At 37.9% G+C, this 57,951-nt stretch overlaps 1 protein-coding gene across 2 annotated transcripts; it reads right to left on the bottom strand.

Annotated features, from left to right (window-relative positions):
- Positions 1-3,104: 3,104 nt before the first annotated feature.
- Positions 3,105-36,029, bottom strand: GBP6 (guanylate binding protein family member 6). Of its 2 annotated transcripts, none has more exons than XM_036831887.1 (11): positions 35,887-36,029; positions 13,807-14,019; positions 12,881-13,008; positions 10,511-10,620; positions 10,112-10,308; positions 8,512-8,757; positions 7,510-7,790; positions 6,572-6,784; positions 5,539-5,641; positions 5,009-5,202; positions 3,105-4,066 (listed from the first exon to the last, which is right to left on the bottom strand). In XM_036831887.1, the coding sequence occupies exons 2-11, from the start codon at positions 13,994-13,996 to the stop codon at positions 3,839-3,841; spliced, it is 1,890 nt and encodes a 629-aa protein (XP_036687782.1). In that variant the 5' UTR covers positions 13,997-14,019; positions 35,887-36,029; the 3' UTR covers positions 3,105-3,838. The 2 variants fall into 2 exon arrangements, with proteins under 2 accessions (XP_036687782.1, XP_036687777.1); XM_036831882.1 differs by having other exon boundaries at positions 13,807-14,023.
- Between the last annotated feature and the right edge of the window lie 21,922 nt (positions 36,030-57,951).

Genomic DNA, 57,951 nt, shown 5'->3' on the forward strand with positions numbered 1-57,951 from the left:
GCTGGAAAAAACTCATGAGCTCATTTTAGCTAGTTAAAATGTTCCATCACTCAGACCTGAGATGGAAAATCACATTGAGTGTTTACCTAAGGTCAGAAAGCTTTTGTCCTAGCCTCACTCTGGGACCCTGGAGTTCAGGTTCAGAGCTATAAAGCTCAAACTCTGCTCTGTGAGAGAGTTTGCTCATTTTTCAGCTTCCTCCTATCCAGCTATCAAGATGCTTGCATCAATCCAAGGGTCTTAGATTTGAGATCTTGTCTGTATTTTGTTTCCATCAGATGGAAAAACACAATATTCTCAGCAAACACCTTTACTATTTTGACTATGGGTAATGGTAGGGATATTTATTACCCCTTGAAATGATAAAGAAATATTACACTCACTAATTCATCCAAACATTCATCTACTTATTCATTCTTTCAATCACCATGCATCTGGGTTTTACTATGCTTTAACGTTATCATATTTGGTCCTTAGGATTCAATAATGCACAATTATATCCCCAGGCAAGATGGACTAGATTGAAACCAAACTTAAAGAAGGACTATTTGGTTTCTACTCTGAGTCTTAATCACTATCCAGGTAAGATATATATATTTGCAACATTTATTACTGCCTAAATATTGCCATAATATTATGTAAGTTCCCTATAGGGGGTAACCTGCATGAGAACAAGATCTTTACTTTGCTCTCTTCACATAATCCAGAACAATGGCAGGTAGGGCATAAGAATTTAGTAAACAGTGTAAATAACTGGAACTAAGTATTCCTTAATGAGTATTAGATGTGTGAATAAATTGTTAACTACTTTTGAAAGCCTTTTTCTTTTTTTAAGCGATCAATACAAGTTGGTTTTATTATTTTTTATTGAAAGGAAATAAAAACAGTATTTCAAAGAGATATCTGTACTCTCATGTTTATTGCACTGTTATTCACAATAGCCAAGATATGAAAACAACCTAAACACTAATCAACAGATGAATGGATAAAAAAGAAGTGATACATATACACAATGGAATATTATTCAGCCACAGGGAAGGAGGATGTTCTGCCATTTGCAACAACATGGATGGACCTTGAGCCCATTATGCTAAGTGAGATAAGTCAGACAGAGAAAGACAAGAACTTTACGATGTCCTTTATATGTCAAATCTAAAAAAGTCAAGACTTCTTTTTGTTCTTCAATTTGGGGTGTCTCTAGTCTAAGGGATTAGAACATCTGCTTAATTCAAGCTCTCAATGAGAACAGATATACAATATTTCTATAGAATAGTTTGCTTTTTCATTAAAGCCTACCATTTATTGGCCACATATTCACTACTATATGGTTTCTTCCATAAAAGTCAAAGCCATTCTTCCTTCTGAACACTTGAAGCCACAACTGGATAGAGTCATTTAAAATCTCCAGTGAAGACATGTTAACATCCTTGCAGAGGCACAGAGACTGTGATACACGAAGTCACAGAAGAGGAGACCACACCAGAAAAGTTTCTTTTGCTCTGCTAGCCTTTAAGACCTTAAAGGCTTAAAGGGTCACCTTAGAGACCTTAATCTAGTGTGTAAAATCCAAACTATCTATTACCAAAGACCCTTAGAGTGTTCATAGAAATCTGGCAATTGATAAGTCACACATGTGTCAGTCTTTTGTTTTTCCAGCAGATTCTTATGTAGTACACTCTGTGCCTAAACATACTCTATGAAGATGTACAGAAAAATATGTAATGGTTTCTGTCCTCAGGTGAACTTTACTTTTATTTGAAAACAAATACTAGACCAAATTAACTGCATTGCACCTGGGCCAAGACTGCATTTATTACCAGGATCCTGTGTGCCTCTACTTTAACAGGGAGACTGTGAAGTCTTTTCAGGATCTAAGTATCACTGCAAACTTGGATCCTGATTCCAAGAGTCATCGAAACGTTTGGGCATTCCCATTTCTCAGCACACAGGTACCAAGTGAATTTCCAGAGGTCCCCTAGGAGGGGGACTGGGGAAATCATTATCATTTAACCTTGTTCTAGAGTTACAGAGTCCTTTCTCTTGGGATCCTGCCCTCTCCTCCAGGTGATAGGTTCATGATCCGAAATTGGTTTAGATCAAGGCTATGGACTGTGTCTTTTTTATCGAGGCTACCTCTCAGCCTCCTGGTAAACATCCTTGATTCCATTTGATTGTTTCCTCCCCTCCCTTTTGACTCTACAGACACCCTGTTCTATTTGCCATATTCAGAATTTTCTCTGCTCAGGTCCGGCTGGCTGCCACTCCAACCACGTTATAGACTGAATGCTTGCGTTCTCCAAAATTCATTTGAGGAAACCCTATCTTCCAATGTTCCCATATACTTGGAAGTGGGCCTTTGGGGAGGAAATTAGGTAATGAGTATGGGGATTTCATGAATCTGATTAGTGCCCTTATAACAAAGAATCATGAGGTTCTCTCCCCGCCTCCTCCCTTTCCCAAAAATATGAGGACACAGTAAGAAAGTTGCCATCTGTAAAGCTGCCAGAGGACCCTTACCAACAACCCAACAGTGCTGGCACGGGCTTTCGGACTTACAGCTTCCAGAAACGGGGAAAAATAAACGCTCTTGTCTTAGCCAACCAGTCTATGGTAATTTTGTTATAGCAGCCTCAGCTAAGACAAACTATGATGCTCATCACTATGGTATGTACTTGGGCTTCTGATGTTTAAATGCCAACAGGTGGCCTCCATGCGTCAGGATCTATAATCCCCAGTACTATCAGGGCATCCAGTTCTTCAATGATACATCACGTCTTTGGCCCTTGCCTGCAGCAGAGAGTCCACCAATGAACATTCAAGGACGATGGGATTCCTCTCACCAGTGCATATTCTTAATGTTTAGTAATTTTCTTCCAATACCTTAGAAGTGTAACTCAAAGAGAGGAAGTGAAGGCTCCTCTCGCTGAGATTTCAAGGGGTAACAGGAAAGTTTATACCTTCTTTTTGAAGCAAATATAAGGGATTAAAAACAAAGCCAAAGTGAAAACAAGATTAGGATGCAGATTTTATGCTTTCTAGTATTCTGATCCAACTCATTGAACAGACTGATGTCATTTCTAGAAGCAATGAGCAATTTCATCATCTAATAGTCAATTTCACATTCCATTTATTATCATTTTTAGTATTATACTTTATGTTTTCTTTGTTATTTGAGAAATGATAATACAAGCTTTCTTTACAAAATTGAAAAGATAGAGGATATAATGAAAAGTATGTGTCCCTTCCATCCCTAATGCCAAGCTGTTCTCCCCAGAAGGAACCAATGATACCACTTTCTAATGAATCTTCCAGAGGTGTTCTATGTGTACATATATATGAGTGCACATAATAATTGCATTTTTTATGGTGAACAGATTATACAAACTGTTTTGTACCTCATTTTTTTCACTCTACTCTAATCTTCAAGGTTGTTCTATATTTATACATATAAACCTCCACTGTCAATTTATTTACTGGCTACATAGTATTCCAGTATATGTACATGGAAAATGTATATTACCAATTTATATAGATGGACATTTAAGTAGTTTCCAATCTTTTGCCATTAAAAGGGTTGCCTCAACGGTCCTCTTGTATGTATGTATGTATGTATATATACATATATATGATTTTGCACACATATATTTCCTAAAAGTGAACATACTATATCCAACTGTCCATGCATTTATTCTATCTCATGTGGGCCAGGCATTGATATTTTCTAGTTACCACTTTTTATATTTAAAGATTTGCTGAATGAAAGTGAAAAGCATTCACACCAAACATAGGCCAGAGCATGTACATATATTATGCATCTATAATTTCTTTAAAAGGAGAGCTATTTCTTTTTAAATAGGGAGCTCACACCGCTCACAATATGACCAAGAAGTTTGCCTGGAGTGCACAGTAGTGAAGAGATCTCTCTGCCAAATTTGTCCAAGGCTAATGCCAGCCAGGGAGTATCATCATCTTTAGTATTATCAATCATATTTTTCAAATGATTTATCTCTGCATTCACCTCCTCAGATTTCTTTCTAAATCCTTCTTTAAGCAGAGCTTCCTGGACCTAAACAAAAAAAAAAGTGAGAAGGGAAGTAAAACTTTTTAAATCCCCATTTTTTTTCAAGGATTACATTTTGTCAAACTTTAAAACTTTGTCAAACTATCTTTGTTTCACTCCTAAAATTGTTCTTTCTTACTCAGTCATGAAAGGAGAATTTTGTAACACAGAATATCTACTGGTTTGGATCTGAACACTAAGAGAAAGTATAGTTTACAGCCTTACTAATATTCACATACCATTGGGTTTTGCCAAAAAGCTAAGCCTGACATGAGGACAAATATATGTTCCAGCCAAAAAATGAGAGGTGAGAGGTAACCTTGGTCTGACTGCACTAATTCTCAGTCCCACTCAGGATGGTGCAGTCACCCAAATCATAGAAATCTGTTATAAACACATCCAGATGGACAGTGAGAGAATTCCCTCTATGCCACATGATAGCTTGGGTATCTATCCACACCTGGAGACAATGCAGCAAGTTTAGAAGCCGTTGCCTCTCTATGTTTTTAAGTCTGGACATTTCTGATAGTTTTATGACAGCATAGATCTACCTCAGGGTCTTTGGGTGGTAGCAAGGGTCCTGGTAATTGGCAGTGATCCTGGTAAAGCAAACCAGTTGCTGCTCATATTAAATATATGTGGTTGGGATATCTGTTTCATGAAGCCTCATGAGATCATTTACAAATTCTCAAAATGGATATCCAAACACTATTTGTATTCTCCAAGGGATTGGAGGGGCCATAATCATGCTGAACTCTCCAGAGTCTACTTATAGAGTAGAATTCAAAGGCTTTGGAAGGATTCAAAGGCTTCAGGGTTTTAATAAATCACAAGCAGTAAATGGCAGTGGCGCTTCCCCCCATAGTCTTGCTGTAACCTGCGCCCATCCCTTCCTGCTGTACAAGGGTAATGACCGTCAAGCACTACTAAGGCCACAGCCTGCCCTACCTTCAGCTTGTGCTCCAACATCATATTCTGCTCTCTCAGCAGGTTTTCTCTTTCCCTCGCCAGCTTCTCTGTCAGCTGGGCTATGTTCTCCTGGAGGCTCCTCTGTTGTGCTTCCATCTGCTGCTTCTGCTCTTGCAGTTTCTGTTTCAGCAGCTCCTGTTCCCTCTCAGCTGTCTCCCTCCTGGCCCGCTCCTCTGCCCCAAGAAAGTTTTAGAGAGGGATGAAAATAAGGTAAGGACTGATCTCTACCCTCCTGACCTCAGAGACCAAATAAAATTGGAAAGGGAGGTAGGAAATCTCTGAAATCCACCCCCCGACCGTGTCCACACCACCAAGAGCACATTTCAGAATGTGATGGGAGAGGCTCTGTCTGGCTGACGTCTAACCATGTCCAACCACAACTCCCCTTGCTGTTTTCGGATGTAGCAGAGTTGTTCCACAGATGGAGAAGAGGCTCCTGGTTATCAGGAAGGTTTTGCTCTCACACCTGTCATAGGGAACTGCAGGACCGCCAGAGCCCTACGCCGTACCTACTACAGCCTTCTCCCCATCAGTGAGGGCTTTATCTGCCTGCAGGATGGATTTCTCTATTGCCACCTGTGACAGCAGAAAGCTCTGGAGGACTTCGTTTGCCTGAGGAACCAAGAAGGAGCACAGAACTTACAATTCCATTGAGGAGATTAGTGCTGCAAAAACAAGTATGTCCATGTAATTTTTGCTTCATGTTTAAAATTCTACAGTGGTTCACTACAACAAGCCTAAGCTCCTTAGAGTGACCTGTCTTCCTCCAGTATCTAGCCCCGTGCTACTTCCTTCTACCGACTCCAGATTCCAGCCAGTCAGAACTATGTTCAGTTCTACAAACCCAGGATCTCTGGTGCTTTTATATATTCCTCTTCCCAATGTGAAATACTGCCTCTAAAATGTGCTGCTGTTTTCCTCTGCTACTTGCTGTCTGTAACTTTAAGCAAGTTAGTTTAACCTGCTAAGCCTCTCTGTTCAGATCTTTAAAATGTTGACAGTTAAGTGTAGATGCTTCTTAATGTTATTTGAAGGATTAAAGAGTCTAGCGAAAGAGCTTTATTGCCTATGGCTATAGGCAGTAACAGTTCAAAATATGTCAGCTGCATTCTTATTATCATTATTACTTTTTTATTATTACATTTGTTACTATCACCTATGTAGCCCATTTTCACAGGTTCACAAGTGTTATAACTTTGTATGCAATTGTCTGTGTATTGGACTTCCTCTCTTGTGATCAGCCTTGAGTACAAAGACTCTGATTTGTAAATCGTCTGCACTTGGCACATCAAAAAGCATGTTGTTGGATGAAGAAATGAACAATTTCTCTTCTGTCTCATGAATTTTAGAAATCCGTAGTCATTTTCTGGGAATGGACATTTCTCCTCAGGAATAAAGAACATTGTACGGACCTCAAGAGCTAAAGCTGTCATGATATGCCCATGCTCTCTCATTACCCGCACCTGGTGCTGTGCTCTCAGATTTTCAGAAGACCCCCTTGACTCTATTCTATAGACTCCCCATGCTCCCCTTATTCCTCACCTTCACTCCTTTCCTGGGCACTTGGCAATAGTCCCTTTTAAGCATTTCCTTTGCTTTCCTGTAGAGTTCATGACCTCCAGGAACAGAAAAAGTGCCTGCTGAAATACTTTCCATTAGGGCCTTGGAAAGCTCATGAAGTTTATCCTGGCAGTATTTGACAGATGCCTGTTCATTCTGCAGCAAGAAACCCTCCTTCTTATCCTTTATGATTTCCTGCAAGGGAAATGTAGAGGGATGTCACCAGAAGCAAGGAACAGAGGAGATAAACTTCCAAGGAATCTGATAGAAGGGTTGGTCTGACTGTGGTCCTCATGAGAAAAGCATTCTGTTGGAGTACAGGGAATAAAATAGCAATCACAAGATTTGATCTATTCACAATCTTGAAAACTCTCTATAAGACCACAGGAAGTTTCTTAGCCTCCCTTCAGGTTCTTCATCTGAAATGTTGGAGTTACATTATCTAATCTCTGTGGTTCCTTGCAGCTGCAACATTCAGTGATTCTATATTCAATGATACAAGGAGCAACCTAAGTGGAAAATGGCCTGGAATGAGGGGCTGATAAGAGAAATTTTGGTTGCTGGTCATGGGAGTGCGTTCACAGGAAAAGAAACCAGCTTCAGAATGACTTTTGGGTGCTCTGGACAGTCTTGAAATCCACAGAAGTATTTACTTTATGAAGATATCTATACTGATTTTACATCAGAAATGAGAGACATTTCCAGATAAATTGCCTGAGGTTTGGCAGAAAAAAGAAGGAAATGTAGTCCTTTGAAGTCCTATCCCTGATGGGGACACAGACTACTTTATCCTTGAGAGATGGATGAGCCATGGGTTCAGTAAAGGCTCTGCTAGGCTTCTGACAGATGCCTCTTCATTCTGTCATATTCTCCCCTTCTTCAAGAGGAGGGGACAAACAGTAAATACTAAGAGAAATTACCACAAGATTCTTCTGGAATTCCTGATTTTCATCCTTGAAGGAGTGCTCCATGAAGATTGCAATGGCTTCCCTCTCACAGGCTGCGTGCACCTCCAGAAGCTCCTGGAGCGTGTCCGTGGGGAGCCTCAGTCGCTGGGTCATCTGCTCGCTGTAGTGGTCGGCTGCCTTCTGCACAGCCGCTGAGTTCTCCAGCTGGGCCAGAGTTGTCACTGCGTTCTCCAAACAAGGTACGGCTCCGGTATTGATGGTATCCACGTAGGTCACAACCAGAGTCCTCAGACCTGAATAAGCCAGGACATTTAAGGGATAAATATTAAGTTATCAGTCAGTAGGCACCAGGATTCTGAGGCTACATTTCTAAGGTCACACACACACACACACACACACCACTTCCCCCTTCTACTATCCCTACCTTCATTTTCCTACTGACTCTTCATTTTTATGGTTTTCCAGCCCAGAGGGCTGAAAAAAATTAAAAATTTACCTGTATGTAAAATACTAGGGGATATTTGAAATATTGAAAGCAAGATAGATTACAGAGGTATTGAGATGAGACAGGGTATATCAGATTATATCAGATTATATTTATTCCCAATTCTGAGGCTTTGAATGGAATTTTCAGTGATTTATGGGCTAATATTTATTTTTGGACCACTGTAAACTCCAAAAATATTTTTTGTATTCTCTTTGTGAAGAACACTTACTATACAAGACTTCCCCTGAGAAAATAGAATTTTGTTTTTATACCCAGATAGTGAATTTTTTTCTTAGTGTAGGTATTTTTCAGATAAGTGGAAGCCACAGATTTCAGTGACAAAACTTGCAATTTGGGGGAGAGATTTTTAAATCTCTGAAAGTAAGATAAGTATAAAATATACACATTTCTTCATGGAGTATGAATGTCTGTAAAACCTAAATTCCATACAGAATCAAACAAAACTACTGAAAAACACATATATAAAATATTCAACGGGCCCATGGAAATGGGAAAAAGAGTCTCACGGTTCCCAGTGACTGTGATTCCCTCTCTGAGGGTCTTGGTTTTTGCATTGGTGAAGATGTAAGAACAGAAATTGTTCGTTTGTTCCAGGAATTTAGGATCCAGTTGGTCTTCAGACACGTTCTCAATATCAGCTAGAAGTTCTTTGTCATTTGTTGGCCGGTCAAAGACAAAACATTTCCGTGTTGGAAAGAAATGCCTGATACACTCTCTGGGTAGATTTGATGTTTGGGCTTTGGGATTCTTGCCTGAGGGACAGAAAAACAGAGATTAGACTGGGAAGAGTCTTGGGACAAGGGAGCTAATGGTTTTTATGACAGGGATTTGTGTATCTTTGCTGTCTTCTATGTTTATAACTCCTTTAACATAGACATTCAGTACTTCTATGCACATCAAACTTATACCAATGATGTAACTCTGGAGAGAAATTTGGGGAGACTTCTGATCCAGTAAAAGAAACCTATGGCTGGTATCCCCAGACCTGCACATGGTAGAGTAGTTGTCTATTAGATGTTTACTGAACTAATGGCTAAAAGAATGAAAGGTCAAGTGTAACTTTTTGCTCCACTTAATCTCATGTAGGAATTGAGCTGTGGGACTAAAAAGAAGAGCCACAAAAAAGGGATAGTGAACAATATCAGGAATATTAGGAATGACACCAGATTATTTAGGGAAAATGAGTTTGATGCTAAAAAATAATTGGTACAGAGTTAGCTAATTTTTAGTAAAAAATACTGAAGGGTAAATGTACCTAAAACGTAATTTTAAGATGTCACCACTAATCAATAACCTCTTTGACATAAAGGATTATATTTGATCTGACAGTTGTCTTCTCCCGCCTAGCCAATTTCTCAACAAATATTTTGAGAAAGCATAAATAGAAAAATGAAAACAAAAAGGAATATATCAGAATTGATATATCTTTCAAGATTTCATCAGATATACCCACTGTAAATGTAACCCATTAAAATAATTTATTAATTTGTAATTCAAGCATGGGTAAATATATGGGAATTAGGAGAAAGCTGTGATATGGAATGTAAAATGAATGTTCTAAAAATTATTGGAAATATTGAAAAGGCATAGATTGAAAAGACACACACTTCTTCAGGATTACTTAGAACATAAAGTCATTTTGTAGATGATATACTATACAGGATTAGAAAGTTCCCTCTTTGAGAAAAATAATACCTAACTATGTGAAGCACACTTTTTTTTTCATTAGATTGACTTTTCATTTTAATTTCATGTCTAACAAGTATCTTGTCAGTTGTTTTCCTCAACAACAAAAGCAGAAGCCAAAATAGGGAACTCAAGTGTCTGGTCTTTAGAAGATTTAGCACCCATTGTAATCTGAATGCTAAGTTATAAATGGTATGAAAAACAAATTGGTTTTGAATAATTTCACTTTACCTTACACTTTACTTTTCTTAAGAGAACTTAGACTCCAGTCGCTAGAGCTTTGCAATCCGCTTTCCAGCCACAATTTCTACAGACTTTGATCTAGTCTCAAATACAAATGCAGCCCCAGAGATGGTGGACGGTGTGTAGTAGATCCCACCCTCTATTGGACCATCCACTGTCCAGGCCATGCTCTGATACCTGGAATCAGCTTCAAGGCATTCTCCAGGTACTCATCTTCTGTGATAGGGTGACCGTTTAACATCAGCTCCAGGGTGAAATCCCGTACAGTCCAGATAAAGTCTGGAAAGAAACTCACAAACTCTGTGGAATCTTCTACTTCATCAGGTCTTGAAGAGGACTTGGCCCTGATGAGTTCTGTGAGCTCTGTCACATAACTAGGAACTTGGTTAAGCAAAAGAAAACCCCTACACACAATTCCCACATTTCCCTAATTAAAAAGTATTATAATCACTCTCTTTTGCCTTGAGTCCCCTCCACTCCACTAAAGGCAACTAAATAACAGGGAAGGAGAAACTGACTCTATCTCCATTCTCAAAAACTCAGTGAAACTTGGTGGCTCAGTTCCTGGAAGGATACTGCAGTTGCTCCAAGGCTTGGTGGTTGATGGTGCTCATGCTGTTGTAAACAAAGCTGCTACATAGAAGCACAGCCAGGGCAAAGATCCACGAGTCATTCTTAGGGTCACCCTAGAAAGCACATTTGAACACGAGATTTAGGAGTTTACTCCTAAATTAGAAATTCATTCATACACTTATTCTATCATATTTTCATTTATTATTTCAGCTGACATACTCACCATGCAAAGAAATTGTTTGAAGAGAAACATAAATACAGATAACAGCTTTGACAATTACAAAGACATTTTTATGTTTCCAATTTTTTCATATATAAAATTGTTCTTATTTTCGTAGTGCTTTTTTTCCCCTCAACTGGATGAAGTAAAATAACATATACATAAAATCTAGTACACTACTTGGTGGGTAATTATGTATTCAATGATGAGTGTTAGCACTTATTCATTCTACAAATATTTATTAATCATAGCCCATATAAAATATACCACAGTTGGCATAACTGGGTATTTAAATTATATCCAATCAATAAATATCTGCAGGAAGTTACTGAATGCTCCCCACTGTTTCTTAGATTTCAAAAAGCCATGTTAAAAATGACAATTATTCCTTCCAAGATGCCTACTTCAAAGCAGTGACAAACATCCATAACAATAAATGCAACAAAGATGACAGTACCTATAAAAAGCTTATATCTTAGTAATGTATATAAGCAGTTGAACTTCTAGCTATAATATTAAATTAAAATTTATGTTTGTCAAGGAAGAATAGAGCTATGAAAGTTGGAGAAAGAATCTATGATATGAAAGCTTCCTCAAAGTCTTGAACTGACTATTAAAGAATTGGTGGAATGTGGAATTGAAGAAATGAAGGTGGTCCCATAGATAGAAACACTCACAGAAGCAAAATTAGACATGGGAGAATACAGGGGTCTTGTAATGAAAACAGAGTTATTTCATTTGACTGGAGCAGAGGGTGAGTAGAGAAGTACATTTGAGCTCCAGTGCAGCCTGATGAAGGGCCTTAAAGGCCAGGCTAATGTGTTTGTATAAATCATAGCACTGTCTAAGTAATAGCATAAATCCAGAGATCATTTCTACTATAACGGTTGTGAAGCTATTCCCTAGAACAAATGCAAAAACTGTGATTCATGTCAAGAAGAGTCTATATGGGAGTTTGGGGGGGGGGAATAGTCTATTCATCACTTTATTTCCCCAAAACCCAATTTTTTAAAATAATCAATTAGGATAAGAAGAAGTGGTATTTATGACAAACAATAAATTATTTCAACAACAAGACTATATCATTGCTTGATATATGATTTTAAAATAAATACAGAATTTCTAATTCTCCTTTGGGAAGAAATAGAAAGCTATAGAAATTTAGATACTATTTCCAAATAAGTCTCAAAGTAAGTGGAAAAAAAATAATTTATTTCATCCATTAGTAGAAAGCTAAAATACCAAAAATCCATCTTAAAATGTTTCTTGTAGGACAAACACATGCCTTTATAGAAACAGCACATTCAGAGGTATCTTACAGCATTCTACAATGCTCTGTGAGCAGTTGATGAACTTCATCATAGAAAATATAAACCCATCTCTTAACTCCAACCCTCAAATACATTCTTCATCTGGTAGCTAAGAAAGTGAATCAGAAAACTTTCTCACTCCCAGGTTGATGTTTCTCCACTTTCTTACCAAGGCATCCTTACACTTAACTGTAAATTATGGAAACTGTGAGGTGCTGCCTGGATCACCTTTCAAGACTGAAGGACTTAGTCCCCCAGCTGTTGGGAGTGCTGGTGGAAGACAGTCTTCAGGTGTCAGGCCTCTTAATTAGAAAGGCTTCCAGAGCAGGCTTTCAATAATTTATCAGCACCCTTGTCCCAACTCAGGATAACTCAAAAGGACCATTCAACCTAGAGCTCACATGGAATTGACAGAAGTTGGAGATTGCAACACAGCACTTCTTCCTCTCTCCAACCTGCTTTTTTACCAATCATACTTTATTAAACCTGACTGCATATGTGTGGTCTTGTCAACTGGGCTAAAGACTCTTTGAGGACAGGACCTTTATTTTGGTCACTGATATCTACAGTACTAAGTCCAAAGGTCTAGAATTCAGTTGTTCAACAATTATTTATTAAATGCAATCAAGTCATCCACACAGTGCCAAGAAATAAAAGATTTTATCTAACATACCATGATACCTTACCTAGAAGTGAGATTCAAACAAACCATAGTCTGCCTCATTTACTATAGGTGATTTCTAGACTTTACAAATAGACTACAGCAGTTAAATGTCTATGATCGTCAAGCAATAAGGAGAAAATCCAGAATAAAAAGGATTTATCTGTGATTTTCTGCCTTACCTTTTCCACATCGCCCAGGCCCTCTGTGTCCAGAAGGACCAGGGTATGGTCTGACTTGGAAGGGTGAGGCACACACCACATCCAGATGCCCTTTGTTTCAGACTGCACTGTAGAACCCAGAGGGAAACCTGCAAGGGGAGGGGAGAAAGCAACATTCAGTTACAGCAGATAATCTAAGCAGCCCAAGGGCTACAAAGTCAGACTTACTGGAGTGTAAGTACCCCAGCATACAACATGGTGCTTTCTCTATTTCCTCAAGAATGTCCTACTTTGTCTGTCACCTATTTCAAGGAGGAGGGGATATTAATTGTGAGAATGATGCCAAGCAAGGGATGAAAAAGGAGACAAAGAGGTATCCATGAATCAGACAAAACAGAGGTCTCAGATAACCATAAGAAGAGTATTTTGAAAGAATGGTGAGGTTCAGAGGCAGAGAGAAGTGGATAGCAGTAAGATATGGGCAGGTAAAAAAGTGGAAAAAAGAAATTGAGATTATATTTTTTGCCAGACAAAATAATTTTTGAAAAGGGGGAGAGGTATTAACCACAATAGGATATGAAGTCCAGGAAGGATTTTTAAGATGATAGATAATGAAACATCTTTATATGTTGATGAGAATATTCCATAAAAATCCAAAATGTGTTTTGAGAGAGAGAAGACACAATTGCAAGAGCCCAGTACTTAAGCAGGTAGAAGAAGGTAGGATTTTTTGCATACATAGGAGAAATTTTGCTTTATAGGAATAAAACAAAAAATATGACAACAGATCACAATAAGGTAGTGATTTAGTGGTGAGAATTAGAAGTGAAACGTTGGCTTATTGAGAGGAATTTGGTTCTCCCTTCACATGACCAGGGAAGAAAATTAAGAGGCTGAGATATCAGCTAGAGTCAAACAAATGGATCCTGACCAAGTACAACACTCACCATGGTTCTGTCCTGTAAGACGGTTCATCAAGTAGGATTTGCCTGTACGATACAGTCCTACAATGGCCACCACCACCAATGGCTGAGAAATCTTCTCAAGAATCTGTAGAGCTTTCTGGTTCACTGACAGCAGCTCATTGTCATTCTCCACCAGACAAATGGGGTCCATCATGTTGGGTCCAGATGCCATGGCAACCTGCTAACCTAGAAGTGCTTCCTTGTAGAAATAAGATTATAAAGTCATTCCCTAACTCAGAGTCATACAAGCATTTGTCAACGTTGGACTTGGTTAGATTTCTGTACTTTCCATGAGACGAAAGCTAACCTAGAATTAGCAGACTACAGAGGTTTTCCTCCATCATTCCCTCAAATCTCTGATGATGTTTGTAGTGAAACACAGGCTATTATCACTCTCTATAGTTTTACTTCAGTAATAATAATAAAATTCAAGTTATTGTTACTACACACTGAAGGTCTACGATATACCAAGCTCTATGATACATAAAGTACATACCCACCTAAACTCATACTTAAAAGAACCAACCATGCTATTAGAGACATGGAACATTCAGCTTCATCTCCCAACCTCTGGGGATCAGAGAAGAGCTGAAAGTTGTGTAATCATCAATGACTAATTGTTTAATCAACCATCCCTATTTAATGAAGACTTCATTTAAAAAACTGAAAAACCCTAATTAAAAGGGTTCAGAGAGATTCTGACATGATGAACATGGAGGTGGTCAAAGGATGGCATGTCTAGAGGGGACATGGAAGCTCCACACCCCTTTCTTACCTTTCTCTATGCATTTCTTCTATCTTGCTGTTCCTGGGTTGTATCTTTTTTTAATAAACCAGTAATCTAGTAAGTAAACTATTTTTCCTGATTTCTGTAAACCATCCTAGCAAATTATTGAACCTGAAGAGGAGATGGTGGGAACCTCCAATGTATAGCCAGTTAGAAGTCCAGGTGACAACCTAGACTTGTAATTGGCATTTGAACTGGGGGGCAGTCTTGTGGGACTGAGCCCTTAACCTGTGGGGTATGGACTAACTCTTGGAAATTAGTGTCAGAAGTGCTTAGTGTGAAAAAAATGCCCAGATATGTGGTGACCATAAGTGAAGTATGGAGAATAGAAAGTTGAGAGGAGAAATTGAAGTTTTCCTTTTCAGGGTGGAGACAAACAATGGATGATCAAAAGACCCAAGGAGAGACACTTTGGGAAATTAAGATATTTAAAAGCAGCACATACAGGGGAAAACTGAAAAGGCACACACAGGCTCAGGGAAGATGCATGCTCCGAAAAGCCTAAAAAGACTTTATGGTTTCTCCTTAGCTTAATCCCAAGCCTCAAAACCAACGGCTAGCTTAGTGAAAGAATTCCTTGGCACAAAGCCAGTATGCAAAGAATGGGAACGTTAGCTGCTTTTATAAATGCCCAATTTTCAACAAAAGCAACAACAAAACAAAAATCACAACGCATACAAAGAAATGTATGCCCATTCAAGGCACACAAAGAAAATGGGGCCCATTTAAAGGGAAAAATAAAGTAGTATGAAACACCCCTGAAGAAATACATGCACTAAGTGTTCTAGGCAAAGACTTTGAAATAACTTTCTTAAATATGCTCAGAAAGCTAAATGAAAACACAAAGAACTAAAGAATACCAGAAGAACAACATGTGGGGACTTCCCTGGTGGTCCAGTGGTTAAGAATATGCCTTCTAGTGTAGGGGACACAGGTTCGATCCCTGGTCGGGGAACTAAGATCTCACATGCTGCAGGGCAACTAAGCCCATGTGCCTCAACTACTGAGCCTGCACAGCACAACTAAAGAGCCCGCATGCCTCAACTACAGAGCCCACGCGCTCTGGAGCCTGCACGGCACAACTACTGAGCCCATGTGCCATGGAGCCCACTCACTGTAACTAGAGAGAAGCCCGCGTGCCACAACGAAAGATCCCATGTGCTGCAACTAAGACCTGAGACAGCCAAAAATTAAATAAATAAATAAATAAATAAGCTGTAACTCCATCCCATCCACACATTTCTTAAAAAAGAAAGAAAAGAAAAACAATATGTGAACAAAATTTTTAAATCAACAAAGTGATAAAAATAATAAAAAGGAACCCAGTAGAAATTCTGAAACTGGAAAATACAGTAACTGAATTTAGAAATTTTCTAGATGGGATCAGATTTATGCAGTCAAAAGAAAGAATCAGCAAACTTAAAGCTAAGATATCTGAAGTTATCAAGTCTCAGGAGCAGAAGGAAGAAAGAATTTTTTTAAAGTAATATAGCCTAATAGATTTATGGGATATTGTCAAGTAGACAGATATATGCATTATGGAAGTCACTAAAGCATAAGGGGAGAGGCAGGACAGAGAGATTCTTTGAGGAAATAATCACTAAAAAATTCCCAATGTGACGAAAGACATGAATCTACAAATTCAAGAAGTTCAACAACTCAAATAGGATAAATAATTAGAGACCCATGCTGAAACGTATTATAATCAAACTGTCAAAAGACAAAGAGAGACTCTTGAAAGCAACAAGAAAGAAGCAACTCATCACAACCCACCACCTAAAAGAATTAGAAAGAGAAGAACAAACAAAGCCCAAAGTCAGCAGAGGGAAGGAAATAATAAAGATCAGAGAGGAAATAAATAAAATAGAGATCAAAAAAACAATAGAAAAGATCAATAAAACCAAGAGCTGGCTTTTTGAAAGGATAAACAAAATTGACAAACCTCTAGCCAGGCTCACCAAGAAAAAAAGAGAGAGGACGCAAATAAACAAAAAAAGAAATGAAAGAGGAGAAATAACAACTGCAACCTAAGAAATACAAAATAACATAAATGGATACTATGAATAGTTATATGCCAACAAATTGAACAACCTGGGAGAAACTGACAAATTTCTAGAGACATAGAGACTGCCAAGTCTGAGTCAAGAAAAAACAGACAATTTGAACAGACCGGTCACTAGAAGTGAAATAGAATCTGTAAAAACAAGCAAACAAACAAAAAAACTACCATAAAACAAAACCCAGGACTGCATGGCATCACTGGGGAATGCTACCAAACATATAAAGAACTTATACCTATCCTTCTCTAACAATTCCAAAAATTGAAGAGGAGGGAACACTCACAAATTCATTCTATGAGGCCACCATTTCCCTGATACCAAAACCAGACAAAGGCACCACAAAAAAAGAAAATTACAGGCCAATATCTTTGATGAATATAGATGCAAAAATCCTCAACAAAATATTAACAAACTGAAATCAACAATACATAAAAAGAATCATACACCATGATCAAGTTGGATTCATTCCAGTGTCACAAGTATGGTTCAATACAGGCAAATCAATGTGTTATGCCACATTAACAAAAGGAAAGACAAAAATCACATGATCATTTCACTAGATGCAGAAAAAGCATTTGACAAAATTCAATATCCATTCATGATAAAAACTCTTGTCAAAGTGGGTATAGAGGAAGCATATCTCAACATAATAAAGTCCATTTACGAGAAACCCATAGCCAACATAATACTTAATGGTGAAAACTTGAGAGAGCCTTCCCACTAAATTCAGGAACAAGACAAGGATGCCCACTCTCATCACTTCTCTTCAACATAGTATTGGAAGTCCTAGCCACAGCATTCAGACAAGAAAAAGAAATAGAATGTATCCAAATTGGAAAGGAAGAGGTAAAATTGTCACTATTTGCAGATGACATGATACTCTCTGTATAGAAGACCTTAGAGTCTCCACCCAAAAACTATTAGAACTAATAAATGAATTCAGCAAGGTTGCAGGATACAAGATTAATATACAGAAATCTCTTGCATTTCTATACACTAATAAAGAAATATTAGAAAGAGAAAATAAAGAAATCTCATTTAAAATCACATCAAAACTAAAATAAACTATCTAGGAATAAACTTAACAAAGGAGTTGAAGACTATACTCCAAAAACTATAAAACATTGATGTAGGAAATTGAAGATGATTCAAAGAAATGGAAAGACATCCAGCGCTCTTGGATTGGAAGAATTAATGTTATTAAAATGGCCATACTACCCAAAGCAATCTACAAATTTAATGCAATCTCTTTCAAAGCATTTTTCACAGAACTAGAGCAGACAATATGAAAATTTATATGGAACCACGAAAGATCCTGAATTGCCAAAGCAATCCTGAGTAAAAAGAGCAGAGTTGAAGGTATAACCCTCCCAGCCATCAGACTACATGACAAACCTACAGTAATCAAAACGGCATGGTATTGGCACAAAAAAACAACACGTAGCTCAGTGGAACAGCATAGAGACCCCAGAAATAAGCCCACACTCATATGGTCAATTAATCTGTGACAAAGGAGGAAAGAATATACAATGCAGAAAAGACAGTCGTTTCAACAAGTGGTGCGGTGAAAACTGGACAGCCACATGTAAAATAATGAAATTAAAACATTCCCTCACACCACATACACAAATAAATTCAGAATGGTTTAAAGACCTAAATGTAAGACCTGAAACCTTGAAACTCCTAGAAGAGAACATAGGTGGAACACTCTGACATCAATTGTAGCAATATTTACTTAGATCAGTCTCCTAAGGCAAAAGAAATCAAAGCAAAAATAAACAAATGAGATATAATTAAATTTAAAAGCTTTTGCATAGCAAAGGAAACCATCAACAAAACGAAAAGACAACCTACAGAATGGGAGAAAATATTTGCAAATGATGTGACCAACAAGGGGTTAATATCCAAAATATACAAACAACTCATACAACTCAATCTCAAAAAGCAAACAATTCAATCAAAAAGTGCGCAGAGGGGCTTCCCTGGTGGCGCAGTGGTTAGGAATCCGCCTGCCAATGCAGGGGACACGGGTTCGAGCCCTGGTCTGGGAAGATCCCACATGCCATGGAGCAACTAGGCCCGTGAGCCACAACTACTGAGCCTGCGCGTCTGGAGCCTGTGCTCCGCAACAAGAGAGGCCGCGACAGTGAGAGGCCCACGCACCGCGATGAAGAGTGGCCCACGCTCGCCGCAACTGGAGAAAGCTCGTGCACAGAAACGAAGGCCCAACACAGCCAAAAATAAATAAATAAATAAATAAATTTATTAAAAAAAAAAAAAAGTGCACAGAAGACTTGAGTAGACGTTTTTCCAAAGAAGATATACAGATGGCTATTAGGGACATGAAGAAATGCCCAACATCACTAATTACTAGAGAATTGCAAATCAGAACCACAATGAGCTACCACCTTACACCAGTCAGAATGGCTATCATCAAAAAGATCACAAATGACAAATATTGGAGAGGATGTGGAGAAAAGGGAACACTCATACACTGTTGGTAGGAATGTAAATTGATGCAGCCATTAAGGAAAACAGCATAGAGATTCCTTAAGAAACAAAAAATAGAACTACCATATGATCCAGCAATCCCATGCCTGGGTATATATCCAGAAAAAATGAAAACTCTAATTCAAAAAACATACATACACTCCAATGTTTTTAGCAGCACTATTTACAATAGTTAAGGCATGGAAGCAACCCAAGTGCCATCAACAGATGACTGGATTAAGAAGTTGTAGTATATAGACAATGGAATATTATTTGGCAGTAAAAAGAATGAAATACTGCCATTTGCAGCAACATGGATGGACCTAGAGAATATTGTGTTTAGTGAAATAAGTGAAACAGAGAAAGACAAATAATATCACTTATGTGTGGAAACTAAAAAATAATACAAATGAATGTATATTCAGAAACAAATACAGAAACAAAGTCACAGATGTAGAAAACAATCTTGTGGTTACCAAAGGGGAGAGAAAAGAGGGGAGGGACAAATTAGGGGTATAGGATTAACAGATAAAAAGTACTATATATAAAATAGATAAGCAACAAGGATAAAGATAAGCAGCAAGGATATAGCACAGGGAATCACACCCATTATCTTATAATAACCTTTAATAAAATATAATGTACAAAAATACTGAATCATTATGCTGTATGCCTGAAACTAACACAATATTGTAAATTAACTATACTTCAATTTTTTTAAAAAAAAATTTTTAAAGAAAAAAGAACTCTTTCCATAAAAACTGCTCTCAAAAATGAGGTAGAGCTTAAGACATTTCCAGATAAAGAAAAGCTGAGATATCCGTTACTACTAGACCTGTCCTGGTAGAAATGCTAAAGGGTTGAAATAAAGGACACTAGACAGTAACCAGAAAACCATATGAATATAGAAAGATCTCTGGGAAAGGGAATTTATCGGTAAATATAAAAACCTGTATTATTGTAATTTGGGGTTTAATTACACTGTTTATTTTCTACAGTGTATAAGAAACAAATACATAAAAATTATAAATCTATGTTAATGGATAGACAATATATAAAGATGTAATTTTGTCATTAATAACATACAGTGAAGGGAGGAAGGAAGAGCAATGAACAAGTAGAGTTTTTGTATGCATTTGAACTTAAGTTGGTATCTATTCAAAATAGATATTATAAGAGTGTTAATGTAATCACCCCAGCCATCACAAAGAAAATATCTATAGAATATACACAAAAGGAAATGCAAAGGGAATCAAAATATGTCACTACAAAAAAATCAACTAAACATAAAAGAAGCAGAAATGAAGAAAATGAGAAACAAAAAGCAATAAGACATAAAGAAAATAAATAACAAAATGGCAAAAATAAGTTCTTCCTTATCAGTACTTACTTTAAATGCAGATAGATAAAACTTCCCCTAGTCATACGTAAATGGATTAACTCTCCAATGAAAAGGCATAGATTGGCAGAATGGATTTTTTTTAAAGTGCTCCAGCTATATGTTGTCTAACTCACTTTAGATCTAACGACGCACACAGGTTAAAAGTGAAAGAATGGAAGAAGACATTCTATGCAAATCGCAACGAAAAGAGAGGTGGGGTGGTTATACCTATACGAGACAAGAGAGAATGAATGTACTTCAAACATTATTAAAAGAGACAAAGAAGGACATTATGAATAGGTAAAAGAGTCAAGTCACTAGAATATAAAACAATTCTAAATATATATGCCTCAAACATCAGAGCTCCAAAATACATGAAGCAAGCGTTGACAGAATTGAGCAACAGAGCACTCAAGAATAATAGGAGACTTTAAAACCCTACTTTCAATAATGGGTAGAAAAACCAGACAGAAGGTCAGTAACAAAATAGAGGACTTGAACAACACTACAGATTAGTTGGACCTAACAGACATATATGGCACACTCCCATCCAACAACAGGAGAATACACATTTTCCCAGGTGTGCATGGAATACTTCCAAGGATAGACAATATTTTGGGCCACAAAACAAATCTTAAATTTTGAAAAGTCTGAAATCATACAAAGTATCTTTTCTGATCACAGTGGAATAAAACTAGAAATTAATAGCCAGAGTAAAACTGGAAACTTCACAAGTATATGGAAAATAAACAACACACTCTTAACCAATGGGTCAAAGAAGAAATTCCAAGAAATATTAGTTAATATTTAGAGACAAATGAGAATGAAAGCACAACATAACAAAACTTATAATATGTAGCAAAAGCAATACTAAGATGGAAAGTTATAACTGTAAATGATTGCAATAAAAAAGAAAAAACCTCAAATCAACAACCTAAGTTTACTACTTAAATAACTAGAAAAAGAAACAAAGTTCAAGGCTAGCAGAATGAAGGAAATAATAAAGATTAAGCAGAAATAAACAATAGAAAAGCAATAGACAAAATTAAAAAAAACAAGCATTGGTTCTTCAAAAAGATCAGCAAAATTGACAAACCTTGAGCTAGATTGACTAAGAAAAAAAGAGAAGACATATTACTAAAACAGATATCAAAGTGGGCACATTAGTACAGATTCTATAGAAATAAAAAAAAGTTATAAGAAAGTACTATGAACAATGTTCACCAACAAATTGGATAAGCTAGGTGAATTGGACAAATTCCTAGAAACACAAACCTACCAAGACTGAATCATGAAGAAATAAGAAAGCTACATAGATTTATAACAAGTAAGGAGATTGAGTTAGTAATCAAAAAAACCTCCCAAGAAAGAAAAGCCCTGATATAAATGTCTTCACTGATTACTTCCACCATTTAAATAACTAACACCAATTCTTCTTAAGTCATCTAAAAAACTAAAGAAAAGGAAACATTTCCTTACTGATTCTATGAGAAAAGCATTACCCTGATACCAAAGCCATACGAATATACTATGAGAAAAAATTACAGAAAAGTATCTTTTATAAACACTGATGCAAATTTCTCAACAAAATATTAGCAAAGCAAAATCAGCCACATACTAAAGTGATTGCACACCATGACCAAGTGGTATTTATTCCTGAAATGCAAGGATGTTTCCACATACAATCAATGTAAAACACCACATTAAGAGAATGAAGGAGAAAAATCACATGATCATCTCAATCAAGCACTTGACAAAATTCAATGCACTTTCATAATAAAGACACTCTTGGGGCTTCCCTGGTGGCGCAGTGGTTGAGAATCTGCCTGCCAATGCAGGGGACACGGGTTCGAGCCCTGGTTTGGGAAGATCCCACATGCCGCGGAGCAACTGGGCCCGTGAGCCACAACTACTGAGCCTGCGCATCTGGAACCTGTGCTCCACAGCAAGAGAGGCCGTGACAGTGAGAGGCCCGTGCACTGCGATGAAGAGTGGCCCCCGCTCGCTGCAACTAGAGAAAGCCCTCGCACAGAAACGAAGACCCAACACAGCCAAAAATAAATAAATAAGTAAATAAATAAATAAATTTATTTTTAAAAAAAAAACCACTCTTCCAGGGACTTCCCTGGTGGTGCAGTGGTTAAGACACTGCAGGGGGTCCAGTTTCGATCCCTGGTCAGGGAACTAGATCCCACATGCATGCTGCAACTTAAGAGTTCACATGCCACAACTAGAGAGCCAGCGAGCCGCAACTAAGACCCAGCGCAACCAAATAAATTAACTTAAAAAAAAACACTCATCAAATTAGGAATAGAAAGAAACTACCTCACCATAATAAAGGTCTTATGTGAAAAACTCACAGCTAACATCATACTCATAGGTAAAATACTGAAAACTTTTCCTCTAAGATCAAGAATAAGACAAAGATGCCTGCTTCTGCCACTTTTATTCAACATAGTATTTGAGATTCTAGCCAGACCAATTAGAAAAGATAAAGAAAAAAAGACATCCAACTAGGAAAAGAAGAGTTAAATTATTTGTTACAGATGACATTATTGTATGTGTTGAAACCCTAAAGATTCCTCAAGAACACTGTTAGAACAAATAAATGAAGCCAGCAATGTTGAAAGATACAAAATAAACACATAAAACAGCTGTGTTTCTAAACACTAAACAATGAAAAACATGAAAAGGAATTTAAGAAAACAATTTCATTCACAGCAGTACCAAAAAGAATAAAATACTTAGGAATTAATTTAACCAAGGAGGTGAAAGACGTACAATGAAAACTATAAAACAATGCTGAAAGAAATAAAAGAAATCATAAATAAATAGAAAGGCATCCAGTGTTCATGGACTGGAAGATTTAATATTGTTAAGATGTCAATACCAGAAAAGAGATTTACAGATTCGAAGCAATCTCTTTCAAAACACCAATAATATTTTTCAAAGAAATAGAAAAACTTTTCATTCTTAAATTAATATGGAATCTCAGGGAACCCTGAATAGACAAAACAATTTTGAAAAAAAATAAAGTTAAATGTATCACACTTTCTGATTTCAAAATTTACTACAAAGATACACAAATCAAAACTGTGTGGTAGTAGCATAAAGACAGAAATATAAACCACTAGAAAAGAATAAAGAGTCCAGATATAAACCCTCCCATATGTGGTCAAAGAATTTTCGACAAGAGTGCCAAGACATTCAATGGGGAAAGCACAGTCTTTTCAACAAATTGTGCTGAGAAAACTTGATATTTACCTGCAAAATAATAAAGTTGGACCATTACCTTAACACTATATATAAAAATTAACTCAAAATGGATCAAAGATCTAAACACAACAGCTAAAAAAATTTTTTAATTCTTAGAAAAAAAACATAGGGGAAAATCTTCATGATATAAGATTTGGCAATGATTTCTTGACTGTTACACCAAAGGCACGGGCAAAAAATGAAAAAATGATGAATTAGACTTCATCCAAATTAATAACTTTTGAGCATCAAAAGACATCATCAACAGAGTAACAAGGCAAAAAACAGAATAAGAGAAGTATTTGCATATCACACATCCGATAGTGAATTAGCATCCAGAATGTATAAGAAATCCTACAACTCAAAAACAACAGCAAGGGTTTCCCTGGTGGCACAGTGGTTAAGAATCCGCCTGCCAAGGCAGGGGACATGGGTTAGAGCCCTGGTCCAGGAAGATCCCACATGCCACAGAGCAACTAAGCCCGTGTGCCACAACTACTGAGCTTGCGCTCTAGAGCCCATGAGCCACAACTACTGAGCCCTCGTGCCACAACTACTGAAGCCTGCATGCCTAGAGCCCATGCTCCACAACAAGAGAAGTCACCACAATGAGAAGCCCACGCATCGCAATGAAGAGTAGCCACCACTCACTGCAACTAGAGAAAGCCCGCATGCAGCAACAAAGACCCAATGCAGCCAAAAATAAAAAATAAAATAAACAAAAATTTATAAATTAAAAAAAAACAGCAAAAAGAATGTGATTCATAAATAGGCAAAGGACCTGAACAGACATTTCTCCAAAGATATACAAATAGCCAATAGACACATCAAAGGATGCTTAACATCACTAATCATTAGGGGAATATGAATCAAAACCACAATGAGATACCACCTCACACCAATTACAGTGGCTATTATTAAAAAAAAAAAAGGCAGGAGGGAGGGGCAAGATGGCGGAAGAGTAAGACGCGGAGATCACCTTCCTTCCCACAGATACAGTAGAAACACATCTACACGTGGAACTGCTCCTACAGAACACCTACTGAATGCTGGCAGAAGACGTCAGACCTCCCAAAAGGCAAGAAAATCCCCACGTACTTGGGTAGGGAAAAAGAAAAAAGAAATAACAGAGACAAAAGAATAGGGACGGGACCTGCGCCAGTGAGAGGGAGCCGTGAAGGAGGAAAGGTTTCCACACACTAGGAAGCCCCTTTGTGGGCAGAGACTGCGGGTGGCAGAGGGGGGAAGCTTCGGAGCCACGGAGGAGAGCGCAGCCACAGGGGTGCGGAGGGCAAAGCGGAGAGATTCCCGCACGGAGGATTGGTGCTGAGTAGCACTCACCAGCCCGAGAGGCTTGTCTGCTCAGCTGCCGGGGCGGGCGGGGGCTGGGAGCTGAGGCTCGGGCTTCGGTGCTAGCCGGGAGAGAGTCCGGGAAAAAGTCTGCAGCTGCTGAAGAGGCAAGAGACTTTTTCTTGCCTCTTTGTTTCGCGGTGTGCAAGGAGATGGGATTCAGAGTGCCGCCTAAACGAACTCCAGAGACGGGCGCGAGCCGCGGCTATCAGCGCGGATCCCACAGCAACAGGGGCGCAAAGGGAAAAACGGAGAGATTCCCGCACAGAGGCTCGGCGCCGAGCAGCATTCACCAGCCCGAGAGGCTTGTCTGCTCACCCGCCGGGGCGGGCGGGGGCTGGGAGCCGAGGCTCAGGCTTCGGTCGGATCACAGGGAGAGGACTGGGGTTGGCGACGTGACACAGCCTGAGGGGGGCTAGTGCGCCACAGCTAGCCGGGAGGGAGTCCGAGAAAAAGTCTGCAGCTGCCGAAGCGGCAAGAGACTTTTTCTTGCCTCTTTGTTTCGCGGTGCGCAAGGAGAGGGGATTCAGAGCACCGCCTAAACGAACTCCAGAGACGGGCACGAGCCGCGGCTATCAGTGCAGACCCCAGAGGCGGGCGCGAGCCGCGGCTATCAGCACGGACCCCAGAGGCGGGCAGGAGACGCTAGGGCTGCTGCTGCCACCACCAAGAAGCCTGTGTGCAAGCGCAGGTCACTCTCCACACTGCCCCTCCCAGGAGCCGGTGCAGCTCACCACTGCCAGGCTCCCGTGGTCCGGGGACAACTTCCCCGGGAGAACGCACGGCGCGCCTCAGGCTGCTGCAACGTCACGCCGGCCTCTGCTGCCGCAGGCTCGCCCCGCATCCGTACCCCTCCTTCCCCCCGGCCTGAGTGAGCCAGAGCCCCCGAAGCAGCTGCTCCTTTAACCCCGTTCTGTCTGGGCGGGGAACAGACGCCCTCAGGCGACCTACATGCAGAGGCGGGTCCAAATCCAAAGCTGAACCCCAGGAGCTGTACGAACAAAGAAGGGAAAGGGAAATCTCTCCCAGCAGCCTCAGAAGCAGAAGATTAAAGCTCCACAAACAACTTGATGTTCCTGCATCTGTTGAATACCTGAATAGACAACGAATCATCCCAAATTCAAAAGGTGGACTTTGGGAGCAGGATATATTAATTTTTCCCCTTTTCCTTTTTTTGTGAGTGGATATATGTATGCTTCTCGGTGAGATTTTGTCTGTATAGCTTTGCTTTCACCATTAGTCCTAGGGTTAGGTCCGTCCGTTTTTGTTTTTTTTTTTTTACTTAAAAAAAATTTTTTTTTCCTAATAAATGTTTTCTTAATAATTTTTTCCTTATTTTCTATTTTTAGAAATTAAAAAATATTTTTAATAAGTTTTTTCATATTTTTTATTTTAAAAAATTAAAAATTTTTTTTCTTAATAAAGTTTTTTCTTAATAATTTTTTTCTTATTTTTTATTATAAAAAATTAATAAATCTATCTTTAAAAATTAAAAAAAATTTTTTTCTGAATACATTTACTCTTAATAATTTTTTTTTCTTATTTTTTATTATAATAGCTTTATTTTATTTTATTTTATCCTCTTTCTTTCTTTCTTTCTATTTTTTTCTCCCTTATACTCTGAGCTGTGTGGATGAAAGGCTCTTGGTGCTCCAGCCAGGCATCAGGGCTGTGCCTCTGAGGTGGGAGAGCCAACTTCAGGACACTGGTCCACAAGAGACCTCCCAGCTCCACGTAATACCAAATGGTGAAAATCTCTCAGAGATCTCCATTTCAACATCAAGACCCAGCTTCACTCAACGACCAGCAAGCTACAGTGCTGGACACCCTATGCCAAACAACTAGCAAGACAGGAACACAGCCCCATCCATTAGCAGAGAGGCTGCCTAAAATCATAATAAGGCCACAGACACCCCAAAACACACCACCAGACGTGGACGTGCCCACCAGAAAGACAAGATCCAACCTCATCCACCAGAACACAGGCACTAGTCCCCTCCACCAGGAAGCCTATACAACCCACTGAACCAACCTTAGCCACTGGGGACAGATACCAAAAACAACGGGAACTACGAACCTGCAGCCTGTGAAAAGGAGACCCCAAACACAGTAAGATAAGCAAAATGAGAAGACAAAAAAACACACAGCAGGTGAAGGAGCAGGGTCAAAGCACACCAGACCTAACAAATGAAAAGGAAATAGGCAATCTACCTGAAAAAGAATTCAGAATAATGATAGTAAAGATGATCCAAAATCTTGGAAATAGAATAGACAAAATGCAAGAAACATTTAACAAGGACGTAGAAGAACTAAAGAGGAACCAAGCAACGATGAAAAACACAATAAATGAAATTAAAAATACTCTAGACGGGATCAATAGCAGAATAACTGAGGCAGAAGAACGGATAAGTGACCTGGAAGATAAAATAGTGGAAATAACTACTGAAGAGCAGAATAAAGAAAAAAGAATGAAAAGAACTGAGGACAGTGTCAGAGACCTCTGGGACAACATTAAACGCACCAACATTCAAATTATAGGGGTCCCAGAAGAAGAAGAGAAAAAGAAAGGGACTGAGAAAATATTTGAAGAGATTATAGTTGAAAACTTCCCTAATATGGGAAAGGAAATAGTTAATCAAGTCCTGGAAGCACAGAGAGTCCCATACAGGATAAATCCAAGGAGAAACACGCCAAGACACATATTAATCAAACTATCAAAAATTAAATATAAAGAAAACATATTAAAAGCAGCAAGGGAAAAACAACAAATAACACACAAGGGAATCCCCATAAGGTTAACAGCTGACCTTTCAGCAGAAACTCTGCAAGCCAGAAGGGAGTGGCAGGATATACTTAAAGTGATGAAGGAGAAAAACCTACAACCAACATACTCTACCCAGCAAGGATCTCATTCAGATTCGATGGAGAAATTAAAACCTTTACAGACAAGCAAAAGCTGAGAGAGTTCAGCACCACCAAACCAGCTTTACAACAAATGCTAAAGGAACTTCTCTAGGCAAGAAACACAAGAGAAGGAAAACACCTACAACAACAAACCCAAAACATTTAAGAAAATGGGAATAGGAACATACATATCAATAATTACCTTAAATGTAAATGGATTAAATGCTCCCACCAAAAGACACAGACTGGCTGAATGGATACAAAAACAAGACCCATATATATGCTGTCTACAAGAGACCCACTTCAGACCTAGAGACACATACAGACTGAAAGTGAGGGGATGGAAAAAGATATTCCATGCAAATGGAAATCAAAAGAAAGCTGGAGTAGCAATTCTCATATCAGACAAAATAGACTTTAAAATAAAGACTATTACAAGAGACAAAGAAGGACACTATATAATGATCAAGGGATCGATCCAAGAGGAAGATATAACAATTGTAAATATTTATGCACCCAACATAGGAGCACCTCAATACATAAGGCAAATACTAACAGCCATAAAAGGGGAAATCGACAGCAACACAATCATAGTAGGGGACTTTAACACCCCACTTTCACCAATGGACAGATCATCCAAAATGAAAATAAATAAGGAAACACAAGCTTTAAGTGATACATTAAACAAGATGGACTTAATTGATATTTATAGGACATTCCACCCAAAAACAACAGAATACACATTTTTCTCAAGTGCTCATGGAACATTCTCCAGGATAGATCATATATTGGGTCACAAATCAAGCCTTGGTAAACTTAAGAAAATTGAAATCGTATCAAGTATCTTTTCCGACCACAACGCTATGAGACTAGATATCAATTACGGGAAAAGATCTGTAAAAAATACAAACACATGGAGGCTACACAATACACTACTTAATAACGAAGTGATCACTGGAGAAATCAAAGGGGAAATCAAAAAATACCTAGAAACAAATGACAATGGAGACACGATGACCCAAAACCTATGGGATGCAGCAAAAACAGTTCTAAGAGGGAAGTTTATCGCAATACAAGCCTACATCAAGAAACAGGAAACATCTCGAATAAACAACCTAACCTTGCACCTAAAGCAATTAGAGAAAGAACAAAAAAACCCCAAAGCTAGCAGAAGGAAAGAAATGATAAAGATCAGATCAGAAATAAATGAAAAAGAAATGAAGGAAACAATAGCAAAAATCAATGAAACTAAAAGCTGGTTCTTCAAGAAGATAAACAAAATTGACAAACCATTAGCCAGACTCATCAAGAGAAAAAGGGAGAAGACTCAAATCAATAGAATTAGAAATGAAAAAGGAGAAGTAACCACTGACACTGCAGAAATACAAACGATCATGAGAGATTACTACAAGCAACTCTATGCCAATAAAATGGACAACCTAGAAGAAATGGACAGATTCTTAGAAATGCACAACCTGCCGAGACTGAACCAGGAAGAAATAGAAAATATGAACAGACCAATCACAAGCACTGAAATTGAAACTGTGATTAAAAATCTTCCAACAAACAAAAGCCCAGGACCAGATGGCTTCACTGGCGAATTCTATCAAACATTTAGAGAAGAGCTAATACCTATCCTTCTCAAACTCTTCCAAAATATTGCAGAGGGAGGAACACTCCCAAACTCATTCTATGAGGCCACCATCACCCTGATACCAAAACCAGACAAAGATGTCGCAAAGAAAGAAAACTACAGGCCAATATCACTGATGAACATAAATGCAAAAATCCTCAACAAAATACTAGCAAACAGAATCCAACAGCACATTAAAAGGATTATACACCATGATCAAGTGGGGTTTATCCCAGGAATGCAAGGATCCTTCAATATACGCAAATCAATCAACGTGATACATCATATTAACAAACTGAAGGAGAAAAACCATATGATCATCTCAATAGATGCAGAGAAAGCTTTCGACAAAATTCAACACCCATTTATGATAAAAGCCCTGCAGAAAGTAGGTATAGAGGGAACTTTCCTCAACATAATAAAGGCCATATATGACAAACCCACAGCCAACATTGTCCTCAATGGTGAAAAACTGAAACCATTTCCACTAAGATCAGGAACAAGACAAGGTTGCCCACTCTCACCACTATTATTCAACATAGTTTTGGAAGTGTTAGCCACAGCAATCAGAGAAGAAAAAGAAATAAAAGGAATCCAAATCGGAAAAGAAGAAGTAAAGCTGTCACTGTTTGTAGATGACATGATACTATACATAGAGAATCCTAAAACTTCCACTAGAAAACTACTAGAGCTAATCAATGAATTTGGTAAAGTAGCAGGATACAAAATTAATGCACAGAAATCTCTTGCATTCCTATATACTAATGATGAAAAATCTGAAAGTGAAATTAAGAAAACACTCCCGTTTACCATTGCAACAAAAAGAATAAAATATCTAGGAATAAACCTACCTAAGGAGACAAAAGACCCGTATGCAGAAAATTATAGGACACTGATGAAAGAAATTAAAGATGATACAAATAGATGGAGAGATATACCATGTTCTTGGATTGGAAGAATCAACATTGTGAAAATGACTCTACTACCCAAAGCAATCTACAGATTCAATGCAATCCCTATCAAACTACCACAGGCATTTTTCACAGAACTAGAACAAAAAATTTCACAATTTGTATGGAGACACAAAAGACCCCGAATAGCCAAAGCAGTCTTGAGAACGAAAAATGGAGCTGGAGGAATCAGGCTCCCTGACTTCAGAGTATATTACAAAGCTACAGTAATCAAGACAGTTTGGTACTGGCACAAAAACAGAAATATAGATCAATGGAACAGGATAGAAAGCCCAGAGATAAACCCACGCACATATGGTCACCTTATCTTTGATAAAGGAGGCAAGCATATACAGTGGAGAAAAGACAGTCTCTTCAATAAGTGGTGCTGGGAAAATTGGACAGGTCCATGTAAAAGTATGAAACTAGAACACTCCCTGACACCATACACAAAAATAAACTCAAAATGGATTAAAAACCTAAATGTTAAGCCAGACACTATCAAACTCTTAGAGGAAAACATAGGCAGAACACTCTATGACATAAATCACAGCAAGATCCTTTTTGACCCAGCTCCTAGAGAAATGGAAATAAAAACACAAATAAACAAATGGGACCTAATGAAACTTAAAAGCTTTTGTACAGCAAAGGAAACCATAAACAAGACCAAAAGACAACCCTCAGAATGGGAGAAAATATTTGCAAATGAAGCAACTGACAAAGGATTAATCTCCAAGATTTACAAGCAGCTCATGCAGCTCAATAACAAAAAAACAAACAACCCAATCCAAAAATGGGCAGAAGACCTAAACAGACATTTCTCCAAAGAAGATATACAGATGGCCAACAGACACATGAAAGAATGCTCAACATCCTTAATCATTAGAGAAATGCAAATCAAAACTACAATGAGGTATCATCTCACACCGGTCAGAATGGCCAGCATCAAAAAATCTACAAACAATAAATGCTGGAGAGGGTGTGGAGAAAAGGGAACACTCTTGCACTGTTGGTGGGAATGTAAATTGATACAGCCACTATGGAGAACAGTATGGAGGTTCCTTAAAAAACTAAAAATAGAACTACCATACGACCCAGCAATCCCACTACTGGGCATATACCCTGAGAAAACCATCATTCAAAGAGAGTCATGTACCAAAATGTTCATTGCAGCTCTATTTACAATAGCCAGGACACGGAAGCAATCAAAGTGTCCATCATCGGATGAATGGATAAAGAAGATGTGGCACATATATACAATGGAATATTACTCAGCCATAAAAAGAAATGAAATGGAGGTATTTGTAATGAGGTGGATGGAGTTAGAGTCTGTCATACAGAGTGAAGTAAGTCAGAAAGAGAAAAACAAATACAGTATGCTAACACATATATATGGAATCTAAGGAAAAAAAAAAAAAAAAAGGACATGAAGAACCTAGTGGCAAGATGGGAATAAAGACACAGACCTACTAAAGAATGGACTTGAGGATATGGGGAGGGGGAGGGGTGAGATGTGACAGGGTGAGAGAGTGTCATGGACATACATACACTACCAATGTAAAATAGATAGCTAGTGGGAAGCAGCCGCATAGCACAGGGAGATCAGCTGGGTGCTTTGTGACCACCTAGAGGGGTGGGATAGGGAGGGTGGGAGGGAGGGAGATGCAAGAGGGAAGAGATATGGGAACATATGGATATATATAACTGATTCACTTTGTTTTAAAGCAGAAACTAACACACCATTGTAAAGCAATTATACTTCAATAAAGATGTTAAAAAAAAAAAAAAAGGCAAACAAGTGCTGGCCAGGATGTAGAAAAATTGGAACCTTTGTGCATTGCTGGTGGGAATGTAAAATGATGCAACCACTGTGGAAAACACTATGGTGGTTCACCAAAAAATTGAACATACAATTACTATTTGATCCAGCAATTCCACTTCAGGGTATATACACAAAATTATTAATAGCAGGGACTTGAACAGATATTTGTACACCAATGTTCACAGCAGCAGTATCTAAAATATTCAAAAGGTGAAACAACGCAAATGTCCATCAAGGGATGAATGGATAAACAAAATGTGGCAAGTCATACAATGGAATATTATTCAGCTATAAAAAGAATGAAATTCTATTATGTTACATTGATGAACCTTGGAGACATTATTCTAATTGAAATAAGCCAGACACAAAAGGAAAAATATAATATGATTCCTCTTATATGAGCTACCTAAAATAGTCAAATGCATAGACAGTAAGTAGAATAGTGTCTAGCACGGGCTGCAGGGAGAGGGAATGTGGAGTTATTGTTTATTTAAAGGGTACTGAGTTCCCATTTGGGATGGTGAAAATATCTGGAGATGGATAGTGGTGGTAGTTGCACAACAATGTGAATGTACTTAGTACCACTGAACTGTACCCTTAAAATGGTTAAAATGGTAAATTTTAAGTTAAATATATTTTTTCACAATAAAAAAGTTAAAAGAAAAAAAGCAGACAATCTATTTCTCTGTGCCATGCCACTGCAACCAATTAATTGGCAGAATAATCTTCTTCAAAGACATTGGTTATCCTATAAGTTCCTTTATCAATAACCAGTGGTAGCTTTCAAGTGACCATCATACACCAAAATGTGCTAACACTTTAGTGTGATCCTACGTGCTCATCTTTTACCTGCAGGTATAGAAGAGTGTTAAGTAGAAGCAGCAGCTGTGTGGGAATGAGGTCAATAAAAAGGATGCAGCCTCCCTTTCAAAAAGAGAAGGCAGGAGACAGGAGAATGTCTTGTATCTTAAGGGATTCAGGCTGAAGTACTTAGCTAAGAAGGGTCAGGTTTTTTTGCAACTTAGTCCCAGAAATGAGAATAAGAATAAGAATAAAAATGCAAATATCATTTTACATTACATTGAGAGACATATACATATATTTAGAGAGAGAAAGCAAATCTAGCAAAAGATCACCACCGGGTAAATCTAGGTGAAAAGGATATGAGAGTTCCTTGTCATTGTTTTCCAAGGCAAAGTCTGATTTGAAAAATTAAGTATTAAAAGCACAATTATACCATGGGTCTCCTGGCATATTTTTGATTGCTATTATATTAGAAGTTTCCTATAATATCTATGCATGTTTCATTATCAGAATATATAAACATGATATTATATTCAAATATCTCAAATATTCAGTTTTATATTTATAGGTCAAATATTCAAGATGCATCTAATACTATCAAAAAAATACCAAAAAAAAAAAAAAAAGAAAACCGAAAGAACAGCTCTATCAGTTACTACTCATGTGGCCTTAAACAAGGAGTCTCACCTAGTTAAACCTAAGTTTTTAAAGATTGGGGGTGGTGGTGGTGGTGGGATGAACTGGGAGATTGGGACTGACATATATACACTAATATGTATAAAATAGATAACTAATAAGAACCTGCTGTATAAAAATAAATAAATAAAATTAAATTGAAAAAAAAGATAATTATAGGGGTAATGTGAGAAAAATTATAGGTCCAGCCTGGAGAATGTTTTGATAATAAAATTAAATACTATAAGCTTATATCCGAGCATAGCATGCAACACAAAATAGGATTTCAGTACATGTTTGTTGAATTAGATGAAGATTTATCCACAATAATTGCACTGAACCAGTTGGTCCATTTGGTGCATTTGAACACAGTCTGTGAACTCTAGGTTACTAAGAAACAAGGTCTACAAATTAAAATTTTTTATCAGAGCAAAGCAGCAAGCACATTCAAAAACTGCTCCTGCACCATCTCCTTTTGTCTAATTCTTCAGTGTGGGGAGTAAAGAATACAAAGGAAAACATGGGCCTCTAGCAGCTACATTATAATTTCTGCAATTGTCCAGTCCCCTCTTTAGAGTGAAGACTAAAGGAAGCTGTAGGAAGATGTGAGAGGAACAACTGCAAACAACTTTATATATGGAATCTTAAAAAAAAAAAAAAAAAGGTCATGAAGAACCTAGGGGCAAGATGGGAATAAAGACGCAGACCTACTAGAGAATGGACTTGAGGACACAGGGAGGGGGAAGGGTAAGCTGGGACAAAGCGAGAGAGTAGCACTGACATATATACACTACCAAATGTGAAATAGATAGCTAGTGGGAAGCAGCCGCATAGCACAGGGAGATCAGCTCGGTGCTTTGTGACCAGCTAGAAGGGTGGGAGAGGGAGGGTGGGAGGGAGGGAGATGCAAGAGGGAAGAGATATGGGGATATATGTGTATGTATAACTGATTCACTTTGTTATAAAGCAGAAACTAACACACCATTGTAAAGCAATTATACTCCAATAAAAACGTTAAAAAAAAAAAAAAGACCCCACCCATTCAAAGGGCTAAAAATAAGATAAAAGGGGGAATCAAAAAACCCTGCAGGGGTGCCCCACACTCTCCTCTGAGTGTTTCCTTTTGCCTTTGCCTCAATAAACTGCTTCTTTGTTCTCTTTGCTCCAAAAAAACCAAAACCAAAACCAAAAACAAAAACAAACAAAAAAAAACAGATCTGCAGATCTGTGATTTCTTAGCTGTGAATAGGCTACAGAATTTTTAACTTCAATTAACAAAGTACAACTGTTCAGTCCTGCTCAGGATTGGTTTTCAAAATTTGATCTACAGAAGAATCATCCAGAGGGGTTGTTAAACCCAGATTGTATAGATTTTTTAAATGCTACAAAAGACTCCAATGTAACTATGAAAAACAAACCTACAAACACAAGGGCATGGGGGAGAAGAGAGAGGGAAGAGACAGGAGGGGGAGCCAGAGAGAGAGAAGGAAAAAGAGAGTTTTGAAGAGATTTTTAATTTTTAACTAATAAAAGATCAGCTATGTGGGGACTACATTTATCTCTACATAGATATTTTCAGAGCTCTCGCTATGAAGCTTTCTTAAGTATGACTGATAGAAAGATTCAAAGAAACGATCTCTTTAGATGATAATTGCCTATAACCTCCTTGGCAGAGACTGTCTTATTCTCTGAATTCTAATGCCAGCCACAGAGCTTGATAAAGCAAGACAGGCAAGCTCGCATGAGGACTCTTTCAAGGAGCAGCACATCCAGGGAGACAGAGTGTGCCCCTTACTTTGCAGACCTTACTGGTCCAGAGAAGCTGAGCGTCCTCCAAACGAAAGCCAGCCATAGACCTCTGCACCCCAGACAATAAGCAACCTGCCCTTTCTCAATTGTCACTTTGAATCAGAAATCAATTTTGGGTTGCACATAAAAGAGATAGACATACCTGCTCCACACACACCAATGGCAATGATTTGGCAAAGATTTCTTGACTGTTACACCACCTTGCCTCTCACCCCTTGCTCACTTGCTCCTTGCACCTTTCTGTCCCTCCTTTATCAAAGCTAAAACAGACTGAGCAAGCCAGTCCTCCCTTCCTGTAGAGTAACGGGATAAAACTGAAATTGAAAGTGAAAGTAATTCCCGCTGTTTCTGGGAGAGCAGAGTCGTCCCAGATCTGGTGACTACAGCACGAATATGGCTGTGTGGTGCAGGGTGAGAGGAAGTTAGAAAAAGCCAGTCACCCAACAGTCACATCCTAACACATTCCCCCAGCTTTCTTTGGGCCTCCCCACATTGAAGGCTTTCCTGGCCTCTCTTCTTGGTACATCTCTCCCGGGTGTAAGGTTGCTTATGGTGGCTTAAGTCTCCTTGGCAAACAAGAAAATTAGAAAATCCATGGCACAAGTGTAAGCAAAGCAGTATAAACCAAGTATATTTCAAGTATTTTTCTCTTAGCGAGGATTCCTGAGTGCTTTGTTAGTGAAGAGCTCTTAACATTTTAGCCTGTTCCCTAATATATATATATTTAATGAAACGAGTATCTTTTATAATAATTAGAAAATAAAGATAAGTAAAGATGAAAGTGAATAACTCTTCATGGTATTATCCGAGGATGCTCGCTAATGGCTTGGCATTCTTGTACTTCCCCCAAACATGGACCCTCTCCTAACATAGGTACAACCCCTTTTCTACAGAAGTTTAGCCAGTTGGACCAGTTTCAAAGGGATTTATTCAGTCAGATAGGAAAGTGATTGGGTGTGCCTGTTTGTTAGTGAGGAAGGAAATGGAGCAGCTTGTAAGAGAAAAATGGAGGTGCAGTAGGAAGATGTCCAAGGAAGTCAGGCTGTGAGGACAAAGGAGCCCTCCTCCTTCCTCCTCTTCTCCACCTTCCCCACCATTCTCCTTGTCTGTGGAAACTTTTCCATAAGAGGCCAGAGAGTAAACACTTTAGGATTTGCAGGCCACAGATCTCTGTCACAACTATTCAGCAAAAGTATCCATAGGCAATGGGTAAACAAATGGGTGTGGCTATGTTCCAGTAAGACTTTATTTACAAAAGTAAGCCATAGGGCGGATTTGGCCTATGGGCTATAGTTTGTCCACCCTTGGTTTAGGTAAGTGTGATGCTACTACATGCTAGGGGTTGTCACCGTCTCATGTATCATTGCTTTACAGGCCAAGTGAACTTTGGTCTAAGTCCAAAGTCTCAGGCTGAGTATCTGCTTCTACGGCCATTTGGGTCAAACAGTATCTAACTATCCGTATTGTTTTGGAGCAGAGAGATGGAAAAGGAGTGCGTTTACTGTCCATATGTCTGAGCATCATCCAAGTGAGTTCCTGCCTGGGTGCCTGAGCCATGCGTCCACATGTCTACATAACTAATTGTCCAACTCCCAACAACATAGCCCTGAAAGTAGCTCCTAAACAGGCCAAAGAGAAACAAGTGGTGATAGAATATAGTCAGTGGTAATGAGGAAGAGGCTGGTTTGGTTGTGGGACACCTGGCCAGGTCTACAAGCCTCTGTGAATGAGTGAGGAAGCCTAACATCTGGGTACATGTCAAGGTGACTTCAGCTAGCCTGAGTGGGCTGTGCATTGGTGAAGGTTATACAGACTTTTCTGCCTGCATTTGCTAGACTGTTCATTCCAAGAACAGATTAAAGAACACAGTTCCCGAGGATGCAGCACAAGGCCAAACCTAAGATATAAAGGCTTGCAGACACTGCCATCATGTGGTAACTCAAAAATCATAATCTATCCAGTAACATATGAACGTTCCTGTGAAAAGTACTTCACTGAATTCAATATAAAATCAATATAGAATCCATAGAAATTCAATTATAATAAAGTAGAAATCCAAATATACAAATGTATCACATGCATGCAATGATAATTTTGCCTTTATATGTTTCCTAACGTAAACATTGGCTATAATGTAAGTTCTCTAAAGGTTAATTGAAATGAAGAGAGAAGTAGTACGGTCTTAAGCTCCTTTGTAGAAAATGTTTCTACGTGGGTTTTCCTTCTCAGAAAAGAGACTTGGATGCACATAGTTATTTGAGAAGTGATGACAAGAAGCCAGAGGAAGGGAGAGGGGGGAAAGGGAGAGTAAAAGAGGGAAATAGAAAAGTCAAAAAGGTGAATTATTGAGCTGGTTACCCTTGTGGGAAACTGGAGATCAATCCCAACATGGATATTCTGAAGAACTACATGGAATGCATTTCAGAGGTGTCCCTTTGGGGCTTCCCTGGTGGCGCAGTGGTTGAGAGTCTGCCTGCCGATGCAGGGGACACGGGTTCGAGCCCTGGTCCGGGAAGATCCCACATGCCACAGAGCAACTAAGCCCGTGCACCACAACTACTGAGCCTGCGCGTCTGGATCCTGTGCTCCGCAATGAGAGGCTGCGACAGTGAGAGGCCCGTGCACCGCGATGAAGAGTGGCCCCCGCTCGCCACAACTGGAGAAAGCCCTCGCACAGAAACGAAGAACCAACACAGCCAAAAATAAATAAATTAATTAATTAATTAAAAAAAAAAAGTGTCCCTTTGAAGGGCAATGTGAGGATTTTTCCAACTCATGTTTCCCATTGATTAAGAGTTACCATAGAGGTCTTTAACCCCTCTAAACTTACGCCAAGGAACTGGGAAATACAGTGACCTAATCTGAATAATGTTTTCAGACAAAGTCTTGTACTGGAAACAATTTACAATTCTGGATTTTTAAAAGTATCTTTTTAAAAACAATAAAATTTTTTGGCAAACTAGTAATGAATGACATCATTAGGTCAAATTTCATGGGAAAGTGGGAACTCAAAGAGTTGGCTGGAGCATTGAAGCTGCTTTTTCCTGATAGCATTTGCCAAACAAGGGAATGTACCATCAGTTTTGAAGGCATTATGAGATTAGGGGCCAGAGTTCAAAAGCCAAAACTTGCCCAAAGAGTATATGAGGATGTAATATACTACAGTTGACATGGTGACTATAGTTAATAACACTGTATTGTATGTTTGAAAGTTGGTAAGAGAGTAGATCTTAAAAGTTCTCATCAAGTGAATAGAATCTGTAATTTTAAAAAACTCCCAGCAAAAAAAAAACCAGAACCAGATGGTTTCACTGGGAAATTCTACCAAACATACAAAGAACTTATGCCTATCCTTCTCAAACTCTTCCTAAAGATTGAAGAGGAGGGAACACTCCCAAAGTCATTCTATGAAGCCACCATCACCCTGATACTAAAACCAGACAAAGACACTACAAAAAAAAAAAAAAAAGTACAGGCCCAAACTTCCACAGACACTTTATAGCAGCCAATATGTGTGGAGTTGTAATTGTAAAAAAAAGCCAATACTGTTAGGGTGGGCATATACATGGGTTTGGAGCTTACTTCTTTTATTTATCTCTTGGGGGTTATCACACTAATGATCCAATATTTCTGTAATGTTATAACACTGATGAAATATTATAGATATTTTTTTCTATCTCTCCCCTCTCCTAGACTATTTCCTCAAAGACTGAAGTCACTGTTGTTTATCATGATACATAATATATATTTAATAAATGTTGAATTATTTATCATCCAAAAAGAGAGTTCTCACCATAAGAAAAAATATTATAGCATTTGTGGCAATGGATGTTAGCTAGACTTACTGTGATTATCAATTCACAAATATATGCATATATCAGATTATTATTTTGTACACCTGAAAGTAATATAATATTATATGTCAGTTGTATCTCAATTTTAAAAATAACATAAAAATGCACCAAAATAACAGAATATTATAATTCAGAATGAAAAACTGTTAGTCTTTGGCTAACAATAAGAAGAATAAAAGGTAAAGAACTTATGTTTTATAACATGATATTGAATCAATTATGATAAGTAAAGGACAATATAATGGGATGGATAATTCTATACTCTTGCCTCTCAAGAACACTGAAGATTAATGAGATGATAACACAGTGCCATTCGACACAAAAGGTGATGAAGCTTCAACGAAAACGTGTCTTTATTAATGAGGAAACATTTTTTGTTTGGACATTAAAAATTCTAAGATTGGAATTCCCATACTAGAGCCCTAGCAAAGTATTCTTGCTGCGTCTTTAGATGTTTACACTTCTGCTTCAAAACATAATCTCAGATAAGGCTGCTCCTTAATCCATATGAGGCAAATGAATAATTGTCTTCTTTTTAGCTTTACAGAGAATAGATACTGCCTCATCCTTCTGAACATTATCCATTATTTCACATCTCTTAGAGTCATTAACTAGAAACCCAGCCTCATTTAATAATAAAATTAGAATGGGTTTTATAATGTATAATACTATATATTATATTACATAGAAAACATAATAATAGTATAGTATATATTAATCACTCACCGTGTTCCAGGCACTGTGCTAAACTTGTCCAATGTTAGCATATTAAGCATGGTCACTATATACCTCATGTGATTCTCAGTGTGATTGTGTTTTTTATCAACTCATTGCTTCCCAACTCCAAGTCTACCCTTCATTCTGCATTCTGAAAAAAATAGAGCTGACCCCTTTAAACATTTTTCCTTTGCAAAATGGCACAAAGTTAAGTTTTGTCAGTAGAAGATGTTAGGAGGACAAAAAAGAGTCTCGTAGAAGACCTCTTTTAGATGTTAAAAGGCTAAATCAGTAATGCTTAACATTTGCTGCACATAAACATCAATGGGATGCTCTTTTAAAAATGCTCATATTTCACTTCTGGACTATCACCAGTCTCTGATATAAGAGGTCTGGATTTTGAGCTGAGCATGAGTGTTTTTTTAAGGTCTCTTCCCCAGGTGATTCTAATTGCAGTCAAGGAGGCAAACAACTGGAGTAAACCTGCAAAGACAGTATAAACTAGAAGTAAATCTGCCATCCCTCACTCCCAATGCCTTATGTCCAAGGTTGATTTGCTACATATGGAAAAGAGAAAAAAGAAAAGAATAAAAGATCACTGGCTATCACATATATTTGCAGCCTGGGGTTTGTTTTTAAAAGTAGGTTTTATTATTCAAATACGGTAAGGCCAACACATCCAGAGATGATTGCCATTGAAAAGACAGTTTGTTACTCATAGTTCCCATGATGAGAGAATATGCCATGCCATGCATGGCCACACAGTAAAGCATGAGGGTCAGTTAGGAGCATAGGGAGCAAGGTGAAACATGGGCAAGAGCTTTATTGTGATTTCTGCAAGAAGGAATAAGTATGGCAAGCAGGATTAGGATTGGCTATTTGGAATAATATCAGTAGGCTCTAGGGTATGGGAGTATCTATAGTTATCTGATATCTGACCCTCAGGTGATTAGGACTGTTATATAGTGGCCAGAGTGCAAGGGCTGATAGAGGAGATGGTTGGAATATGGGCTATGGATTGGTTCATTTGTATGTCAAAGGCATACTTGCAGAGGAGTCAGTCCCTTTCTATCTCTAAGAATTGGTTAGCTCTGGGATGGTCAATATCTCCAGGGACAGCAAATTCTCAAGATGCCAAAGCATTAAATACAGAAGCTAGAAAATGTAGTTATTACAGGGTTGCATCTCTTTGATGGTCCAGAAACTCAAGCCAATTTGAGGCAATTCTGGACTAGTAATAGTCACAGGTCCCTAAAAAGTAAGTTTAAATCCTCCACAAAGGAAGATAACTTTATCCTATTCATCATCAATCCCGAAAAGGAATTTTAAAAGAAATTAAACAGAAATAAAGAGAAAAATAATCAAAAAGAAACAATGAGCAAACACTCCCCCCCCAAAAACCCAAAAAGTGTAAAAAGAGACTAGCAAATTTTAAATATTGGAAATATTGAATACAGATTACAAACTCATAGGGTTTCCCCACTTACACAAACAAAAGACAAACTTTAAAATATTTACAAGTTATAGGAAACTAGATAAAGTGACATAGAAGATTTCAAAAGGAATGCAAGTTTATTTAAATGAACAATGGAATAGCTGAAATTTAAAACCCAAAATATATTATTCAAAGCAGATTAGAGACATGTGAAGAAAGAACTGGTGTACTGGAAGACAGGTCAGAATAAAATATCCTGAGGGCAGCACCAAGAAAAGGAAGAGGAAGCAGAGGAAGAGGAAGGGGGGGGAAGAGACAGAGAAGAAGAAGGAGGAGGAGATGGAGGAGGAGGAAAAGGAGAAGGAGAGGAAGAGGAAGAGAAAGAAGAAGAACAAGAAGAAGAAGAGGAAGAAGAAGAAGGAGGAGGAGGAGAAGAAAGAGGAGAAGAAAAAGGAGAAGAAGGAGGAGAAGAAAAAGGGGAAGAAGAAGGAGAAGAAGAAAAGGAAGGGGAAGAGGGGGAAGGGAAAGGAGAAGGAGAAAGAATTTAGAAGAGAAGAGTAGAAGTGAGGAGTCTTGGAGGATAAGGCAAGAAAACCTAAACTACATTAAATGGGTGTTCCAGAACAAAAGCAAGGTAATGCAGAGGCAATATTAAACAAATATTAACAAACAGAAAACAATTAACAAGTGGCTATAATTACATACCTATCAATAATTTCTTTAAATGTAAATGGACTAAATGCTCCAAACAGAAGACATAGGGTAACTGAATGTATAAAAACAAGACCAATATGTGTTGCCTACAAAAGACTCACTTTGGATCAAGACACACACAGACTGAAAGTGAACGGATAGGAAAAGATATTCCATGCAAATGGAAATGAAAAAAATCTGGGTGACGATACTTATATCAGACAAAATAGATTTAAAACAAAGACTGTAAAAAGAGACAAAAAAGGACACTTCATATTTATAAAGGGATCAATTCAATGAGAGGATTTAACATTTGCAAATATCTATGCACCCAACATAGGAGCACATAAATACATAAAGCAAATATTAACATATATAAAGGGAGAAATTGACAGTAATACAATAATAGTCAAGTACTTTAACATCTCACTGACATTAATGGATAGATCATCCAAACAGAATATCAATAAGGAAACATTGGCTTTAAACAACACTTTAGACTAAATGAACACTTTAGACCAGATGTACATAGAACATTCCACCCCAAAACAGCAGAATATATATTCTTTTCAAGAGCATATGGAGCATTCTCCAGGATAGGTCACATGTTAGGCCACAGAACAAATCTCAATAAATTTAAGAAGGTTGAAATTATATCAAGCTTCTTTTAGGATCACAATGGTATGAAACTAGAAATCAAATACAAAAAGAAAAATGGAAAAAACCACAAACATGTGGAGACTAAACAGCATGCTTCTAAAAACTCAATGGCTTGGGACTTCCCTGTTGGCTCAATGGTTAAGAATCCGCCTGCCAATGCAGGGGACACAGGTTTGAGCCCTGGTCCAGGAAGATCCCACATGCCGCAGAGCAACTAAGCTCATGCGCCACAACTACTGAGCCCATGTGCCACAACTACTGAAGCCCATGCTCCTAGAGCCCATGCTCTGCCACAAGAGAAGCCACCACAATGAGAAACCTGTGCACTGCAACAAAGCGTAGCCCTCACTCACCGCAACTAGAGAAAGCCCATGCGCAGCAGCGAAGACCCAATGCAACCGTAAATAAATAAACAAATAAATAAATTTAAAAGTGTGTTATGAAAAAAAACCTCAATGGCTCAACAAAGAAATCAAAGAGGAAATTAAAAAGTACCTTGAGACAAATGAAAATGGAAGCACAACATTCCAAAATCTATGGAGTTTGGCAAAAGCAGTTCTAAAAGAAAAGTTCATGGTGATACAGGTCTACCTCAGAAAACAAGAAAAATCTCAAATAAACAATCTAACCTTACACCTAAAGGAACTTTAAAAAGTAGAGAACAACAAAGCCCAAAGTTAGTAAAAAGGAGGAAATAATATTACATGATGCTATATATAGAAAATTCTAAAGACTCCACAAAAAATTATTAGAATTGATAAATAAACTCAGTAAAGTTGCAGGATGCTAACTCAATATACAGAAATCTCTTGTGTTTCTATACACTAATAATAAACTAACAGAAAGAGAAATTAAGAAACACAACCCCATTTACAGCTGCATCAAAAGAATAATATATCTAGGAATAAATCTAACTAAGGAGGTAAAAGATCTGTTCTCTGCAAACCATAAGATATTGATGAAAGAAATTGAAGACAATATAAATAAATGTAAAGATATACCACAGTCATGGATTGGAAGAATTAATATTGTTGAAATATCCATACTACCCAAAGCAATCTACAAATTCAATGCAGTCCTTATCAAAGTGTCTATAGCATTTTTTATAGATCTGGAACAAATAATCCTAAAATTTGTATGGAACCACAAAAGACCAGAGTAGCCAAAGCAATCTTAAGAAAAAAGAAAACTGAGGTATCACACATCCTGTTATCAAAACTACACTACCAAGAGGTAGTTGTTTTGTCATTGTTTTGTGGCCTAACATGTGATCTATCCTGGAGAATGCTCCATGTACACTTGGAAAGAATATGTATTCTGCTGTTTTGGGGTGGAATGTTCTATGTACATCTGGTCTAAAGTGTTCATCTAGTCTAATCAAAACTATATGGTATTGGCACAAAAACAGACATATAGATCAATGGAACAGAATAGAGACCCCAGAAATAAACCCACACTTATATGGTTAATTGATTTGCAACCAAGGAGCCAAGAATATACAGTAGGGAAAAGACAGTCTCTTCAATAAATGTTGCTGGGAAAACTGAACAGCTACATGAAAAAGAATCAAACTGGACCACTTTCTTTTACAATATATATAAATAAACTCAAAATGGATTAAATACTTAAATGTAAAACCTGAAAGCATAAAACTCCTAGAAGAAAACATCAGGATTATGCTCTCTGACATTGGTCTTAGAGATATTTTTGGGGGAAGGGGAGGATGTCTGTCTTCTCAGGCAAGGGAAACAAAAGCAACAACAACAAAAAAAAATGGGACTACATCAGACTAAAAAGCTTTTGCACAGCAAAGGAAACCATCAACAAAAGCAAAAAGCAATCTACTGAATGGGAGAAGGTAATTGCAAATTATATATTCAATAAGTGGTTAATATCAAATATATATAAAGAACTCATACAACTCAATACCAAAAAAATAAACAATCCAACTGAAAAATGGCAGAGGACCAAATACACATTTTTCATAGGAAGACATAGAGATGGCTAACAGACACATCAGAAGATGCTCAACATCACTAATCATCAGGGAAATGCAAATCAAAACCAAAATGAGATATAACCTCACAACTGTCAGAGTGGCTATTCATGGCTATTATCAAAAAGACAACAAACAACAAGTGTTGGTGAGGATGTGGAGAAAAGGGAACATTCATGGACTGTTGGTGGGAATGTAAATTGGTGCAGCCACTGTGGAAAACAGAAAGGAGTTTTCTCAAAAAAATTAAAAATAAAACTACCATACAATCTAGAAATTCCACTTCTGGATATCTATACAAATAAGACAAAAACACTAATTTGAAAAGATATGTGCTCCCCTATGTTCATTGCAGCATTATGTACAGTAGCCAAGATATGGAAGCAACATAAGTGTCCATCAACAAATGAATGAACAAAGAAGATATGGTATACATATACAATGGAATATTTCCCAACCATTAAAAAAGAATGAAATGTTGCCATTTGAGACAACATGGATGGACATAGAGGCTATTATGCTCAGTGAAGTAAGTCAGGTGGAGAAAGACAAATACCATATGATTTCATTTATATGTGGAATCTAAAACACAAAACAAATGAACACACAAAACAAAACTGAAACAGACTCATAGATACAGAGAACAAACTGGTAATCACTAAAAGTGAAGGGAGTGTGGGTTGGGCCAAATAGGTGAAAGGGATTAACAAGTACAAACTTCCAGTTATAAAATAAATAAGTGAGGGGGATGTAACATACAGCATAGGGAATATAGCCAATAATATTGTAATCACTTTGTATGGTGGCAAATAGACTTATCATAGGGATTAACCTGTAATGTATATAAATGTTGAATCACTATGTTGTATGCTTGAAACTAATATAATATTTTATGTAAAATATACTTCAGTTTTTTAAAATTTAAAAAAGAAGTATTGGTGGATATTTTCCAGAAATATTGAAAGGAAACCAAACCATAGATTCAAAACCAATTACTCAAAGAAAAAAGTTTCCAAAAATATCCATATAGACACAACTTGGTGAAACTGCAGAATCACAAGGACAAAAGTAAATCTTTAAATTAGGTGGTAGAACAAGTAAATATAAAATCAACAAGGATATAAAGGACTCGGCATCACTATCAAATCTACCAGACATCTGTAGAGCACTCTTCCCAACAGCAGCAAAACATACACTCTTCAAAAACACACCTGAAACATTCTTCAAGACAGACCATATACAAGGCTATAAAACAAACCTCATACGTTTTAAAGGATTGAAATCATGTAAACTATATTCCCCAAACACAATGGAATTAAATTAGAAATCAATAACAGAGGGAAATTTGGGGATTTACAAACATGTGGAAATTAAACAAATACTCCTAAATAATGAATTTGTCAAAAAAGAAATCACAAGAGAAATTAGAAAATACTTTGAAATGAATAAAAACATAAACACAACACATGTCAAAATGTACAAATGTGGCAAAAACAGAGCTTAGAGGGAAATTTATAGCTGTAACACCTCTATCAATGACTAACTAACATAGAGAAATTTTTAAAGGCTCCCTTATTTCAAATGAGAAATAAATACAAGGGCAGCAAAAAAGGGGAGTTGCTCTCAGCCATTGGCTTGGCTCTGCAAGATTGGGAGATGACACACAATTCTGAGACTTCTACTTCAGGAGGGAGGGAGAGAAGGGGAGCTTGCTCTCAGTGACCAGGCTTTTCAATGCACTGCCCTAGGAAAAGGGACAGGTGGTATATGGAAGTCACACAGCTCTGTGAGTTTGGGAGAAGGAGCACAATCTTGAGACTTCTCCCTCAGATGGGAGGGAGAGGAATGAGGCATGAATCCAACATCCTGGCCTTTCATTACACTGCCTTAGGTAAAAAGGATGGCAGCTCATGGTGGGCAGCACAGCTCTGCAAGATTGGAGGAAGGCTCACAACCCTGAAACTTCTCTCCCAGGAGGAAGATGAGCAGTGGATTGTACACATCCACAGAAAATGTTTGAAAGTCTCCCAGAACTTCTAGCCAGGCCAACTGCTGAAAGTCTTTTCCTGCCACAGCCAGTCTGTAAAGACTGGAAGAGGTAGTTACTTCTTTGAATCACGGACACCAATGCAAAGCTGCAGGGAACACAAGTATCAGGGAAATATGACACAAAGTAAATCTCCAGTAACTCATCCTAAAGAATTTGAGATGAGTGGATTGCCTGACAAAGAATTCAAAATAATCATCTTAAAGAAGCACAGTGAGCTATGAGAGAACAGATAGAATACTTTAAAAAAATCAGGAAAATGATACATGAACAAAATGAAATAGAAACCATAACAAAGAACAAAACAGAAATTCTGAAACTGAAGAATAAAATACTGAACTGAAAAATTCAGTAGAGAGCTTCAACAACAAACTTGGCCAAGAAGAAAAAAGAATCAGTGAACTCAAAGACAGTCATCTGAAATACTCCCACCAGAGGAGCAAAAAGAAAAAAGAACAAAAAAGAGTCAAGAAAGCCTATGAGATTTATGGGAGAGCATTCAAGAAAACCAATGTACACAGTATAAGAGGAGGAGAAGAGAGAGAGAAAGAGACAGAAAGGTTATTTAAAAAATAATGGTTGAAAATTTCCCAAATCTGGGGAGGGAAATAAACATCCAGATTCACTGAGCCTAAAGAACCCAAAGAGGATGAACTTAAAGATGTCTACACTGAGACACATTATAATCAAACTGTCACATCAAAGACAGAGAGAGTTTTGAATGCAGCATGAAAAAACTAACATACAAGGGAACCCATAAGACCATGAGTGAATTTCTCAGCAGAAATTTTACAGGCTAAAAGGGAGTAGGATGATGTACTCAAAGTGCTGATGGAAGAAGAACTGTAAACTAAGAATACTATACCCAACAAAGCTGTTCTTCAAAAATGAAAGAGAGATAAAGACTTTCTCAGACAAACAAAAGCTGAAGGAGTTCATCACTACTAGACCCGCCTTACAAGAAACACTAAAGGGAGTTTTTCAAGATGAAATGAAGACACTAAACTGCAACAGGAAAGTATATCAAAGTATAAAACTCGCTGATAAATGTAAATATATATACAAATACAGAATACTGTAACACTGTGACAGTGGTATATAAATCACTGTTAATTATGGTATAAGAGATAAAAGAAAAAGTTTTAAGAATAAAAACTACAAAAATTTATTAATGGATTCACAATGTAAAAAAATATAGAAGGTGACATCAAACAAAGTGGGGAGGGAGTTTTTGTATGTGATTGAAGTTAAGTTATTGTCAGCTTAAAAAGAGACATAACTATAAGATATTGTATTTTATGTAAGCCTCATGGTAACCACAAAGAAAATGCCAACAGAGGATACAAAAAGAAAAAGAGAAAACAGGGAGTTCCCTTGTGGCCTAGTGGTTAGGATTCCAGGCTTCCACTGCCATGGCCCAGGTTCAGTCCCTGGCTGGGAAACTGAGATCCCACAAGCCACGTGGCACGGACAAAAGAAAAAAAAAAAACTTAAAAAAAAGAGAGAGAAAGAGAAAACAATCAAAGAATATTGAAACTGTGTACAAGCCCTTGTGTCCTTGTCTTTTGAAGTAAAAAGCTGACTCAAGATTTGATGATTGGGAAATGTGAAGATGTAGAAACAAAGAATAGCTCTTGGGCTGGGGAACAGGTAACAGTTTAGGCTATAAATCTGCCACATGGCGGAATCACCGAACTCACAGTTCCCTGAAAGATATAAAGGCCTGACATACGTTCCTAAGTTGTTTTTAGAGGAAGCAGATCCCCACCAGATGAAAACTGCTGACCATAAGAACATAAACCCTACACTGGTTGAAACCAGAAGGTTGATGTTGCTTGAAATTTCACCTTGATGCCAACCAATCCAAGAATTGTCCATGAGTTGATCACACCCTGCTCCTTGAACACAATAAAACTCCTCACTACCCCCTCTAGGGTGGGTCACACAGTCTTGAGGGCATTAGCCTGCTGTGGCCCTCTCTGCCTGGCAAAGCAATAAAAGCTACTCTTTTCTACTTCACCCAAAACTCTGTCTCCACGTTTCTATTCAGCACCAGTGAACAGAGGGCAAGTTTCGCAACAATATCTCAACAACTACAAAAATCAGCAAAACACAAAGGAAGACAGTAAGAGAGGAAAAGAGAAACAAAAGAACTACAAGGCTGGCAAAGCCAACGACAGTAATGTCCGATGACCAATGAATAGACTAAGAAAATGTGGTATATTCATGCAATGGAATATTACTCAGTCCTAAAAAGGAAGGAAATCCTACTATTTGTGACAACATGAATGAACTTGGAAGACATTATGTAAGTGAAGTAAGCCAGTCATAGAAGCACAAATATTGCATGATTCCACTTATATGAAGTACCTAAAATTGTCAAACTCATAGAAGCAGTGAATCAAGTGGTGGCTGTGGAGGGGCCACAGGGAGGAGACAATGGAGACTGGTTGTTTAATGGGTTTAAAATGTCAGTTATGCAAGATGAATAAATTCTGCCATACAACATAGAACTGATCGTGAACAACACTGCATTATGCATTTAAAATTTTGTTAAGAGGGTAAATCTCTTAAGTGTTCTCACCAAAAAAAAAAAGAGGCACAAGGAAACTTTTGGAGGTGATGAATATGTCTATGGTCTTGACTGTGGTGATGGTTTCATGGTTGTATGCATATGTCCAAACTCATCACTTGTAGACACTACATAGGTACAGTTTTTATATATCAACTCTACCTCAATAAAGTTGTTTTTAAAAATATAACCCTGATGGCTGCTAGGTTAAAGGGGGGAACTGGTAACTGAAACAAAAAACACAACTTATATAACTGTACTATAGCTCACAAAATATATAAAATACACCAAACCATAACATGCAAGACAAATTATCTAAGGTCAAGCACCAGCTCATTCAGCCCATAATCCTTTTTCAGAAGAGACCACATTCTTAACAGTAACTCATAGGGAACTCGGTGTTCTAAAGATAAAACTACAAACGATAGCAGCAACTCATAGACTTTACAAATTCTAAATAATTCCAGCCGAGACTATCATATGTTTAACTCCCAACCCCTGTACTCTTCTTAATTTCCCAATTTGGAGATGACCTCTGGTTCCCTATGGTGTGCATTTTCCTTTGCTGCAACAAGCTAAATAAATCTTTTTCTTTGGTGAGCTTTGGTTGGTGAGTGTTTAAAATAAAAATATAAAAGAAGTTAAGAAAAGTCTTTATAACATAAATTTGAATGGAAAAAATAAAAAGTATATATATATAACAGTTTGGTCCACTAAAAGGTTCTTGAAACAACAGAACTCTAATAATAATGAGCAAATGCAGCACCCAGATTTTTGTTTTTTAAATAATTTTTGTTCATTTTTTAAAAAACAACAGCAAACAGTGCTCCTTGGAGAAATCACAGATGGCAGGTGTAGGGGAAAAACACAAAGTGTGGCTATGATATATTTCTATGCCAGAAAGCAAAAGCACACTCAAAGATTAATGAGGTTATATCAAGGACAGAGAGGCTGGCCAAATGGACATCTCATGGACAAATTTGGGACAATTTTAACATCAAAAAGACTCATGACTATGAGTGACTATAATCATATAATCCCAGCCAGTATCCAGATCTACCTTCAGTGATAGTAAACATGGGGGAAAGAAAAACAAGGTAAATGACACCGTGAGAAAACAAACAGGCAGAATATCTGGGATATTCTATAAGAAAATTAATCTATTTCTTTAAAAATTCAATGTCATTTAAAAAAATGAATAATAAATTAAAATTTTATTTATCACTTCTAGGTTGATCTAAACAGATATAACATATAAATAAATACAGGGAGTGAAACTCCGTTTACCCAGATTCAAAAATATAAATAAATGAAACAGCTATAAAAGTATTTTTAGACACAGTTGGGGAGATTTGAATATAGGATGACTATCAGGTTATATTAGAGAATTATTAATTATTATTGGGAATCACTAAGATGGCAGAGGAGTAGGAGGACATGGAGTTCATCTCTCTCTGCAAATGCATCAAGACTACATCAACAGATGGAACAATTCTCACAGAACACCAGCTGAACACTAGCAGAAGATCTTGGACACCGGAAAGGACAAGAAAGATCTCTGCAAAACCAGTTAGGATGAAAGAAAGAAGGGAAAAAGAAGAGGAGAGGAAGCAGGACAGGCTCTGCACCCCTGAAGGGGAGCTGAAGCAGAGGAGAGGTTCCCACATCAGGGGAAGCCCCCTCACTGATGGGGAAATCAGTTGGGACAGAAGGGGAGCCCTGAGGCTGTTGGAGGAGGGTGAAATGGCCAGTCTGTGGCAGACAGGACAGAGTGAGACCTACACAGGCGGTCCATGCCACAGCACTGTGCACCACAGACTGGGATGTGTGTCCACATGTGCACATGGGGACTGAGAGCTGGAACGTAGGGATTGGAGAGCAAACCCGGGGAGAGGACTGCTGTTGGCTGCAAGGAGACAGCACGAGGGGACGGGAGGAAGGAAATCCGCAACCAGGAATTCTTGTGGAGGAAACCCAGACTGCCATAGAAGCAAGGCACCACTCTTGAGTGATGCACAGTGGGTGGATTTGCCATTGCAGCCTCTCTCTCCAAAAACCAGCCCCCTGCCACTCCAGGTGCTAAGGAAAGCCCCCACCAGGGCTGACCTTCTCACACCAGCCATCAGGAGCTTGGGCCAGATCTCTAGCAACTGTGGCCACTGGCTTTCCCGTGCACCTGTCACTGCCAGGGCCCCCATGACCTAGGTAGTCATGCCACATATGCACCCTGTCCTCACAGGGGCAGACCCAAGTGCTCCAGGACAGCCTCAGGAGCAGACTCCTGTGGGTGGCCCACATGCTGGTGTGGGGCTAAAACCACAGCTGAGCCCCAGGGGCAGGACGACTAAGGAAGAGGAACAAAAATCTTTCTGGGCACAAGCCACAAACCCCTGCAATCAGCTTGGTAACCCTTACATCTATGGAATATCTGAATGGACAGCGAGTATTCCCACAAATGAAGGTGGTCTAGCTCTAGCAGCTGTGGACTTTGGGGACTAGTACATACAGGAGTTGGGCCAGGTCAGAGTCTGAGCTGCTCCCACAAGGCCCACAGAGGGACCAGAGACCTACCTAGAAGTTTTGGAGGGCCTCCTGGGGTAGCGGAGGTTGACTGTGACTCATGGTGGGGGCAAGGACACTGACAGCTGAGACCCCAGGAAAATATAATTATTACTATTTTTTATGTATTGTTTTATTCTGTAGGGTTTTATATTATTTGTTTTAATTTTTATTTTTCTTTAGTTTTTTAATATTTTTTATCTTTTTATATTTTTATTTCTACTTTACTTTTTTGTTGTTCTGTGGTTTTTCCTTTTTCTTGCCTTTATTCTATTTTGTTTTTCTCTTTTTTCCTTTGTTCTATTTGTGCTTATCTTTTCTATCTTTTATATCATTTTTGTGTATTTGTTTTGTTTTCTTTGTTTTTTCCTTCAGTTTGCATTTGTTTTGTTTTTGATTTGTTAGTTTTGCTTTTAATTGTTCCATTTCATTTAGGGGTTCATCTCTTTGGCTGGTTGTTCTCTTGGTTTTTGTTGTTTCTGTTTTTGTTTTTGCTTCTTTTTTTGTATGTGTGTGCGTGTCTCTTTGTTCTTTTTTGTTTTTGTTTCTTTGGTTTTGCTTTTACCATTTGTCTGGGGCTTTGGTTGTCTGCTCGCTTGTTTGTTTTTAATAGTTGTTGTTGTTTGCTTGTTTCTGTCTTTGCTATTTGTTGTGGGCTTTTTGGCTGTTTGTTTTCATTTGTTTTCTTCCCACCCTTTATTTTCATAGTTTGTTTTTTTTCTTCTTCTTCTTTTTCTTTTTTCTATTCTCTTCTCTTTTTTTCCTTTTTTTTTTGATGAGCTGTGTGGTTTGCAGAATATTGGTTCCCAGGCCAGGGGTTGGGCCTGAGCCTCAGGGTGGCAGCTCTGAGTCCAAGATGCTGAATCGCAAGAGAATTCAAGGCCCCAGGTAATATTAAATGGCGAGAGATCTCCCGGAGGTCTCCATCTCAACTCCAAGACCTAGCTCCAACCACCTGCCTGCAGGCTCCAGTGCTGAACACCCCATGCCAAACAACAAGCAAGACAGGAGCACAAACCCACGCATGAGCAGACAGGCTGCCTAAAGTCATACTAAGCCCGCAGACACCCCAAAACACACCACTTGATGCGGCCCTGCCCATTAGAGGGACAAGATCAAGCTCTACCCACCAGAAGGCAGGCATCAGTCCCTCCCACCAGGAAGCCTACACAAGCTGCTGGACCAAACTTGCCCACTGGAGGCAGACACCAGAAGCAAGAGGAACTATGACCCTGCAGCCTGGAGAAAGGAGACCTCAAACACAGTAAGTGAGACAAAATGAGAAGACAGAGAAATATGTTGCAGATGAAGGAGCAAGATAAAAACCCACAAGACCAAATAAATAAAGAGGAAATAGGCAAGCTACCTGAAAAAGAATTCAGAGTAATGATAGTAAAGATGATCCAAAATCTTGGAAATAGAATGTAAGCACGGATCAAGAAAATACAAGAAATGTTTAACAAAGACCTAGAAGAACTAAAGAACAAACAAACAGAGATGAACAACACAATAACTGAAATGAAAAATACACTACAAGGAATCAAAACCAGAATAACTGAGGCAGAAGAAGGAATAAGTGAGCTGGAAGATAGAATGGTGGAAATAACTGCCAAGGAGCAGAATAAAGAAAAAAGAATGAAAAGAATTGCGGACAGTCTCAGAGACCTCTGGGACAGCACTAAAGGCACCAACATTCAAATTATAGGGGTCCCAAAAGAAGAAGAGTAAAAGAAAGGGTATGAGAAAATATTTGAACACATTATAGTCAAAAACATCCCTGACATGGGAAAGGAAATAGCCACCCACGTCCAGGAAGCACAGAGAGTCCCATACAGGATAAACTCTAGCAGAAACACATGAAGACACATATTAATCAAACTAACAAAAATTAAATTCAAAGAAAAAATATTACAAGCAGCAAGGGAAAAGCAACAAATAACATACAAGGGAATCCCCATAAGGCTATCAGCTGATTTTTCAGCAGAAACTCTGAAGGCCAGAAGGGAGTGGCAGGATATATTTAAAGTGATGAAAGAAAAAAACCTACAACAAAGATTACTCTACCCAGCATGGGTCTCATTCAGATTCCACAGAGAAATCAAAAGCTTTACAGACAAGCGAAAGCTCAGAGAGTTCAGCACCACCAAACCAGCTTTACAACAAATGCTAAACAAACATCTCTAGGTGGGAGACACAAGAGAAGAAAAAGACCCACAAAAACAAACCCCAAACAATTAAGAAAATTGTAATAGGAGCATACGTATTGATAATTACCTTACTAAATGGATTAAATGCTCCAACCAAAAGACACAGACTGGCTGAATGGATACAAAAATAAGACCTGAATATATGTTGTCTACAAGAGACCCACTTGAGACCTAGGGACACATACAGACTGAAAGTGAAGAGATGGAAAAAGATATTTCATGCAAATGGAAATCAAAAGAAAGCTTGATTAGCAATACTCATATCAGACAAAATAGACTTTAAAATAAAGACTGTCACAAGAGACAAGGAAAAACAAAACATAATGACCAAGGGATCAATCCAAGAAGAAGATATAACAATTGTAAATATTCATGCACCCAACATAGGAGCACCTCAATACATAAGGCAAATGCTAACAACCATAAAAGGGGAAATCAACAGTAACTCAGTAATAGTGGGGGACTTTAACACTCCACTTACACGAATGGATAGATCATCCAGACAGAAAATTAATAAGGAAACACAAGCCTTAAATGACACAACAGACCAGATAGACTTAATTGATATTTATAAGACATTCCATCCGAAAGCAGCAGAATACACTTTCTTCTCAAGTGTACATGGAACATTCTCCAGGATAGATCACATCTTGGGTCACAAATCAAGCCTCAATAAATTTAAGAAAATTGAAATCATATCAAGCATCTTTTCCAATCACAACGTTATGAGATTAGAAATCAATTACAGAAAAAAAAATGTAAAAAACACACATACATGGAGGCTAAACAGTGAGCTACTAAATAACCAAGAGATCACTGAAGAAATCAAAGAGGAAATCAAAAAATACATAGAAACAAATGACAATGAAAATACAATGACTGAAAATCTATGGGATGCAGCAAAAGAATTTCTAAGAAGGAAGTTTATAGCAATACAATCCTACTTCAAGAAACAAGAAACATCTCAAATAAACAACCTAATCTTACACCTAAAGCAACTAGAGAAAGAACAAAAAAACCTAAAGTTAGTAGAAGGAAAGAAATCGTAAAGATCAGAACAGAAATAAATGAAATAGAAACGAAAAAACAATAGCAAAGATCAGTGAAACTAAAATCTGGTTCTTTGAGAAGATAAACAAAATTGATAAACCATTTGCCAAACTCATCAGGAAAAAAAGGGAGAAGACTCAAATCAACAATATTAGAAATAAAAAAGAAGTAACAACTGACACTGCAGAAATACAAAGGATCATGAGAGATTACTACAAGCAACTATATGCCAATAAAATGGACAACCTGGAAGAAATGGACAAATTCTTAGAAAAGTACAACCTTCCAAGACTGAACCAGGAAGACATAGAAAATATGAACAGAACAATCACAAGTAATGAAATTGAAACTGTGATTAAAAATCTTCCAACAAACAAAAGTCCAGGACCAGATGGCTTCACAGGTGAATTCTATCAAACATTTAGAGAAGAGCTAACACCTATCCTTCTCAAACTCTTCCAAAAAATTGCAGAGGAAGGAACACTCCCAAACTCATTCTATGAGGCCACCATCACCCTGACACCAAAACCAGACAAAGACATTACAAAAAAAGAAAATTACAGACCAATATCACTGATGAACATCGATGCAAATATCCTCAACAAAATACTAGCAAACAGAATCCAAAAACACATTAAAAGGATCATACACCACGATCAAGTGGGATTTATCCCAGGGATGCAAGGATTCTTCAATATATGCAAATCAATCAATGTGATACACCATATTAATAAATTGAAGAATAAAAACCATATGATCATCTCAATAGATGCAGAAAAAGCTTTTGACAAAATTCAACACCCATTTATGATAAAAACTCTCCAGAAAGTGGGCATAGAGGGAACCTACCTCAACATAATAAAGGCCATATATGACAAACCCACAGCAAACATCATTCTCAATGGTGAAAAACTGAAAGCATTTCCTCTAAGATCAGGAACGAGACAAGGATGTCCACTCTCACCACTATTATTCAACATAGTTCTGGAAGTCCTAGCCACGGCAATCAGAGAAGAAAAAGATATAAAAGGAATACAAATTGGAAAATAAGAAGTAAAACTGTCACTGTTTGCAGATGACATGATACTATACATAGAAAATCTTAAAGATGCCTCCAGAAAACTACTAGAGCTAATCAATGAATTTAGTACAGTCTCAGGATACAAAATTAATACACAGAAATCTCTTGCATTCCTATACACTAACAACGAAAGATCAGAAAGAGAAATTAAGGAAATAATTCCATTTACCATTGCAACAAAAAGAATAAAATACCTAGGAATTAACCTACCTAAGGAGGCAAAAGACCTGCACACAGAAAACTGTAAGACACTGAAGAAAGAAATCAAAGATGACACTAACAGATGGAGAGATATACCATGTTCTTGGATTGGAAGAATCAACACTGTGAAAATGACTATACTACCCAAAGCATTCTACAGATTCAATGCAATCCCTGTCAAACTACCAATGTCATTTTTCAGAGAACTAGAAGAAAAAATTTTACAATTTGTATTGAAACACAAAAGACCTTGAATAGTAAAAGCAATTTTCAGAAAAAAAAATGGGGGTAGAGGAATCAGGCTCCCAGATGTCAGACTATACTACAAAGCTACAGTAATCAAGACAGTATGGTACTAGCACAAAAACAGAAATATAGATCAATGGTACAGAATAGAAAGCCTAGAGATAAACCCATGCTCCTATGGTCACCTAATCTATGACAAAGGAGGCCAGAATATACAATGGAGCAAAGACAGCCTCTTCAATAAGTGGTGCTGGGAAAACTGGACAGCTACATGTAAAAGACTGAAATTAGAACACTCCCGAACACCATACACAAAAATAAACTCAAAATGGGTTAAAGACCTAAACATAAGGCCAGACACTATAAAACTCTTAGAGGAAAACAGAGGCAGACACTCTCTGACATAAATCACAAGATCTTTTTTGACCCACCTCCTAGAGTAATGGAAATAAAAACAATAATAAACAAATGGGACTTGATTAAACTTAAAAGCTTTTGTTGAAGACAACCCTCAAAATGGGAGAAAATATTTGCAAACAAAGCAGCTGACGAAGGATTAATCTCCAAAATATACAAGCAGCTCATGCAGGTCAATATCAAAAAAACAAACAACCCAATCAAAACATGCACGGAAGACCTAAATAGACATTTCACCAAAGAAAACTTACAGATGGCCAGGAAACACATGAAAAGATGCTCAATATCACTAATTATTAGAGAAATGAAAATCAAAACTACAATGAGGTATCACCTCACACTGGTCAGAATGACCATCATCAAAAAATCCACAAACAGGGCTTCCCTGGTGGCGCAGTGGTTAAGAATCTGCCTGCCAATGCAGGAGACATGGGTTCGAGCCCTGGTCAGGGAATATCCCACATGCCGCCGA

The sequence above is a fragment of the Balaenoptera musculus genome, chromosome 1, assembly GCF_009873245.2.
Source record: "Balaenoptera musculus isolate JJ_BM4_2016_0621 chromosome 1, mBalMus1.pri.v3, whole genome shotgun sequence".
Taxonomy (NCBI): domain Eukaryota; kingdom Metazoa; phylum Chordata; class Mammalia; order Artiodactyla; family Balaenopteridae; genus Balaenoptera; species Balaenoptera musculus.

What these genes read in the sequence shown, in the direction of transcription:
- GBP6 (XM_036831887.1), bottom strand. Translation starts at nt 13,996, where the DNA reads ATGGCATCTGGACCCAACATGATGGACCCCATTTGTCTGGTGGAGAAT. An exon ending in TCTTACAGGACAGAACCATG is followed by an intron (nt 13,009 to 13,806) that starts GTGAGTGTTGTA and finishes CTCCCCTTGCAG; the next exon opens with GTTTCCCTCTGGGTTCTACA. An exon ending in TGCCTTGAAGCTGATTCCAG is followed by an intron (nt 8,758 to 10,111) that starts GTATCAGAGCAT and finishes TCTGTCCCTCAG; the next exon opens with GCAAGAATCCCAAAGCCCAA.